Below are 72089 nucleotides of genomic sequence, written 5' to 3'. Positions count from 1 at the left end.
TTTTCAAGGTTTTTTAAATGCTAATTCCTAACTATAACGTGTGTGAAACCTATGTTTTTTCAGTGAATATATATATATATATATATATTATCTACTGGCGGTCGCCAGTAGATAGTTATAGTTACAACCTAGTTTCCATAGGAAATCTCAAAATTCTATTTTGAATAACTTTGGCGCCGGTTGACGAATCCTCGCGAAATTTTCAAAACGAATGGGGTGCTCCATTCAGCTCCTACCCGGAAAGTCTCGGGGTGGTTCGTCAAGCGGGGGCAGAGAAAAAGGGGGGGTCCCAAAACACGTTTTCCCCATGCATTTTCCATAGGACCTTTAGACACAGCTACAGCCCGAACGGCTGAACAGAATTACTTGAAATTTGGCAGAGAGGTAGCCATAAGGTGTAAATCTGTTCAGTATTTCCTGAGAAAATAGCATTTAAAAGCATATCAATATCTATACGCGCGCACCGTGGGCGCACTGTGCGCGCACCCTGCCGTGCGCGAGCGCAATTCTGATTGGTTGTTAGATGTCGGTAAACATTCAAATTGGTCGAAACCAGGAAGTGTCGGCCGCCATTTTGTCTTTCGCAGTCTGAGGGGGTGAAAAACAAAGGTGGAGAATGTGAAAAGGGGGCAGAGTGGACAGTTCCTGACCCCCTAGCCTTGGTCAGGGGGTCACAGAAGGACCCCCAAGGGAGAATTTTTTTTTTCATTTTAAAAAAATGGCGAGGTGCGCACACCCTGCGTGCACTGCGGACCGTGGGCGCGCACGGTGAAAAACCTGTAAAAAAAAAAAATAATAAAAACATAACTTAGCATTTAAAAAAATGTACAAATTCACTGAAAAAAACCATAGGTTTCACACACGTTATAGTTACGAATTAGCATTTAAAAAACCTTGCAAATTCACTTAAAAAACCATAGGTTTCACACATGTTATAGTTAGCTGGACATTTCACTCGTAAAAAAACCAATGAAATTCCCCCGTTATAGTTACTGCAGGCAACTATAACTCACGCGACCGCAATCCTCTGCTGATGACGTCAGATATTACATCACTGATGACATATGTGTCTTTCTGAAAAATAAATATTTGTAATATATGTATAGCTAAAGATTAATGGAAGAAGACATGGGTAAATAAGTGTCTAAATACAGTGATGTAATATCTGACGTCATCAGCAGAGGATTGTGGTCGCGTGAGTTATAGTTGCCTGCAGTAACTATAACGGGGGAATTTCATTGTTTTTTTACGAGTGAAATATCCAGCTAACTATAACATGTGTGAAACCTATGGTTTTTTAAGTGAATTTGCAAGGTTTTTTAAATGCTAATTCGTAACTATAACGTGTGTGAAACCTATGGTTTTTTCAGTGAATATATATATATATATATATATATATATATATATATATATATATTACCTACTGGCGGTCGCCAGTAGGTAGTTATAGTTAGGACCCTGTTTCCATAGGAAATCCGCAACATTCTATTTTGAATAACTTTGGCGCCGGTCGACGAATCCTCGCGAATTTCTCAAAATAGGTGGGGCGCTACGCTCCGCTCCTACCCTGAAAGTCTCGGGGGGATTCGTCAAGCGGGGGCTGAGATAAAAGGGGGGTCCCAAAACGCGTTTTTCCCATGCATTTTTCCATAGGACCTTTAGACAGGGCTACAGCCCGAACGGCTGAACAGAATTACTAGAAATTTGGCAGAGAGGTAGTCCTCAGGTCAAGGAAGTGCCTTTTGTAGGTTTGGTGTAAATCTGTTATGTAGATTCTGAGAAAATAGCCTTTAAATCAATATATATATCTGAGCCAGCTTACGGTACGCTTACCGTAAGCTTACCGTACGCGTACGGTGGCGTGCGCGAGCGCGATTCTGATTGGCTGTTACATCTAAGTAAACATTCGAATCGGTCGAAACCAGGAAGCGGCGGCCGCCATTTTCTCTCTCGCACTCTGAGGGGGGGGCTGTAAACAAAGGCAAAAAACATATAAAGGGGCTGTTTAGACAGCGCCCATGCACATAGCCATGTTAGTTGAGTCCTCAAAGATCCCCCAAGGCCAAAAACGGTAAATTTTTATTTTTGAAAATTTCGCCGATTACGCTTACCGTACGCGTACGGTGCGCTTACGCTAAAAATTTTAATAAAAAAAAAAAAAACACTCTCTGTGCATGGCATATTATTGTCATCACTTACAAATTAAATTTAACAGATTACCTATCACAAGGAAGCGCATAATATGTCCTCCATGTGCGCACGGTGCGTAACGTGGGCACGCGGTGCGCGTAGTTATAGTTAGGACCCTGTTTCCATAGGAAATCCGCAACATTCTATTTTGAATAACTTTGGCGCCGGTCGACGAATCCTCGCGAATTTCTCAAAATAGGTGGGGCGCTACGCTCCGCTCCTACCCTGAAAGTCTCGGGGGGATTCGTCAAGCGGGGGCTGAGATAAAAGGGGGGTCCCAAAACGCGTTTTTCCCATGCATTTTTCCATAGGACCTTTAGACAGGGCTACAGCCCGAACGGCTGAACAGAATTACTAGAAATTTGGCAGAGAGGTAGTCCTTAGGTCAAGGAAGTGCCTTTTGTAGGTTTGGTGTAAATCTGTTCAGTAGATTCTGAGAAAATAGCCTTTATATCAATATATATATCTGAGCCAGCTTACGGTACGCTTACCGTAAGCTTACCGTACGCGTACGGTGGCGTGCGCGAGCGCGATTCTGATTGGCTGTTACATCTAAGTAAACATTCGAATCGGTCGAAACCAGGAAGCGGCGGCCGCCATTTTCTCTCTCGCACTCTGAGGGGGGGCTGTAAACAAAGGCAAAAAACATATAAAGGGGCTGTTTAGACAGCGCCCATGCACATAGCCATGTTAGTTGAGTCCTCAAAGATCCCCCAAGGCCAAAAACGGTAAATTTTTATTTTTGAAAATTTCGCCGATTACACTCTCTGTGCATGGCATATTATTGTCATCACTTACAAATTAAATTTAACAGATTACCTATAACAAGGAAGCGCATAATATGTCCTCCATGTGCGCACGGTGCGTAACGTGGGCACGCGGTGCGCGTAGCGCACTGCGTGCCCACCTTGCATGTACGGCACTAACTGCGTAAAGTGGGCGCACGGAACGAACTGCGTTAAGTGGGCGTGCACGCCACGAATGGCGTAAAGTAACTTAGCATTTAAAAAACCGTACAAATTCACTGAAAAAACCATAGGTTTCACACACGTTACAGTTAGGAATTAGCATTTAAAAAACCTTGCAAATTCACTGAAAAAACCATAGGTTTCAGACATGTTAGAGTTAGCGGAAATTTTACTGATAAAAAACCAATGAAATTCCCCCGTTATAGTTAGTGCAGGCAACTATAACTCACGCGACCGCAATCTTCTGCTGATGACATATGTGTCTTTATGAAAAAAAAATATTTGTAATATATGTATAGCTAAAAATTTATGGAAGAAGACATGGGCAAATAAGTGACTAAATACAGTATTAGCATCAGCAGAGGATTGCGGTCGCGTGAGTTATAGTTGCCTGCACTAACTATAACGGGGGAATTTCATTGGTTTTTTATCAGTAAAATTTCCGCTAACTCTAACATGTCTGAAACCTATGGTTTTTTCAGTGAATATATATATATATATATATATTCACTGAAAAAACCATAGGTTTCAGGGGTGTTATAGTTAGCTGGACTTTTCACTTGTACAAAACCATTGAAATTCCCCCGTTATAGTTAGTTCAGCTAACTATAACTCGCGCGCCCGCAATGCACTGCTGATGACGTCACATATTACATCACTCATGACATGGTCAGTGACATCACTCATGACATCATGATGACATCATCCAGTGAATGTGTGTTTTTCTGAAAATTAAATATGTTTTATATATGTATATCTCAAGGTCGATGGAAGAATAAATGGGTATATAAGTGTCTAAATGGATGATTTGTTTTTGAAAAATTGATTGTGTAACTGACTGATTAAGTGTATCATAGTGAATACATGGCTTAGTGAGTAATGTTTAAATATGTAAATATCTGTATCAGTCTCTCACTTTGTGTATAAGTGGCTGCATGGGTTGGTGAGTAGCTACATGGGTGTCTATATAGGTTATTAGTTGGTTTTTTGAGTATCAGTCTGAGTGTCTGCATGGTTCGGTGGGGGGTATTATGTAGTGCATAGGTGCATGAATGAGTGACTCACTGTTTGTATGTGTTGAAGACAGCATGTGTGCAGCACTGTATGGGTGGATGAGTGTGTGTATGGGTGTGTTAGTGAGTGAATGACTGTCTCAATAGTGTCTTTATGAGTAACTACATATGTTTTAAACTAGTATATGTGACTATTGGTGTATATAAGTGAGTATATGTGAGAGTGAGAGATTGAAAGAGTTCCTGTATAAATAAGTATGTGTTTCTATAAGTGATTGTTTAAAAGACTAAGTATGTGTAAGTTTCCGTAGAAGTAAGTTTGGTGGTGTGTGTATAACTGTATATGCAAGTAAATGTATGTTTGATTCTTTATTAGCATGAGTGACTATGTGTGTGAGTAACTCTATGGATGAGTGGCATTGTGTAACAGGATGTATAGGTGTATGAGTACATATGATGAGTGAGTACATGTATGAGTGACTGTATAGGACTGTTGGTGAATGAATGGATGTGCATGTGGATCTTAGAATTACTGAAGAGGTTGTTGTAACTGGTATTGGTATGTCCATTGTTTTGAAAAATTTTTGAATGTGTGTATCAAAGGTTATATTAGGGTGATAGGAGGTCTGCCACTCTATCACAAGGATGATGTCTTCAGTGATGTCATCAGTGATGTCATCAGTGATGTCATTTGAGATGTCATCAGTGATGTCATGAGTGATGTCACTGACCATGTCATGAGTGATGTAATATGTGACGTCATCAGCAGTGCATTGCGGGCGTGCGAGTTACACCCCTGAAACCTATGGTTTTTTCAGTGAATACATATATATATATATTATCTACTGGCGGTCGCCAGTAGATAGTTATCGTTAGGACCGCGTTTCCATAGGAAATCCGCAACATTCTATTTGGAATAACTTTGGCGCTGATTGACGAATCCTCGCGAAATTCTCAAAATAGGTGGGGCGCTCCGCTCCGCTCCTTCCCTGAAAGTCTCGGGGGGATTCGTCAAGCGGGGGCTGAGAAAAAGGGGGGGTCCCAAAACGTGTTTCCCCATGCATTTTTCCATAGGACCTTTAGTCCGAGCTACAGCCCGAACGGCTGAACAGAATTACTTGAAATTTGGCAGAGAGGTAGCCCTCAGGTCAGGGATGTGCCTTTTGAAGGTCTCGTGTAAATCTGTTCAGTATTTCCTGAGAAAATAGCATTTAAATCAATATATATATCTATAGGCGCGCTCCGAGCGCGTACCGTAAGCTTACCGTACGGGCACGCCGCCGTGCACGAGCGTGATTCTGATTGGTTGTTAGATCTTAGTAAACATTCGAATCGGTCGAAACCAGGAAGTGTCGGCCGCCATTTTGTCTCTCGCAGTCTGAGGGGGTGAAAAACAAAGGTGGAGAACGTGAAAAGGGGGCAGGGTGGACAGTTCCTGACCCCCTAGCCTTTGTCAGGGGGTCCCAGAAGGACCCCTATGGCAAAAATTAATTGTAATTTTTTTTCGAAAAATCACGGAATGCGCGTAGCGTACGCGCACGGAGTAAACTGAAAAATTCCGCGAACTTCGCGTAACGATTCCGCGACTACGCGTACCGTGCTCGCACGGCAAAAATGTTTTAAAAAAATAAATAAACACATAACTTAGCATTTAAAAAAACGTACAAATTCACTGAAAAAACCATAGGTTTCACACACGTTATAGTTAGGAATTAGCATTTAAAAAACCTTGCAAATTCACTTAAAAAACCATAGGTTTCACACATGTTATAGTTAGTAGGACATTTCACTCGTGAAAAACCAATGAAATTCCCCCGTTATAGTTAGTGCAGGCAACTATAACTCACGCGACCGCAATCCTCTGCTGATGACATCAGATATTACATCACTGATGACATAAGAGTTTTTCTGAAAAAAAATATTTGTAATATATGTATAGCTAAAAATTAATGGAAGAAGACATGGGTAAATAAGTGTCTAAATACAGTGATGTAATATCTGACGTCATCAGCAGAGGATTGCGGTTGCGTGAGTTATAGTTGCCTGCACTAACTATAACGGGGGAATTTCATTGGTTTTTCACGAGTGAAATGTCCTACTAACTATAACATGTGTGAAACCTATGGTTTTTTAAGTGAATATATATATATATATATATATGTGTGTGTGTATACGTATTTTACCTACTGGCAGTCACCAGTAGGTAGTTATAGTTAGGACCATGTTTCCATAGGAAGAGCATTTTTTGTTTTGCTTATAACTTTGGCGTCGTTTGATGACTCTTCATGAAATTTTCCAAACTAATTTTTTGTTCATATCAGCTCCTATGTTGAAAGTTTGGGGGTGGTTCGTCAAGGTGGGCCGAGAAGAAAGGGGGGTCCCAAAATGTGTTTTCTCCATTCAATTTCCAAAGGAAAATTTAGACAAGGCTACAGGTTGAATGGGTGAACAGAATTACCCCAAATTTGGCAGGGAGAAGGTTCTTGGTCTAGAAAGCATCCTTTTGTTTACTTGGTGTAAATCCGTTCAGTAGTTTTGGAGAAATATCGAAGTTTACAGATATCGATTTTTGGGAAGTCTGCCATCTGATTGACTGAGGCATTATGAGCACGAGCTTCCTGCTTATTGGCTGCGAGCGGTGCGAGCGGTTGCAAGTAGGAAGTGTTGGCAGCCATTTTGTGATTCTGTCGAAGCGAGTAAGTAGAAAAAAGGGTGAAAAAAGTAGGAAAGAGGAGGGTAGGAGCACTGTAACCTCTGTGGGTTGTTTAGGGTGTGCTATACAGGGGTGCGAAGCAAACTACTCATCCGGTCTGAAAGTACTGGGCTACGGAAATTAAGTGAGGTATTGCCTAGAGTCTGATGCTGCTAAGGTGAGCTGCTGCGGGACTCAGGGATTAAAGCGTGAACCCAAACTGGGTGTCTTATGCTGTGAAGTCATGTGCTCTCTCTGTTGAACCACACCAGTGGAAGTAGTGTCAGCATGTGTTTATACCTACTAGGACAAACTACTGACCCCTACTGGTCTGAAAGTGCTGGGGTACAGAAAATATGTGCGGTATTGTCTAGAGTCTCATGCTGCTAAGCTGAGTTGCTGCCAGACTCGGGGATGAAAGCGTGAGTCCAAACTGTGTGTCATATGCTGTGAAGTCATGTGCTCTGGTCGCTGTGCCACATCTGTGCAAGTAGTGTCAGCATGTAGTTTTACCTACTCGGAGGAACTTTTGTTTTGAATATTGTAACTTGTGTATGGTGCTTAGGGGGTGTTATACAGGGAGTGCGAAGGTAAATTTGCGCGTATCAAATCAATTTGGTATTTGTAAAGTGCAAACTACTCACTTGTACGGGTCTGATGGCGCTGGGGGCGTAAGCTGAGCTGCTGCCGAACTCGGGGGTATTGCCGCTGAACTACTGAGCCCTACCAGTCTGAAAGTGAGGTATTGCGTAGAGTGTCATGCTGCTAAATTGAGATGCTGCTGGACTCAGGGATGAAACCGTGAGCCCAAACTGTGTGTCCTATGCTGTGAAGTCATGTGCTCTGGGCGCTGTGCCACACCTGTCTAAGCAGTATCAGCAATATTTTATATGTAGTAGGAGGAAGTTTTGTTTGGAACACGGTAACTTGTAGATGGTGCTGGTACGTCATCCGCAGCACTGCCAAAGGCAGTGCACCCAGGACATGCAGCAGACGTGCAAGGTATAGGTGGACGTGAATGGAGTCGACCATGAGTTCAGGCTGCCCTGCTATGCGTCAGTGGCTCGGCTTGTAGCTGCACTGGCTTGCCGTGTGCCAGTCTTGTGGATGAAATGGCACAGCTTGGTGCAATGAGCCGGGTCTGTGTGCAATGGGTGCAGGACAGGGTTGTGGTGGAAGTACGTGTGAAGGCCATTTCACACATGCTAGCTACGACAAAGGACTTTTGAGTGTGGGATGTCCACTCGTTCTCAAATCGGGCAGTGAGTAGTGTGGGAGACGGATGCAAATATTATCGTATCTGTCAGGGGGGCTGGCCACTTGCAATTTCCTTCTCGGAGCAGCAGATGTGTTAGCGCAAGATAGCTCAGAAAAAGAACCTTTGTTCCTTACAGTAACTTCTCCAGCTGCATTCATACAGGATGTGTACAAAGACCGGTCGAGGGTGTTGTGGGATGTCTGTGACCGTCTTCATCATGGATGAGATGCCCAGCATGTGGCACATGGGCATGTTCACTGTGTGTTACGTTGCCAAACAGCTGCTCCTCCCTCCCACGAGCCCCCACACTTTTGTGCGCTGCGCTGTGTATCCCGTGAACTCCTACGGCACACCTGTGTAATGGCTATTCGCGTATGTCCTGCGGGATTCCAATCACACCGTGACACTGTCGTTTGGAGGTGGGGCATGCCACTTTACAACATCGACTGCTGCGGCCCTGGTGGCGGCCACACCGGAACACAGAGACACACTTACCGCACTTCTTGCACACAGACTTGTGTGAGACACCCCGTTCCCTTTGCCGCTTGTGCATGCAGGAGGATGCATGCGTAGCTACATCTCCAGGCTCACTGCAAACGCTGAGGTGACATGGTAACGTCCGCTGAAGACAGTACACTGATGTTGCAGGGCCCGTGTCTATTATGCTAACACAATGACCACACGGACATACTTGTTCAGATGCAGGTTTGGGGGGCGGTCCTGGGGTTGTTGTGATGATTGTTATGGCCCTCATGAGTATCCGTGTATCATGTTCCTTGACTCTATGGCACCTGTGGGTGTTTAGGTGTGGCTCTTGGCTATGTTTCCTTTCATGCTGCAGGTAGTGGTCCTGCTTAACACCAGCAGAAAGCAGGTGTAAAATCTCTGGTGCTAACACGGCTTATCGCCGGAATTTGTTTCACATCGCAGTTTTTGCCTTTCGTTGTGAAAGTTGTGATGTGGTTTTTTAGTGTACAGAAAAATAAATGAACTGGGCAGTGTATCCCATCAAGATCCAGCACCAGACCCACTATTCATAATCAATATAAATCCAATGAGATTTCTTCATTGATTTTGTGTGTACACTGTAAATGCACCCACTACCACAGTGCAATTCAATACAGTATATTAATATTTAGAATAAATCGCAAAGGTGCACCTCGTGTGTTTTTGCACAGGAACGATACTCTGCATCTCATTATAAGCACTTTAATGCAACTACAGTTGAGATAAATCTAACACACTATTCAGAAGCTGGTGCAAACTGCAGACATCACCAGGAATTCCCGTGATAACTGCCCCAAAATTTAACACCATGGTGGACACCACCAAATAACAGTAATATGAACAAGAAAGAGTCACACAGCAGTTAAGTAACAACCAAAAACGTTATTTTATTTTTTTCGTAAACGTATATATAAAGGATAAAGTAAATTTAACAAAATGAACACAAAACAACAAGGCGGAAGACTCCTGTCTGGAGCATGAATGTCGACAACACAGCCTGGAAAATAAAGCACAAAATAAGGACGTGTGTAATGTGCTTATCAAAGGAGCGAGACACAGAGAAGGAAAAAAAGCCAGAGAGAAAAATAGAGGGAAGGAAAGAAAGGGAGTGAGAAAGGGAGAAGGGAGATAGAGAAAGAGAAGAGAAGGAAAGGAAAGGTAGGAAGAGAGTGAGAGAGAGAGTGAAGAGAGGGAAGTGAGAGAGAGAGAGAGAGAGAGAGAGAGAGAGAGAGAGAGAGAGAGAGAGAGAGAGAGAGAGAGAGAGAGAGAGATACTGCCGCCCCTGCGCATCCATGACCAAATAATTACCTGCTGCCACTGGAGTCTGTACCAGTGGGAACCATGTGCCCGTCAAAGCTCCATGGCCTGGCAGATCTCACAGATGTTGCTGAGTCCTGAGTCATGAATGGCGGAGATCACATAAACTTCTCCGTGGCCCGGCAGATCCCACACATGTCACTGAGTCCTGAGTCATCAATGGCGGAGACCACATAAGCTTTGGGTGCCGCAAACCCTGTGCAACGCAAGTCAGCACCACGTGGTGGTAGGCCAGTGACGGCCAGACAACTTAGGGTGTGACTAACCCTGTGTAACTCAAGTCAGCGCCACGTGGTGGTAGGCCCCTGACGGCCGCATCAGTTTTGGGTGGCACTAACCCTGTGCAAGTCAAGTCTGCGCCACGTGGTAGTAGGCCCCTGACGGCCATACAGCTCAGGGTGCTACTAACCCTCTGCTCAACTTTTCATTGACTCTTTATGATTGAGACCCGTGGAGCGTCCGCCATCCAGTCACCACTGGCAATAAAGGATGTGATGTTGTCGATGCATTATATTTGTGTGGTCTCATGGCTTGTGACGTATGTGCCGGATGGGTGTGGTGTGTGTGTAAACCTGCCCTCAGGGAGTGGCCGTGACATGTTGACAACTAGAGCACTGATCTGCACACCAACAGCGAGTACGCCTGCGCCAGGTATCTATGTGGGGGTGTGAAAATGTGTTTTCTCAATGGATTTTACATAGGAAACTTTAGACAAGGCTACAGGTCAAACTGCTGAACGTAATTACGCCAAGTTTGGTAGGGAGAAAGGTCATGGTCCAAAAAGCGCGCTTTCTTGCATCGAGTGAAAATATAAAAGAAAGGTCCCAGGGGCAATTTAATATACCGGAGCTCTGTCTGTGCGAGATAACCCTTTCACGCTCCCTCTTCCCAACATCACCACTTTGCAGCTATAGCATTAGAAGCCAGTCCGTCGGGTCGCAGCTCTCTACCTTTGCGACCTAGTACGCTGCTGTGCCTGTACCTCTGCTAGTTACTACGCTGCTGTTCCTTTGGGAGCGGATGGCTCGTTGTACTGTGTCTTTGAGTCGACCGGATGGGCCGCATTTGTCCCTCTGCAAGACTGGGTGTGAACTGTTCATAAGTCACACTACATAAGCATTTAAAAACCATTTTGTGATTCAGTCCGTCAGCTGGCATCTGTGCAAGGCATTTCTGAAAACATACTGGAGTTCTTTCTGTGAGAAATACCCCTTTTACGCTGCCTCTCCCCACATCAGCAGGTAATGCATCCTCTTCCCACATTACCAACATACCCCCAACAACCTTCTTGGGCCCATAATTATCCCTGTGCGGTTGGACAAACAAGAATCTTAGCCATGTATAGATTTACATATAAAATATTTTATTTAAACAAAACAACAACAAATATAACTGAAGGGAGTCTGGTGCTGTGGTTGCTGCCACGAAGTTGAGGTTACTGTCATTCAGGACTCTGGACACCATTCCACATGTGGGATTGGCTTTTATTGAACAGGGTTAGTGGCACCACTTGTCACGTCTTGTGTTGTACAGGGTTAGTGGCACCACGTGTCTCCGGCCTTGCATATGGAAATATGCATGACTGATCAAAGGGAGTCTGGTGCTGTGGTCGCTGCCACAAAGTTGGGGTCACTGCCATTCAGGGTTCAGGAAACAGTTCCACATGTGGGATCGGCTTGTGTTGAACAGGGTTAGTGGCACCACGTGTCGCGGCTTGTGTTGAACAGGGTTAGTGGCACCACGTGTCAAAAATTCGAATTGCGATCTCTGTTGCCCGCAGTGTAGAGTGTTATTGAGTGTTTGATGGCACTTGAAGATGATTTTGTTGATTGTACTAAAGCTATAACTGATATAAAAAAAGTTCTTGAAGCAAGGATACTAAAAGGATATTATGTAGGTTTTAGGCCTGTGATAGTTACTTGCCGAGTGGACTCTGTAATTAATGAATCAAGATTTAATTTTAATTGTGAGCCCTACTGACCGCAGTGTAGGCGTATCATGAAAAGATTAAATATGTATAGACTGTCGAAGTGTATGAGCCTGTGATACTGCTTGGTGCGAATGGGCAGCAGTGGGAGCTATGTCTGTTGCCTACTTTGTCATCTACAGTCGCAACTGTATCTGAATTGTGAGCCCTGATGACCGCAGTGTAGGCCAGAGGTAGCGATGAGCAAGTGGCACCACGTGTCGCCGGCCTTCCATATGCTAATACGCATCACTAATCGAAGGGAGTCTGGTGTTGTGGTCGCTGCCACGAAGTTGGGGTCACTCCCATTCAGGACTCAGGACACAGTTCCACATGTGGGATTGGCTTGTGTTGAACAGGGTTAGTGGCACCATGTTTCGCCGGCCTTGCATATGGAAATATGCCTAACTGATCAATGGGAGTATGCTGCTGTTGTCGCTGCCACGAACTTGGGGTCACTGCAATTCAGGACTCAGGACACAGTTCCACATGTGGGATCGGCTTGTGTTGGACAGGGTTAGTTGTACCACGTGTCGCTGGCCTTGCATATGGAAATATGCCTAACTGATCAAAGGGAGTATGCTGCTGTGTTTACTGCCACGGACTTGGGGTCACTGCCATTCAGGACTCAGGACACCGTTCCACATGTGGGATCGGCTTGTGTTGAACAGGGTTAGTGGTACCACGTGTCACGCCTTGTATTGTACAGGGTTAGTGGCACCACATGTCGCCGGCCTTGCATATGGAAATATGCCTAACTGATCGAAAGGAGTCTGGTGCTGTGGTCACTGCCACGGACTTGCGGTCACTGCCATTTAGGACTCAGGACACAGTTCCACATGTGGGATTGTTCGGCTTGTGTTGAACAGGATTAGTGGCACCATGTGTCACCAGCCTTGCATATGGAAATATGCCCAACTGATCAAAGGGAGTATGCTTCTGTGGTCGCTGCCACGGACTTGGGGCCACTGCCATTCAGGACTCAGGACACAGTTCCACATGTGGGATCGGCTTGTGTTGAACAGGGTTAGTGGCACCATGTGTTGCGCCTTGTGTTGTACAGGGTTAGTGGCACCACGTGTCGCCGGCCTTGCATATAGAAATATGCCTAACTGATCGAAAGGAGTCTGGTGCTGTGGTCGCTGCCACGGACTTGGGGTCACTGCCATTCATGACTCAGGACACAGTTCCACATGTGGGATCGGCTTGTGTTGAACAGGGTCAGTGGCACTATGTGTCACCGCCTTGCATATGGAACTATGCCTAACTTATCAAAGGGAGTATGCTGCTGTGGTCGCTGCCACGGACTTGGGGTCACTGCCATTCAGGACTCAGGACACAGTTCCACATGTGGGATCGGCTTGTGTTGAACAGGGTTAGTGGCACCACGTGTCGCTCCTTGTGTTGTACAGGGTTAGTGGTACCACGTGTCGCCGGCTTTGCATATGGAAATATGCCTAACTGATCAAAGGGAGCCTGGTGCTGTTGTCGCTACCACGGACTTGGGGTCACTGCCATTCAGGACTCAGGACACAGTTCCACATGTCGGATTGTTCGGCTTGTGTTGAACAGGGTTAGTGGCACCACGTGTCGCGGGCCTTGCATATGGAAATATGCCTAACTGATCAAAGGGAGTATGCCGCTGTGGTAGCTGCCACGGACTTGAGGTCACAGCCATTCAGGACTCAGGGCACAGTTCCACATGTGGGATCGGCTTGTGTTGAACAGGGTTAGTGGCACCATGTGTCGCGCCTTGTATTGTACAGGATTAGTGGCACCACATGTCGATGGCCTTGCAAATGGAAATATGCCTAACTGATGAAAGGGAGTCTGCGGCTGTGGTCGCTGCCATGGACTTTGGGTCACTGCCATTCAGGACTCAGAATACAGTTCCACATGTGTGATTGTTCGGCTTGTGTTGAACAGGGTTATTGGCACCATGTGTAGCCGGCCTTGCATATGGAAATATACCTAACTGATCAAAGGGAGTATGCTGCTGGGGTCGCTGCCTTAGACTTGGGGTCACTGCCATTCAGGACTCAGGACACAGTTTCACAGGTGGGATCGGCTTGTGTTGAACAGGGTTAGTGGCACCATGTGCCGCGCCTTGTGTTGTACAGTGTTAGTGGCACCACGTGTCACCGGCCTTGCATATAGAAATATGCCTAACTGATCGAAAGGAGTCTGGTGCTGTTGTAGCTGCCACGGACTTGGGGTCACTGCCATTCATGACTCAGGACACAGTTCCACATGTGGGATCAGCTTGTATTGAACAGGGTTAGTGGCACCACGTGTCGCCGGTCTTGAATATGGAACTATCCCCAACTGATCAAAGGGAGTATGCTGCTGTGGTCGCTGCCACGGACTTGGGGTCACTGCCATTCAGGACTCAGGACACAGTTCCACATGTGGGATCGGCTTGTGTTGAACAGGTTTAGTGGCACCATGTGTCGCGCCTTGTGTTGTACAGGGTTAGTGGCACCACATGTCGCTGGCCTTGCATATGGAATTATGCCTAACTGATCAAAGGGAGCCTGGTGCGGTGGTCGCTGCCACGGACTTGGGGTCACTGCCAATCAGGACTCAGGACACAGTTCCACATGTGGGATTGTTTGGCTTGTGTTGAACAGGGTTAGTGGCACCACGTGTCGCCGGCCTTGCATATGGAAATATGCCTAACTGATCAAAGGGAGTATGCTGCTGTGGTCGCTGCCACGGACTTGAGGTCACTGCCATTCAGGACTCAGGACACAGTTCCACATGTGGGATCGGCTTGTGTTGAACAGGTTTAGTGGCACCATGTGTCGCGCCTTGTGTTGTACAGGGTTAGTGGCACCACATGTCGCTGGCCTTGCATATGGAATTATGCCTAACTGATGAAAGGGAGTCTGGTGCTGTGGTCACTGCCACGGACTTTGGGTCACTGCCATTCAGGACTCAGAACACAGTTCCACATGTGGGATTGTTTGGCTTGTATTAAACAGGGTTATTGGCACCATGTGTCGCCGGCCTTGCATATGGAAATATGCCTAACTGATCAAAGGGAGTATGCTGCTGTGGTCGCTGCCACAGACTTGGGGTCACTGCCATTCAGGACTCAGGACACAGTTTCACATGTGGGATCGGCTTGTGTTGAACAGGGTTAGTGGCACCATGTGTCGCGCCTTGTGTTGTACAGGGTTAGTGGCACCACGTGTCGCCGGCCTTGCATATGGAAATATGCCTAACTGATGAAAGGGAGTCTGGTGCTATGGTCGCTGCCACGGACTTTGGGTCACTGCCATTCAGGATTCAGGACACAGTTCCACATGTAGAATCGTTTGGCTTGTCTTGAACAGGGTTAGTGGCACCATGTGTTGCCGGCTTCTGTTGAGCAGGGTTAGTGGCACCATGTGTTGCGGCTTGCATTGAATTTTGCCTCAATAAGTCCATGTGGTGATGACTTGTGGTGCAGTGAGTTAGTGGCACCTGAAGCACTCAGCGTGTGCGCACCCTGCGATGATGCGTGGTCTGGGGGGACCTCACTGGTAGCAATGTTTTTACATACTTTGAAAGAATCTTCATAGCAGTCAAAAGCTCCAAGTAATTCCATTTCAGTCCTCCAAGGTTTGAAGAGTTGCAGAAGAGCTAAATAGGAAAACTCTCTCTTATCTGGAGTATCACAACTTCATTTCCTGTGATTAATCAAATTTCCTTTTGTATTCTTTAAGAAACATCCATCAGATCCAATTACAGCAAATTTCCCTTTATTTAATTTTTCTGTAACATTTTTTCTAAAACTATAATGTTGCAGTATTTCATATAGACATATGTTTTCCAGGTATGGACTTCTATTTGGATAGTATGCGAGGAACAGTAATTGAGTTGTCCATATTTGCATTCCACATTTTCAAAATTACTAGATTGTAATCATTAATGTACTTTGATTCTTGTGTTCTTTTTATATGATAAGTATTTTTGGGTGATTTTCGAGTGATAGTATGCCTCACTGCTGACATAAAACTGTTCACTCTTCCTTGCGATGACTTATGGTGCACTGAATTAGTATTACCTTTGACGCTCAGCGTGTACGTACCCTGCGATGATGCGTGGTCCAGGATGGCTGCACTCGGATCAATGTCTTTTGTCTATTGAATTCTGCCTCAATAAGGCCACGTGGCGATGACTTATGGTGCACTGAGTTAGTAGTACCTTTGGTGCTCAGCATGTACGTACCCTGTGATGATGTATGGTCCAGGGGGCCGCACTTGGATCAATGTCTTTTTTCTATTGGATTCTGGCTCAATAAGGCCACGTGGCGATGACTTATGGTGCACTGAGTTAGTAGTACCTTTGGCGCTCAGCGTGTACGTATCCTGCGATGATGCGTGGTCCATGAGGGCCGCACTCAGATCAATGTCTTTTGTCTATTGAATTCTGCCTCAATAAGGGCACGTGGCGATGACTTATGGTGCACTGAGTTAGTAGTACCTTTGGTGCTCAGCGTGTATGTACCCTGCGATGACGCGTGGTCTGGGGGGCCGCACTCGGAGCAATGTCTTTTGTCTATTGAATTCTGCCTCAGTACGGCCACATGTCGATGACTTGTGGTGCACTGAGTTAGTGGTTCCTTTGGCGCTCAGCGTGTGCGCACCCTGGCATGATGCGTGGTCCGAGAGGGCTGTACTGGGAGGAATGTATCTTGCATACTGGACTGCGTCATCTGCAATCGTTACTCCATCTGAATTGTGATGCCTGCTGTCCACAGTGTAGATCGAAGGCAGTAGTCTGTACAGACATAAGTCTGCGGTGCTGTGCCGCTGGATTCGCAGGGGGCCTGTGTTGGGGAGACTCGCGATCATGGTGGCAGCCGAGTGGCAGGGTGAGGCCCACCACTGTGGCACAGTCATTGGTCTCCACAATTCACAAGTTCACACTCCTACGCTGAAGTGGCGTACGTCAGACCAGCCTACTCCAGTTATGCTTATGCTTACAGGGGGGGTCAATACAGCTACATGACGGAGATCATCCCTAGTGTTTGACGCAACATGGTTGGGTCCACTGTTCACAACACTACAAGCACCAGTAGTATTTGTGCACATGGAGAGGTGTCTGTTCTGCATACTGAGATATGTCCAGCACATCACCGCTACACTTTGCATTGTGTGCATTGTTATTCATGGGTGAATTGCTTCCTTCACATATAGTTTGTTCACACCTGTACCAATATTCAGCTATTGTGTGGCTGAGAGGTCATGCCATTTTTGGAAAGTTCGCTGTCTTGTTCTGTGCTGCCTTGGTGGTAGAGGGGGGTCCTGGGGGTGGTGGTGGGTGTTGTGGCGTTCTTGGGTGTCGGAGCTGCTTGATCAGTAGGTCTATGACATGTGTTGGTCTTCAGATGTGGCTCTGGGCTGGGCTCCCTTTCATACTGTATGTAGTTGTTTAATATTTAAAAAACAAGAAGACATTAAATAATAAATAAAAAAATATAAAAAAAAATTAGGATATTAAAGTTACAAAATATCAATTTTTTTCAAAATTACTGTGAAAAACATAGGTTTTATGAACATTATAATTAGAAATTAGTATTTAAATAGCCTTTGAAATTCACAAAAAAACATAGGTCTCAGGAAGATTAAAGTTAGAAATTAGTATTTAAAAGAAAATTCAAATTTACTGAAAAAGCGATTGCCACATTTCCCGACATTGAGCTATTATATGGCTAAGGGACCATGCCGTTCTTGGAGGGTTCGCTGTCCTGTTCTGCACTGCCTTGGTGGTAGTAGGGAGAGGGGTTGTACAGGGTGGAGGTCCTGAGGGTTGTGGCAGTGGGTGTTGATCTTCTTGGGTGTCGGAAAAAACTATAGGTTAAATGAACATTATAATTAGAAGTTAGCATTAAAGCAACATTGAAATTCACTGAAAAAAAGTAGGTTTCAGGCACGTTATAGATAGAAATTAGCATTTAAAAATCCTTTGAAATTCACTGAAAAAACCATAGGTTTCAGGCACGTTATAGTTAGAAATTAGCATTTAAAAAACCTTAGGTCATGTTGAGTTGAGTTTGAGGAGTTATTCTCATTGGTCGCTAGGAAATTGAATAGCCTGAGAGTGGAAACATCAGTTGTCTGTAAATTAGTATCTCTCTATATATATAACCTACTGGCGGTTGCCAGTAGGTAGTTATAGATACGACCTAGTTTCCATAGGAAAAGCGTTTTTTGATTTGCCAATATCTTTTGCGCCGTTGGACGAATCTTCGTGAAATTTTCAAAACTAATTGTCTGCTCCGGTCAGCTCCTGTCATGAAAGTTTCGGGGTGATTCGTCAAGCGGGGCAGAGAAAAAAGGGGGATCCCAAAATGCAGTTTCTCTATGTTAATTTCCATAGGAAACTTTAGACAAATCTACAGCTTGAAGTGCTGAACCGAATTACACCAAATTTGGCAAAAAGGTAGCTATTGGTTTAGAAAGCGTGCTTTTTGTTAAATGGTGTAAATTCATTCAGTAGTTCCTGAAATATTAATATTTTAAAAAATTATATATATGATGACCGCGGTGGATTCGCGAACCTTCCTGAGCACAAGTTTTATTCTGATTGGCTGCCAACACTTCAAACCAGAAAGTGTTGGCAACCATCTTGTGACTCAGTTAAGTCAAAAAAGAAAAAACAAGAAAAGGGGGCACAAGAAACACCCTGACCCCCTAGGACTGTTCAAGGGGTCCCACTGGGACCCACATGGCCCAAAAAAGCATTTTCTACTTAATTTTTGGGGGGGAATCCCGCTGGGTGCATGAATCCGGCTGAGAAAAAGTAAAAAACAAAGCGTGGTGTACCGCGCTTCGTTTTAATAGGGTCATGGGTGGGTCAGGTCCCGGGGGCAATGTTGATAATGTATGCTGGGGCTGCACAGGCCCCCGCAGCCCCGGGGATCGCCACCTACCCGGGGCTCTTTGAAAAAATTGAATGGGGGCACCTGCCCCCCCATGCTGCCCCAGGGACCACCACCTCCCCAGGGCTATTTTCACATTGAATGGGGGGCTGTGCAGCCCCCCTTCTGGAGCCCTCCATGGCACTGGGGGCTGCCTCCCCACGGACCAGCTCCAGCAATGTCCCAGGGTGCCTACCCCCGGGACATTGCAGTTTGCAATTGCAGGGCGGGAGCATTGCTCCCGCCCTGCCATTGCAAACTCTGCTTCGCTTCATGGAAGCGAGAGCAGGAAACCTGCTCTAGCTTCCATGAAGCGAAGCAGATTGCTTTTGGACAAGGGGAGCTGCATGTCAGTAGCTCCCCTTATCCAAAAGCAATGCTGGCTCCCGCAGGATGCGGAGAACCGGCAGGGACTGTGGGGGCATTGGGGCTCCCTTGCTGTCCCCAACGTGGGGCCAGGCCCCGGGGATTGGGTCCCCGGGGCCAAAGGTGGCCCCTTCCCCTTTTGAATTATTTTTTCTTTAAAAAAAATTTAAAAACAATAAGGCCATGCCCTGGGGGATGGGGTCCCGGGCCAAAATTGATATCAGGAGGGGGTCACGCATCCCCCCTCCCATAAAATATTAACATTTTTTTTAAAAGAGGCAAAGCCCTGGGGGATGGGGGCCCAAGCGTAAAAAATGGCCTCAGGAGGAGGGATGCGCGGCCTCCCTCCTATAAATGGGAATATATATTGGCCACGCCCCGGGGATGAGGCCATCCCCCGGGGCTGGGGTCCTCGGTGCCGAAATTGGCCTTGGTAGGGGGGACGCATGGCCTCCTTCCCGTTTAAAAAAAAAAGTCTCAGGCCCTTGGGGATGGGGTCCCCAGGGCCCAATCAATATTAAGAGAAGGGGGGCAACAGAAAAGAGAAGCCGGCATCTCGCCGGAGGCCCCACCCCCTTCCTGCACCATTCTGCAAACATGCCTCCTGGCGCGTTCTTGGCTGGGGGATTAAGCCCCCTTGAATACTTAGGGTTCTTAGGGGCCAACTAGCCCACCAGATACCTCCAGTAAGCCCCACACAGTGGGATTGTTGAGAGGTGGTCCGAGGCCATCCCCCTTTTACACCACTTTTCTCCAGAGGGACTTTGGAGGTCAAGAAGCCCTCCTGGTAACTCCTATAAGTCCTACGCAGTAGAATTCCTGAGTGCTGGTCCGAGGCCCAGCCCCCTTTCTCCACCACTCTGCAAATGCAATGACCAGGTAAAGAAGCATTTACAATGTAATAGGTCTCATATTTGCGAGAGTTAGATCTATTGGCATTGTAAATGTAAACGTTTTTTTAAAAAATTTGGGAGTGGAGTGGATGTATGTTGTGTGTAGTGAAATTATGCAGTATGTTGTGCACTGAAATTATGTGGATAGAAAGTATGTGGCATTTAGTGCATAGGAATAAAATAGAGTGGGATTATGTGTTATGGAAAGTAATTATGTGGTATGGTAGTCTGTTGTGGAGTGGTAACCTCAGGTTTAGTCTTCCTCGTTTCCATAGAAGCTAAACTATCAACTCAATGAGACAAAAAAAGGAAGGAACCACTGAGGAGTACTTCTGGACCAGGCAGAGGTATGAGCAGCACCAAGTTTCGCATTATTATACATTTTCCGCATTTGCCACATAATCTACCATCTGCTGCATAATCTGCATATTTGAACAAAAAAGCCTTGTTTCTAGCACAAATGGCTCAAACATAACCAAAAATGTAGCGACAAGTGGTATAGCATGGTGGAAGGCCCTCTGCAAACCTAGAATGGTCACCACTTACTTATTGCTAAATGTGGGTGTTAGATTGGTACTAATGGTGTGCAAACCACTCTTGCTTGTTTCTGTGCCTCTCTTGTCTCTTTCTGCATTTTTCTTGCTTCTTTCTGGACCTTTCTTCCTTTTGCTGAACTTCTCTTGCCTCTTTCTGCATTTCACTTGCTTTTTTCTGCACCTCTCATTTCTTTCTGCAACTCTCTTGCCTCTTTCTGCACCTCTATTGCCTGTTTCTGCACCTCCCTTGCTTCTTTCTGCACCTCTGTTGCTTCTTTCTGCACTCCTCTCGCCTCTTTCTGCACCCCTCTTGCTTCTTTCTGTACCCTTCTTCCCTCTTTCTGCACCACCTTGCCTCTTTCTGCACTCCTCTTCCCTCTTTCTATACCTCTCTTGCATTTTTCTGTGCCTTTCTTGCCTCTTTCTGCACCCCTGTTCCCTCTTTTGGCACATCTCTTGCCTGTTTCTGCAACTCTCTTGCCTCTTTCTGCACCTCTCTTGGTTGTTTCTGTACTGCTCTTGTTTCTTTCCGCACCTGTCTTGCAAACTGCTGCACCCCACTTGCCTCTTTCTGCACCCTTCTTCCCTTTTTCTGCACATCCATTGCCTCTGTCTGCACCCCTCTTGCTTCTTTCTGCACTTCTCTTGCTTCTTTCTGCACCCTCATGCCTCTTTCTGGACCTCCGGTGCTTCTTTCTGCACCTCTCTTGCAAATTTCTACACCTCTTGTTTCTCTGTGTGCACATCTCTTGCCTCTTTCTGCTCCTCTGTTGCCTCTTTCTGCACCCTTATTGGTGCTTTCTGCACCTCATTTGCTTTTTCCTGCACTTCTCTTGCCACTTTTTGCACACCTCTTGCCTCTTTCTGCACCTCTGTTGGTTATTTCTGCACTGCTCTTACTTCTGTCTGCTAATCTCTTGCACATTTCTGCACCCCTTTTGCCTCCTTCTGCACCTCTGTTGGTTCTTTCTGCACCTCTCTTGACTCTGTCTCCATCCCTGTTCCCTCTTTCTGCACCTCTTTTCACTGTTTCTGTAAATCTTGTGCCTCTTTCTGTACTTTTCTTGCCTTTTTCTGTACCTCTTTGCTTCCTCCTACACTTCTCTTGCCTCTTTCTGCACCCCTCTTGCTTCTTGCTGCGCCTCTGTTACTTCCTTCTGCACTTCTCTTGCTTCTTTCTATACCTCGCTTGCTTCTTTCTGCACCCCTCTTGCCTCCTTCTGCACCCTTCTTCCCTCTTTGTGCACCTCTCTTGCCTTTTTCTGCATCCCTCTTGCCTCTTTCCGCACATCTTTTGCTTGTTCTACACCTCTTTTGCCCCTTTCTATACCCCTCTTACCTCCTTCTACACCTCTGTTGGTTCTTTCTGCACTGCTATTGCTTCTTTCTGCAACTCTTTTGCCTGTTTCTTCAACTCTCTTGCCTCTTTCTGCACTTCTCTTGCCTCCTTCTGCACCTTTGTTGCTTCTTTCTGCACTTCTCTTGCCTCTTTCTGCACCCATTTTGCTTCTTACTGCATGTCTCTTGCTTCTTTCTGTACTTCTGTTGCTTCTTTCTGTACCTCTCTTGCCTCATTCAGCACCCTTCTTCCCTCTGTCTGTACCTCTCTGGCTTCTTTTTGTACCCCTCTTGCCTCTTTCTGTACTCTTCTTCCCTCTTTCTACACCTCTATACCCTCTTTCTGCACCTCTCTTGTTTCTTTATGCACCCTTGTTCCCTCTTTCTGCACATCTCTTGCCTGTTTCTGCAACTCTCTTGCCTCTTTCTACAGTGCTCTTGCCTCTTTCTGCACCTCTGTTGCTTCTTTCTGCACTTCTCTTGCCTCTTTCTGCACCCCCTTGCCTCTTCCTGCACCTCTCGTGGTTGTTTCTGCACCCCTCTTGCCTCTCTCTGTACCCCTCTTCCCTCTTTCTACTCCTCTCGCATCTGTCTGCACCCCTCTTGCCTCTTTCTGCACCCCCTTGCCTCTTTCCGCACCTTTCTTGGTTGTTTCTGTACCCCTCTTGCCTCTTGCTGCACCTCTGTTGTGTCTTTCTGCACCTCTCCTGCAATTTCTGTACCCCTCATGCCTCTGTGTGCACCTCTTTGGCGTATAATGCACTTCTCTCGCCTCTTTCTGCACCCCTGTTCCCTCTTTCTGCACATCTCTTGCCTGTTTCTGCAACTCTCTTGCCTCTTTCTGCAATTTTCTTGGTTGTTTCTGTACTGCTCTTGTTTCTTTCTGCACCTGTCTTGCAAATTTCCGCACCCCTCTTGCCTATTTCTGCACCCCTCTTCCCTCTTTCTGCACCTCTCTTGCCTCTGTCTGCACTCCTCTTGACACTTTCTGCACCTTTGTTGCTTCTTTCTGCACTTCTCTTGCTTATTTCTACACACCTCTTGACTCTTTGCAGCCGCCTAACTTGTTTCCTGGTGCCCTGCAGCTCGCCCTGATACACGGACTCCTGGAAGGGGGACCATAAATACCAGCAGTCTTAGCGTGCGTACGCGCTATTTAAACAAGACGCCGGCCCGCTGCCCCTGTAGCCGCCTAACCTGTTTCCTGGTGCCCTGCAGCTCACCCTGATACACAGACTCCTATAAGGGAGACCACAAATACCAGCAACCTTAGTGCGTGGACGCGCTATTTAAACAAGACTCCGGCCCACGGCCCCTTCTAGCCGCATAACCTGTTTCCTGGTGCCCTGCAGCTCGCCCTGATACACGGACTCCTAGAAGGGGGACCACAACTACCAGCAGCCTTAGCGCGCGGACACGCTATTTAAACAAGACGCTGGCCCACAACCCGTTGTAGCAGCCTAACCTATTTCCTGGTGCCCTGCAGCTTGCCCTGATACACGGACTCCTGGAAGGGGAACCACAAATACCAGCAGCCTTAGCGCGCGAACGCGCTATTTAAACAAGATGCCCGTCCACGCCCGTCCATGCCCAGAGGAGCCCGGAGGAGGCTGGGCCACCCCGCTGAGATCTGTGACAATCTAAGGTACAGTGTGCAATTTATATTGACTATCATTATTAGCAACTTTGCACCCTTGACATTAATCTTTTTGCATGATAACACAGCATTAGGTACCTTACGAAGATGAGTAAGCAAGAGGGACAGAGTGCCTAATCGGACAGAAGTATAGTGGGGACACTTGATCAATTTTTAACCAGGGCAACTTCAGTCCTAGTACATGAGATCAAAAGGACAGAGCGCCGACTATCTTTGGAACCTTGGGGGCACGGTACCACATATCACCCCTGATCAACCTCTGCCATCAGACGAAGTAACAGAAACAGACTCAGAAACATTTACGGGATCTATATCCCATGAACCGGTATTGACTTGTACCACACAAAGGGCATCAACTAGAGCTGCAGCTTTGAAAAAACCTTTGGGGCTCACTCCTGACCCTGATTTGAAGAGGAAGAGGGCTGTGGGCCCACAGAGACCGAAACCAGTGAAGGCCCCAAGATCGAACACAATAAAACTAGATCAATGTGGCCCAAGTTACACGGAAAATCTGTCCTCTGCTCCTTGCCTTCTGATGGATGAGGCCATGTGGCAGAGATTAGAAACCCTGGCTGCTACTTTGCTGAGCCCCATTTCACTGAGACTAAGCCAGATTGAAGAGAAATTAAATGGCCTTGAATCCCAGGCTAAGAACAACTTTCGTGCATTAGAGACACTACTAGTAAAAGCTGGTTCAACGTCTGCCCGAGAGTCACAAATTCATCAAGCATCAAGCAGAACAGGCTCGATCATGATGCCCACAAAGACGAAGATTGCTCCCCTGATTTAGCACACCCCACATGCATCAATTCTGGTATTACAGCCGGCATAGCCAGTGAAGCTGGCCAAACCCATCCAAGTCAACCTAGCGCTAATGACTTGAACGAACTGAGGGATAATATAAACCGACAAATGGAAAATACTAATAGAGCAACTACTGGTCAAGGGAGAATCCCGCCAGGGAAGGGCAGCCAAAGAGAACACCAGAAGGATGGAAGATTGGTCTATGGACCATTGATGACTGGAATTCAGACTTTACACCTACCTCCAGAGGCAGCCCCCCTCGTCATGGTATTGGGTAATCTACCATCATTGCGGGAGGCCCAGGAAGAATCAACAACTCAATTAATGTCTAAGGCCTTGCACTGGATAACCCAAAACTGGAATGAGGGGGGGGGCATAGGCAGGAATCTACCTAGCCAATTGATTATGGCTAGAACAGTACCCTGGGTAGGCCCCACAAGGAAATAAAATGCAGGGAGATTGTGTGGTCCTAAATTTTAAAAAGGAATTTGTTGTCAGATTTCTCCTAGAGAATCTAGGTAATGGTTTTTATAGAAATTCGCATATTACCGTGTTACCATTGGGCTTTTTCTACAAACCTACTTTCCCACAAGCAACAGGGAGCTTTCCTCAGTATGGGGAGGGACAGACTCGGTGGCCATTATGAGGGAACTCTAGGCTAACAGATTTGAGGCTTGAGAACAGATTTGCACCCTTATCTGACCTAGAAGCCTGCGACTGACTACAGTCAGTGAAACCAAACTCCCCAGAGACCTGTGAGAGTCAGCTCATTTCGGCCCCAGTTGCTGGCAAGAAACCATAGTCACTTATAATACGACAGGGCACACAAAAAGCGGCTCTAAAAATAGCTTCATGGAACGTGGCTGGCATTATCCCAAAACTGACCGAAAACAACTGGTTAAATGTATGACAAGATCATGAAATAGTATGTTTTCAGGAAACGTGGCCTGTCTGGCCAGTATTTATAAATGGATATCACTCCGTCAGACTGAAGCTATACCGTCTATTTCGGAAAGGGCCAAGGGGGTATCCTGACTCTAATTCGAAATGATCTACCAGTAAATGTCAAAAAGTATGACCACACAAATACAAACTTCCACATTCTTATGATGGAGATACAACAGGAAGGAATATGGCTTCTAATTAACCCTGGGCGTAGTTTGCGTAGTAGCGCTATGCGTAGCTACGCGAAGTGCATTTCGCACTACGCGAGATCCATGTAGCGCTACGCGAACTGCGTAGTGCGCTGTTCAGGATGATTGCACAGTGCCGGATGCTTGTTTGCACTGTGCAATCATTGAAAACGGCATCTCGCACAGTACGAGCTGTCGTTTTCTGCTGCTCAAGTAGATTTTTACTCGAGCGGCAGCTTTCTCAACGCAGACTGGTAGTTTCTCAATGCGAGCGGTCCCGAGCATACGCGATCACTCGCAATGAGAAACCTGATCTCCCCGCATTGAGAATCTTGCTGGGAGGTTTATTTTCCACGCTCGCGATCGCCAACTTGATGTTGCTGATCGCGAATGAGGAAAAAGTCTCGCCGGGATGTCATTTTGCTCACTCGCGGTCGCCAACTTGATGTTGAGGACCCCGAGCGAGCAAAAAATGCCAGCTACGTTACACCTTGTTGTACTGTGCTACGTGGAATTCGCGTAGCGCATAGTAGCACAAACTATGCAAACTACACAAGTGTAGCGTAGTTGGCCGCCCAGGGTTACTATTAATACATTTTTATAATAACAGATTTGGCCCAAATATGCATTTAAATGTAGGTGAGGTATGCAAGGCAATAGATAACATTGTACGCAACATTAAGGACGTGAACGTCAGTGTTATCTGGATGGGCGATTTCAATATACATCCTTGTAACTATAATGAACTGCCTGTCTGTGGACTAAATGACATGGGGAAAATCTAATATATCACTTCGCACTTAATAAGTATGGCAATTGCCTAAATAGGTCCTTAGCCTCCTTAAACATGGAAGTAATTTGTGATCCAGACCCCGTTATAGGAAATTCAGTGGGAACTTTCCACCGAAACGGGGTGGAGTCAACGATTGATTACATACTTTTATCAACTCCCCTTAGCTTAAGGGCTTCCAAGGCAGGAAACTCTTTTTCGATTTTAAGTGACCATGCCTTTTTATTTATGGGGCTGAAGGTATTCATATGGGACATACATAGCCACAAGCAAGTTGAAACTCCGATTGTGGCAAGGAAAAAAGGAGTCCAGCTGAAATGGGCCCATATTGATAAAATAAAGATGTATGTATGTATGTATGTATGTTCTTATATAGCGCTCGACTTACCCTTGGGCATCTCGGCGCTGATTCCAGAAGTTATACTTAATCCACAAGATAACATACTACTGTGCTTAGAACCAGAAACTGATGCAGGGGAAGTGGTGCTAGCCTTCTGTGACATTTTAGAGAAGGTAAAATCGGCCCTTACTCGAACAAAAATGCCACATAATGTAATAGGAATGGGCTGGTTCAACTCACCGTGCACTAAAGCAAGGAAGGCTCTGATCCATGCCTTGAAAATTAGACCTAGATTCCGGGACAAATAAAACTACTGCAGGCTTCATATAAACTAGCACTGAAAATACAGAAAAAGTTATTAAGGAGGATCTATGGGCGGATCTTGATAAGGCAGCCAGGATGGGAAACAGCCGTGATTTTTGGAAACTGGTAAACGCACCATATTTTAAAAATTCTAGAGACCCCACAACAGACACAAATGTAGATGAGGAGACATGGGTCTCCTACTTTGAGAACATTTTTGCTCTAAGCTCTCACACCCCAAACCTGTCCACGACCGTAGAGCAAAAGTGCCATGCTCCCCTCTCATTTTCACTTCTTGAAGTTAGAGTAGGACTAGAATCCTGTAGTATGGGAAAGGCCCCAGGACCAGACTGCGTCCCAATAGATTTCTTTCAAGAAAATCCAGACTTATGGGTACCGCTTCTAATGAATGTCCTGAACAGCATAGCTCTGGTAGGTCCTCCCCCATCATGGTCAAAGGGCGTCATCGTCCCAATTCATAAAAAAGGAGATAGGGCCAGCCCAAAGAATAATAGACCAATTTCCTTGCTGGATACAACATCAAAGCTGAAGGGCCGCCTCCTCCTCTCAAGGTTAGAAGGGTGGGCTAAGGAAAACAACATCTTAATCCAGGCACAGTATAGCTTTCAGCAGGGTAGGGGTACCGTGGCCCAGTGCTTGAATTTAGCACTGACAATAGAAAAATACACCAGACTGAAGGACGAAAAGATTTGCATGGCTTTCTTGGACTTAATGGCCACATTTCACTGTGTGCTCCATGTTAAACTATGGAACATAATGGAGGCGATGGGGGTTGATCAACCCATACTAAACTTTATTAGACAATTGTACCTTAATGCTGGGGCTTCAGTCAGTTATACCAAGGATGGAGACTGTACGCACCCTTTTAAAATTGCAAGGGGAGTTAGGCAGGGCTGCGTCCTTGCCCCATTTCTCTTCTCCTTATACACGAACAGAGAAAGCACTCACTGTGGCTTCCTGGGATGTCCCTGTCTTTGACTCACAACCGCTACCAATATTGGCTTACGCAGATGATGTGGTGTTAATCGCCAGAACAGGGCTTGGTTTACAACGACTAATAACTGCATACATTTCCTTTATGGATTCATTACAATTAAAGTTAAATCAAACTAAGTCCTTTCTAATAATAGCAGGGGCGAATAAAAGAGATAAAATGCTGGATCTGTATGTGGATACTGAAAGAATAAAGGTGGTGGATTCATTCCCATACTTGGGGGGTCCTTTTTGATAAAGACCTATTGTGGTCAAAGTTGGTGGAAGGAAAGAAGCTGGTAATGGAGAGAGGTATCACTGCTGTTAAATCCTTTGCTCGGAAATTGGACACCAAACCCCTCCTACCTATAAAAAATATCTACCAGACTAAGGTAAAGGCAGCAGCGACTTATGGGGCTGGTGTGTGGGGTGTGGTAGCGCCACCATCACTGCAAACCATGGAGAACACCTTTTTCAAATCTATAGTGGGACTCCCTCTTTCTTCTCCAAATAATATTTTACATTTGGAATTGGGCTTGCCTTACATTTCAGATTCAATACAGCTAGCCCCAATTCTCCTTTGGCATTCAATCTGGCGGAGAGATACAGTGACACTTACACAAACAATAATAAATAGTTGCTTAAGCATGGACAAGTGGAAGATGTCTAGGTGGCTTAGCTATGTGGAGTCAGTGCTAAAGGAAATTGGTCTCCCTGAATTGTTTAAGGACCCACTGGCTTGTAGAAAGGTTTCTAAACAAAAGGTCACCAACATGTTCTTACTGATGTCTGAGTACAAGCGAAAGGAATACCACAAAGAGAAACAAGCGGTCTGCATATACCGCCAAATTCCTCCACTAATAGAGGAGGGGTATTCCTATTTAGTAAAAGTTACCTGGCCGCAACACAGATTTATATTACTGAGGTTCCGTATGAACATGATCCGTTTGATGTTAGGGTACCCAGAAAAAAAAAAAATATAGCCACTAAGATCTAAGTGTGTGTCCATGCGATAACCTCTCACCACAAACAGAATTGCATCTAGTATTATTCTGCAAGCTCTACAAAAAAGAAAGGAGTGACTACCTTAACCCAATTTTAAAACAAGGGAATTTTAACCAGTGTCGGGTGGCATTATATTTTTTTTAATCATTACCCGACCCTCTGGTTTGCTATTTGGTAGCGACATTCCTATGAGCTTGCATGAGAAAGAGGAAGGGGGGTTGCTAAGATCTGTGAATCTGTTACGCGACAACTAAATTGTATCGTTTTAACATATGAGAGAATTTTATTGTATTGGCCTCTTTATTCTAAAATCTATTATGATTATTTGCTGTTTTAAAAAAAAATATGACTATGTATTTATTTGTGCTTTTATGATCATTTTTAGTTGATTGAATAAAGTTTGGAAAATAAATTGACTCTTTCTGCACCTCGGTTGTTTCTTTCTGCCCTTCTCCTGCTTCTTTCTGCACCTCTCTTGTAAATTTGTGCACCCCACATGCCTCTGTGTGTACCTCTCTTGCCACTTTCTGCTCCTCTGTTGCCTCTTTCTGCACCCCTCTTGCCTCTTTCTGTACCATATTTGCTTTTTTCTGCACTGCTCTTGCATCTTTCTCCACCTCTTGCCTCTTTCTGCACCTCTTTTGGTTCTTTCTGCACTGCTCTTGCTTCTGTCTGCTCCTCTCTTGCATATTTATGTACCCGTCTTGCGTCTTTCTGCACCTCTGTTGGTTCTTTCTGCACCTCTCTTGCCTCTGTCTGCACCCCTGTCCCCTCTTTCTGCACCTCTCTTGCCTGTTTCTGTAACTCTCTTGACTCTTACTGCACTTTTCTTGCCTTTTTCTGCACCACTGTTTTTTACTTCTGTACTTCTCTTGCCTCTTTTTGCACCCCTCTTGCCTCTTTCTGCACCTATGTTGCTTCCTTCTGCACTTCTCTTGCATGTTTCTACACCTCTCTTGCTTCTTTCTGTACCCCTATTGCCTCTTTCTGCATCCTTCTTCCCTCTTTGTGTACCCCTCTTGTCTCTTTCCGTACCTCTTTTGCTTGTTTCTGCACCTCTTTTTCCTCATTCTGTACCCTTCTTGTCTCCTTCTGCACCTCTGTTGGTTCTTTCTGCACTTCTCCTGCTTCTTTCTGCATCTCTGTTACTTCTTTAAGCACTTATCTTGCCTCTTTCTGCACCCATCTTGCCTCTTTCTGCACCTCTCTTGGTTGTTTCTGTACTTCTGTTGCTTCTTTCTGCACCCATTGTGCCTCTTTCTGCACCCTTCTTCCCTCTATCTGCACCTCTCTTGCTTCTTTCTGCACCCCTCTTGCCTCTTTCTGCACCCTTCTTCCCTCTTTCTACACCTCTATTCCCTCCTCCTGTACCTGTCTTGCCTCTTTCTGCACACCGATACCCTCTTTCAGTACCCCACTTCCCTCTCTCTACACCTCTCTTGCCTCTTTCTGCACCACTGTTTCTTCTTTCTGTACTTCTCTTGCTTCTTTCTGCACTTCTGCTGCTTCTTTCTGCACCCCTCTTGCATCTTTCTGCACCGTTCTTCCCACTTTCTGCACCTCTCTTGTCTCTTTCTGTACCCCTGTTCCCTTTTTCTGCACCTCTCTTGCCTGTGTCTGCAACTCTCTAATCTGTTTCTGCAGTTCTCTTATCTCCTTTTGCACCTCTGTTGCTTCTTTCTGCACCTCTCTTGCAAATTTCTGCACCCCTCTTGCCTCTTTCTGTACGTCTCTTGCCTCTTTTTGCACCTCTGTTGCTTCTTTCTGCACTGCTCTTACTTCTTTCTGTACCCCTCTTGCCTCTTTCTGCTCCCCTTGCCTCTTTTTGCACCTATCTTGGTTGTTGCTGTACTGCTCTAGTTTCTTTCTTCACCTGTCTTGCAAATTTCTGCACCCCTCTTGTCTCTCTCTGCACCCTTATTCCCTCTTTCTACACCTCTCTTGCATCTGTCTGCACCCCTCTTGCCTCTTTCTGCACCTTTGTTCTTTCTTTCTGTACCCCTGTTGCTTTTTTCTTCTGCACCCCTCTTGCCTCTTTCTGTACCCCTCTTGCCTCTTTCTGCACCACTGTTGTTTCTTTCTGCACTTCTCTTGCTTCTTTCTGTACCCCTTTTACCTCTTCTGCACCCTTTATCCCTCTTTCTGCACCTCTCTTGCCTCTTTCTGCAACCCTGTTTCCTTTTTCTGTACCCCTCTTGTCTCCTTCTATACCTCTGTTGCTTCTTTCAGCACCTCTCTTGTAAATGTTTGCACCCCTCTTGCCTCTTTCTTTGCTTTTCTTGCCTCTTTTGCACCTCTGTTGCTTCTGTCTGCACGTCTCTTGCCTCTTGCTGCACATCTCTTGCCTCTTTCTGCATCTCTGTTGCTTGTTTCTACACTTATGTTGCTTCTTTCTGTACCTCTCTTGCTTGTTGCTGCTCTCCTCTTTCCTCTTTCTGCACCTCTCTTGCCTGACTCTGCACTTCTCTTGCCTCCTTCTGGACCTCCGTTGCTTCTTTCTGCACTTCTCTTGCTTTTTTCTGTACCCCTCTTGCCTCTTTCTGCACCTCTGTTGTGTCTTTCTGTACTTCTCTTGCTTCTTTCTGCACCGCTCCTGCAATTATTGCACCCCTTGTGCCTCTGTGTGCACCTCTTTTGCTTTTAATGTACTTTTCTTGCCTCTTTCTGCACCCCTCTTGCCACTTTCTGCACCCCTCTTGTCTCTTTCTGTACCTCTTTTGCTTATTTCTGCACCTCATTTGCCTCTTTCTGTACCCCTCTTGCCTCCTTCTGCACCTCTGTTGGTTCTTTCTTCACTTTTCTTACTTCTTTCTGTATCTCTTTTGCCTGTTTCTGCAACTCTCTTGCCTCTTTCTGCACTTCCCTTGCCTACTTCTGTACCTCTGTTGCTTCTTTCTGCACTTATGTTGCCTCTTTCTGCACCCATCTTGCACCTTTCTGCACTTTTCTCTGTTGTTTCTGTACTGCTCTTGCTTTTTTCTGCACTTCTGTTGCTTTGTTTTGCACCCATTATATCTCTTTCTGCACCCTTCTTCCCTCTTTCTGTACCTCTCTTGCTTCTTTCTATACCCCTCTTGTCTCTTTCTGCACCCTTCTTCCCTCTTTCTACAACTCTATTCCCTCTTCCTGCACCTGTCTTGCCTCTTTCTGTACCCCTGTTCTCTCTTTCTGCACCCCGCTTCCCTCTTTTTACACCTTTCATGCCTCTGCCTGCACCCCTCTTGCCTCTTTCTGCACCACTGTTCCTTCTTTCTGCAATTCTCTTGCCTCGTTCTATACCTCTCTTGCCTCTTTCTGCACCTCTGTTGCTTCTTTCTGTACTTCTCTTGCTTCTTTCTGCACTTCTGTTGCTTCTTTCTGCACCCCTTTTGCATCTTTCTGCACCCATCTTCCCTCTTTCTGCACCTCTCTTGCCTCTTTCTGCACCCCTGTTCCCTTTTTCTGCATGTCTCTTGCCTGTTACTGCAACTCTCTTATCTCTTTTTGCAGTTCTCTTGTCTCCTTCCTCACCTCCTTCCTCACCTTCTTTCTGCACCTCTCTTGCAAATTTCTGCACCTCTCTTGCCTCTTTCTGTACATCTCTTGCCTCTGTTTGCACCTCTGTTGCTTCTTTTTGCACTGCTCTTGCTTCTTTCTGTACCCCTCTTGCCTCTTTCTGTACCCCGCTTCCCTCTTTTTACACCTTTCATGCCTCTGCCTGCACCCCTCTTGCCTCTTTCTGCACCACTGTTCCTTCTTTCTGCAATTCTCTTGCCTCGTTCTATGCCTCTCTTGCCTCTTCCTGCACCTCTGTTGCTTCTTTCTGTACTTCTCTTGCTTCTTTCTGCACTTCTGTTGCTTCTTTCTGCACCCCTCTTGCATCTTTCTGCACCCATCTTCCCTCTTTCTGCACCTCTCTAGCCTCTTTCTGCACCCCTGTTCCCTTTTTCTGCATGTCTCTTGCCTGTTACTGCAACTCTCTTATCTCTTTTTGCAGTTCTCTTGTCTCCTTCCTCACCTCCTTCGTCACCCTCTTTCTGCACTTCCCTTGCCTACTTCTGTACCTCTGTTGCTTCTTTCTGCACCTATGTTGCCTCTTTCTGCACCCATCTTGCACCTTCTGCACCTTTCTTGGTTGTTTCTGTACTGCTCTTGCTTTTTTTCTGCACTTCTGTTGCTTTGTTTTGCACCCATTATATCTCTTTCTGCACCCTTCTTCCCTCTTTCTGTACCTCTCTTGCTTCTTTCTATACCCCTCTTGTCTCTTTCTGCACCCTTCTTCCCTCTTTCTACAACTCTATTCCCTCTTCCTGCACCTGTCTTGCCTCTTTCTGTACCCCTGTTCTCTCTTTCTGCACCCCGCTTCCCTCTTTTTACACCTTTCATGCCTCTGCCTGCACCCCTCTTGCCTCTTTCTGCACCACTGTTCCTTCTTTCTGCAATTCTCTTGCCTCGTTCTATACCTCTCTTGCCTCTTTCTGCACCTCTGTTGCTTCTTTCTGTACTTCTCTTGCTTCTTTCTGCACTGCTGTTGCTTCTTTCTGCACCCCTCTTGCATCTTTCTGCACCCATCTTCCCTCTTTCTGCACCTCTCTTGCCTCTTTCTGCACCCTGTTCCCTTTTTGTGCATGTCTCTTGCCTGTTACTGCAACTCTCTTATCTCTTTTTGCAGTTCTCTTGTCTCCTTCCTCACCTCCTTCCTCACCTTCTTTCTGCACCTCTCTTGCAAATTTCTGCACCTCTCTTGCCTCTTTCTGTACATCTCTTGCCTCTGTTTGCACCTCTGTTGCTTCTTTTTGCACTGCTCTTGCTTCTTTCTGTACCCCTCTTGCCTCTTTCTGTACCCCTCTTCCCTATTTCTGTACCTCTCTTACCTTCTTCTGCACCCCTGTTACATATTTCTGAACTTCTCTTGCCTCTTTCTGTACCCGTCTTGCCTCTTTCTGCACCCCTGTTTGCCTTTTCTGTACCCCTCTTGTCCCCTTCTACACCTCTGTTGCTTCTCTCAGCACCTCTCTTGCCTCATTTGGCACTTTTCTTGCCTCCTTCTGCACCTCTCTTGCTTCTTTCTGCACTCCTCTTGCCTCTTGCTGCTCCTCTCTTGCCTGACTCTGCACTTCTCTTGCCTCCTTCTGGACCTCCGTTGCTACTTTCTTCACTTCTCTTGCCTTTTTTGCACCCCTTTAGCCTCTTTCTGCACCTCTGTTGCTTTGTTTTGCACTTCTCTTGCTTCTTTCTGTACCTCTCTTTCTTCTTTCTGTACCCCTCTTGCCTCTTTTTGCACCACTCTTCCCTCTTTCTCTACCTCTCTTGCCTCTTTCTGCACCCCTGTTCCCTTTTTCTGCATGTCTCTTGCCTGTTACTGCAACTCTCTTATCTCTTTTTGCAGTTCTCTTGTCTCCTTCCTCACTTCCTTCCTCACCTTCTTTCTGCACCTCTCTTGCAAATTTCTGCACCTCTCTTGCCTCTTTCTGTACCCCTCTTCCCTATTTCTGTACCTCTCTTACCTTCTTCTGCACCCCTGTTACATATTTCTGAACTTCTCTTGCCTCTTTCTGTACCCGTCTTGCCTCTTTCTGCACCTCTGTTACCTCTTTCTGCACCCCTGTTTACCTTTTCTGTACCCCTCTTGTCCCCTTCTACACCTCTGTTGCTTCTCTCAGCACCTCTCTTGCCTCATTCGGCACTTTTCTTGCCTCCTTCTGCACCTCTCTTTCTTCTTTCTGTACCCCTCTTGCCTCTTTTTGCACCACTCTTCCCTCTTTCTCTACCTCTCTTGCCTATTCTGCATCTCTATTGCTTCTTTCTGCACTTCTCTCGCCTCTCTCTGCACCCCTCTTGCCTCTTTCTGCACCTCTATTGCTTCTTTATGCTCTCCTCTTGCTGCTTTCTGCACCCTTTGTCCCTCTTTCTTTGCCTCTCTTGCCTTTTTCTGCACCTCTCTTGCCTGTTTCTGCACCTCTCTTGCCTCTTTCTGCAGTTCTCTCATCTCCTTCTGCACCTCTGTTGCTTCTTTCTGCACTCCACTTGCCTCTCTCTTTCTGCACCCCGCTTGCCTCCTTCTGTACCTCTGTTGGTTCTGTTTGCACTGCTCTTGCTTCTTTATGCACCTCTCTTGCAAATGTCTGCACCCCTCTTGCCTCTTTCTGCATCCCTCTTCCTTCTTTCTGCACGTCTCTTGCCTCTGTCTGCACCCCTGTTCCATCTTTCTGCACCTCTTTTGCCTGTTTCTGCAACTCTCTTGCTTCTTTCTGAATTTCTCTTGCCTCTTCCTGTACTCAAATGGGAAGTGCAAGCTGTCAAGTTTTAAGGTCTGCATGGTCTCGTGACTGATGTATATGTCTCCTTGTATATGTATTCCTACATGTGTTATGCATCTGAAGATGGTAGCTTAAAAAGCTGGTAACTTCTCCTATAGGTGGTCAAATCTTTTCAGTTCTACTCTGTTATTCGGTTGCAAAGGCAGACATGTCTTATGTATATATGTGTTATAGAGCCCCTCAAATATACTATTGAATACCCATCTGCCCTGTATTGTTTGTGAGCAGACAGAAATGCAAACACCTTTTGTTTTACACACATTTACAGAGTATGCTGTTTGAAACACAGGTATTCAAGTGTTTATATGTTTATTTTCATTTAATATGTCACTAGTTAAAAGCATAGACATGCATGCAAACGTTCACAAACTTGGTCATACTTACAACAGTGATATGCTTAGGATTGCTGTTTTATATTTGGTAGGCCTAACATTCTGAGTAGTCAATTAATGGTGAACCTTCATGAGAAAAGTGAGGTTCTTGACATCTTCGGAGAAGGATTAGTGATTAGGGTATTTGTATGAGTCTGTTGTAAGGTACAGTCAAAGTAGGCCTCTTTCTGCACCTCTGTTGGTTCTTTCTGCACATCTCTTGCTTCTTTCTGCACATTTCTACCTCTTTCTGGACTTCTGTTGCCTCTTTCTGCATTTCTCTTGCTTCTTTCTGCACCTTTCTTTCTCTTTCTGCACCTCTCTTGACTCTTTCTGCACTTCTCTTGCTTCTTTCTGTGCCTTTCTTCCTCTTTCTGCACATGTCCTATCATTGTAGGCATAATTAGAAATTAGCATTAAAAAATCCCTAGAGATTCACTGAAAAAACACGTTTCAGGGATGTTATAGTTAGGGATTAGCATTTAAAAAACCTAAGAAATTAATTGAAAAAACCATTGCTTTCAGGGACGTTATAGTTAGTCAGACATTTCACTCATACAAAACCAGAGGAATTCGGCTGTTGTAGTTAGCTGAGCTAACTATAACTCACGCCCCCGCAATGCACTGCTGATGACTTCACATATTAAATCACTCATGACATGATCAGTGACATCACTGATGACATCACTGACGACATCTCAAATGACATCACTGATGACATCATGCACGTGATCATTTAATGTACCTCCTCACACCCTATTATAAACTTTGATACACCCACTCTAAAATACAGACTACCAATTTTGAAGCCATCAATAGATCAATACCAGTTAGTACATAACCGCTCACCGATTCATATGTCTACACACAGATCCACTCACCAACCCATACAGTCACTCATACATGCAGTCATTCATCAATACAGCCACTGACATATCCACTCATACACCCATACAGACACTCACACACTGCCACTCATCTAAAGAGTTACTCAAACACCTAATCAGTCACCCAAAGAATCAATCACACTGCCATTTACTCACCTACAGTTATACACACACACACCACCTCACTTATTCATACAGATAGTACCATATACTTACTCTCTTCTACAATCATTGACATAAGCACACACTTATCCATGCAGCCACTGTCACAATCACTCACTGTCACATTTAGTCACTTATATACCCCAACACTCGCATATACTGCCTTTCACATATGTAGTTACTTACACATATACCACTGAGACATCCATTCACTCACCAAAACAGCTATAAGCAAACTCACTCACCCGTACAGACCCTAACACATGCACTCATGAACCCATACACCCAGTAAATCACCCACTCACACATCCATGCAGGGAGTTACACACACCCCCACACAACCACACAGACACTCAGGCACCCAGTAGGCAGTAATAGTTAGGACCTTGTTTCTATTCAAAAAGCGTTTTTTCTTTTGCCAATATCTTTGGCGCCATTTGATGAATGGTTCGCTCTGGTCAGCTCCTGTCTTGAAAGTTTTGGGGTGATTCGTGAAGCGGGGGCCCGAGAAAAAAGGAGGGTCCCAAAACACGCTTTCCCCATGTTAATTTTCATAGGGACTTTAGACATGGCTACAGCCCGAACTGCTAAATGGAATTACACCAAAAGGGTAAAAATTGTAGCTCTTGGTTCAGAAAGCAACCTTTTTTTAAATTGTGCAAATTCATTAAGTAGTTGCTGAGAAATAAAAAAAATATATATATCGATATCTGAACACTGAGGAGAATTCGTGACTCCTCCTGAGCACAAGCTTCATTCTGATTGGCTGCCAACAGTCCAAACCAGGTAACCGTTTCACAAGCAAACAGTAAAAAAAAGATAAAAAACAAGAAAAGGGGGCAGGGTAGAAACACCTTGACATCCTAGGCCTGCTCAGGGCCAAAAAAAGCATTTTTTTAAAAAAACAATTTGGCCAAATTCGCACTGGGTGTGCGCATCCGGCTGAGAAAATAAAAAAACGAAGCGCGGACTACCACGCTTTGTTTTAATGAGCCCCATGGTGGGCCAGGTCCCGTGGGCAATATATAAATATATGCTTGGACCGCACTGGCCCCCACAGCCCCAGGGACCGCCATCTCCTGGGGCTTGTGTAATTAGAGGTGGGGGGCCGGTGGCCTCCATCTCCCCCGGGCTTTATTTAAATATGGGCAGGGCAAGCGCCCCCGTAGCCCTGGGGACTGTCACCTCCCCAGGGCTTGTGTAATTAGAAGTGGGTGGGCCACACAGGCTCCCCCTAGCCTGGGGGACTGCCACCTCCCCGGGGCTTTATTTAAATATGTGCGGGGCACACTGCCCCCAGAGCCCTGGAGACCACCACCTTCCAGCGGCTTTTTTGTTGTTGTGAGTGGAGGGGCTCATGGGCCCCCAAACCCTGGGGACTGCCACCTTCCTGGGGCTATTGTGTGGGGGCTCCTGCCCCCCTCCACACTGTCCTGGGGACCACCACCTCCCCGGGGCATTTAATAAATAACACACAGGGGTTCATAGCGGACCCTTGGCCCCGGGGACCACCACCTCCCCAGGGCTATTTACATGTTGGGAGGGGGGCCGCGCGGCCCCCCTCCTGGTGCCCTAGATGGCCCTGGTGAATGCCACCCCCCACGGCCGGCTCCTGCAATGTCCCGGATGCTCACCCCCGGGACATTGTCATTTGCTCTGGCCATGCTCCCGCCCTTCCATAGCAAGCACTGCTTTTCTTCTTGGAAGCAAGAGCAGGAAACCTGCTCTCGCTTCCAAGAAGCAAAGCAGTATTGCTTTTGGGCAAAGGGAGCTGCATGTTAGCAGCTCTTCTTGTCCAAAAGCAATGCCGGCTCCCGCAGGAGGCGGGGAGCTGGCTGGGACTGTGGGGGCATTGGGGCTCCTCCCACGGTCCTCAACTTGAGGGCTGGCCCCAGAAGATGGGGTCTGCGGGGCCAGAAGTGGCCCTGGAGGGGGCCCACTTGGCCCCGTCCCCTTTATTTCACTATTAATATTTATTATTTTTAAAGGAAGGCCGGCCCGGGGGGTGGCGTCCCCGGGGCCATATTCTGGCCTTAGGAGGGGGGCCATAGGGGGCTTACTGGAGATAAGAGGTAGGCTAGTTGGCCACTAAGGACCCTCAGCAGCAAAGGGGACTTCAATAGGGCACTCGACCTCAGACCTGGGGAACTGGGTTCGAGTCTCGGTAATGATGCTGAACATCCTGTGAATCTGGGCAAATCACTTAATCTCCCTGTGCCTAACAAAAAAAAAAAAATGAATGTGTGTCCTCGTGTAATGTAACTGGTGCTATGTAAAGCGCTCTGATACCTGATTGGATTCGGGTCAAGTTTGCGCTATATAAAACTCTGCAAAAAAAAAAAAATCCCCAACCAAGAGCATGCCAGGGACTGCGTTTGCAGAGTGGTGGGCAAAGGGGGCATGGCCTGCTATGAAAACTTAGCAATCCTGCTCTGTGGGACTTACTGGAGGTAATAGGAGGCGTAGTTGACCCCCAAGGATGTCCTTGGGGGCCAACTACCCCTCTTGTTACCTCCAGTAAGTCCCACACAGTGGGATTCCTAAGACGTCTTCGGAGGCCACGCCCCCTTTCTACACCACTCTGCAAACGCGCCTCCTGGCATACTACAGGATGGGGATGAAGTCCACTTTACTCCTGAGGGACTTTGGGGGCCAAGAAGCCCTCCTGGTACCTCCTGTAAGTCCTACACAGTTATTCCTGAGTGCTGGTCGGAGGCCCAGCACCCTTTCTCCACCACTCTGCAAATGCAACTACTAGTTAAAGAAGCATTTGCAATGTAATAGGTTTCACATTTGCGAGACTTAGAGCAATTGGCGTTGGAAATGTAAAAAATGTTTACTCATGTTTTTGGGTGTAGAGTGGATGTATGTTGTGTGTAGTGGAATTATGTGGTATGTTGTCCAGTGAAATTATGTGAATAGAAAGTATGTGGTATTTAGTGTATAGGAATTATGTGGAGTGGGATTATGTATTTTGGAGAGCAATTATGTGGTATTGTAGTCTGTGTTGTGGAGTGGTAACCTCAGGTTTAGTCTTCCTCATTTCCATAGAAACTAAACTATACACTCAGTGAGACATAAAACAAAAGGAACCACTGAGGAGCACTTCTGGACCTAGTCAGAGGTATGAGCAGGGCCATTGGAATTATTTGACTGTTCGGCTGCACCAATTGTCACATAATTAAACATTTTCCGCATTTGCCAAATATTCCATTATCTGCTGCCTAATCTGCATATTTGAACAAAAAAAGCCTTGTTTCTAGCTCCATCAGCTCAAATGTTCCCAAAAATGCAGCTTCATGTGTTACAGCGTGGTGGAAGGCCCTTTGCAAAGCTGGAATGGTCACATGTTACTTATTGCTGAATGTGGATGTTAAATTGGTACTAATGGTGCACAAACCTCTCTTCTTTCTGTGCCTCTCTTGCCTCTTTCTGGATTTCTCTTACATCTTTCTGCACCTTTCTTCCACTTTCGGCACCTCACTGTCTTCTTTCTGCACTTCACTTGCATCTTTCTGCACTTCTCTTGCCCCTTTCTGCACCTCAATTGCCTCTTTCATCACCTCTGTTGCTTTTTTTATGCAGATCTCTTGCCTCTTTCTGCACCTCTCTTGCCTCTTTCTGCACCTCACTTGCATCTTTCTGCACCTCACTTGCCTTTTTCTGCACATCTCTTGCTTCTTTCTACAACTCTCTTGCCTCTTTCTGCTCCTCTCTTGCCTCTTTGTGCATTTCTCTTGCCTGTTTATGCACTTCCCTTGCCTCTTTCTGCACCTCTCTTGCCTCTTTCTGCACTGCACTTCTCTTTTTCTGCACTTCTCTTGCTTCTTTCAACAACTCTATTGCCTTTTTCTGCTCCTCTCTTGCCTCTTTGTGCATTTCTCTTGCCTGTTTATGCTTCTCCCTTACCTCTTTCTGCACCTTACTCTCTCCCTTCTGCACCTCTCTTGCCTCTTTCTGCACTTCTCTTGCCACTTTCTGCACTTCTCGAGCCTCTTTCTGTACCTCTCTTGCCTCTTTCTACGCCTCAAATGCCTCTTTCTGCACTTCTCTTGCCTCTTTCTACACTTATCTTGACTCTTTCTATACCTCTCTTGCCTCTTTCTAAACCTAACTTGCCACTTTCTGCTCTTCTCTTTCTGAACCTCACTCTCTTCTTTCTGCACCTCTAGTGCCTCTTCCTGCAATTCTGTTGCTTCTTTCTGCACTTTTATTGCCTCTCTCTGCATCCTTCTTGTCTCCTTCAGCACCTCTGTTGCTTCTTCCTGCACTTCTCTTCCTTCTTTCTGCACCTCACTTGCCACTTTCTGTTCTTCTCTTTCTGAACCTCACTCTCTCCTTTCTGCACCTCTATTGCCTCTTCCTGCAATTCTGTTGCTTCTTTTTGCACTTTTCTTGCCTCTTTCTGCACCATTCTTGTCTCTTTCAGCACCTCTGTTGCTTCTTCCTGCACTTCTCTTCCTTCTTTCTGCACTCTCTCTCCTCTTTCTGTACCCCTCTTGACTCTTTCTGCACTTCTGCTGGTTCTTTCTGCACTGCTCTTGCTTCTGTATGTACCTCTTTTGCAAATTGCTGCATCCCTTTTGTGTCTTTATGTAACCCTCTGCCCTCTTTCTGCACCTCTCTTGCCTCTGTCTGCACACATGTTCCCTCTTTCTGCACCCCTTTTATCTGTTTCTGCAACTCTCTTCCCTCTTTCTGCAGTTTTCTTGCCTCCTTCTGCACCTCACTTGCCTCTTTTTGCACTTCTCTTGCCTCTTTCTGCACCTCTCTTGACTCTTTCTGCACCTCTGTTGGTTCTTTCTGCACAGCTCTTGTTTCTGTCTGCACCTCTTTTGCAAATTTCTGCATCCCTCTTGCCTCTTTCTGTCCTACTCTGCCCTCTTTTTGTACCTCTCTTGCCTCTGTCTGAACACGTCTCCTCTTTCTGCACCCCTTTTACCTGTTTCTGCAACTCTCTTGCCTCTTTCTGCAGTTCTCTTGCCTCCTTATGTACCTCACTTGCCTCTTTCTGCACTTATCTTGCCTCTTTCTGCAGCTCTCTTGCTTCTCTCTGCACTTCTGTTGTTTCTTTCTATACCCCTGTTGTCTCTTTCTGCACTTATGTTCCCTCTTTCTGTACTTTTCTTGCTTCTTTCTGTACTTCTCTTGCTTCTTTCTCACCTCTCTTGCTTCTTTCTGCGCCATTCTTCCCTTTTTTGCATCCCTCTTGCCTCTTTCTGCTGTTCTCTTGCCATTTTCTGTACCTCTCTTGCTTCTTACTGCACCTCACTTGCCATTTTCTTCACTTCTCTTGCTTCTTTTCACACCTCTGTTGCTTCTTTCAGCAATTCCCTTGCCTCTTTCTGCCCTTTTCTTGCTTGTTTCTGCCCCTCTCTTGCATCTTTCGTCACCTCTGTTGCCTCTTTCTGTACCTCACTTCCTTCTTTCTGCACCCCCTTGCCTCTTTTGCACCCCTTTTCTCTTTCTGTGCTCTCTTGTGTCTTCCTGCACCCCTGCTCCCTCTTTCTACACCTTTCCTGCCTGATCTTCACCTCTCTTGCCTCTTTCTGTACCTCTGTTGCTTCTTTCTGCACTTCTCTTGCTCTTTCTGCACCCTTCGCGCCTCTCTCAGCACCTCTGTTGTTTCTTTCTGCACCTCTCTTGCTTCTTTCTGCACCCTTTTTCCCTTTTTTGCATCCCTCTTGCCTCTTTATGCTGTTCTCTTGCCATTTGCTGTACCTCTCTTGCCTCTTACTGGACCTCACTTGCCACTTTCTGCACTTCTCTTGCTTCTTTCCACACCTCTGTTGCATTTTTCAGCAATTCTCTTGCCTCTTTCTACATTTATCTTGCTTGTTTCTGCCCCTCTCTTGCATCTTTCGGTACCTCTGTTGCCTCTTTATGCACCTCACGTTCTTCTTTCTGCACCCCTCTTGCCTCTTTTTGCACCTCTCTTGTGTCTTTCTGCACCCCTGTTCCCTCTTTCCACACCTTTCCTGTGTGTTTCTTCACCTCTCTTGCCTCTTTCTGTGCCTCTGTTGCTTCTCTCTGCACTTCTCTTGCTCTTTCTGCACCCTTCGCACCTCTCTCAGCACCTCTGTTGCTTCTTTCTGCACTTCTCTTCCTTCTTTCTGCACCCCTCCTGCCTCGTTCTGTACTTGTCTTGACTCTTTGTGCACCTCTCCTACCTTTTTCTGCACCCCTCTTGCCTCTTTTTGTACCTCTGTTGGTTCTTTCTGCACTGCTCTAGCTTCTTTCTGCACCTTCCTTGTCTCTTTCTGCACTTCTCTTGCTTCTTTCTGCACCTCTCTTGCTTCTTTCTGCACCCCTATTGCTGATTTTTGAACCTCTATTAGTTCTTTCTGCAATGCTCTTGCTTCTTTCTGCACCTCTTTTGTACATTCCTGTACCCCTCATGCCTCTTTCTGCACCCCTCATCCCTATTTTTCCAACTCTCTTGCTTCTTTCTGCACTTCTCTTGCTTCTTTCTGCACCTCTCTTGCACATTTCCGTATCCCTCTTTCTGCACTCTTGTTCCCTCTTTCTGTACCTTTCTCACCTGTTTCTGCGCCTCTCTTGTCTCTTTTGGCACGTCTGTTGCTTCTTACTGCACTTCTCTTCCCTCTTTCTGCAACCCTCTTGCCTCTTTAAGCACCTCTGTTGCTTCTTTCTGCACTTCTCTTGCTTCTTTCTGCACCCCTCTTGCTTCTTTTTGTATCCCTTTTGCCTCTTTGTGCACCTCTCCTGCCTCCTCCTGCACTTCGCTTGCTGTTTTCTGCAGTTCTCTTGCCTCTTTCTGCACCTCTTTTGCTTCTTTCTGCACTCTTCTTGCCTCTTTCTGTGCCCATCTTGCCTCTTTCTGCACCACTGTTGGTTCTTTTTATACACCTGTTGCTTCTTTCAGCGATGTTCTTGCCTCTTTCTGCACTTCTCTTCTTTCTGCACCCCTCCTGTCTCATTCTGCACCTTTCTTGCCTCTTTGTGCATCCCTCCTACCGCTTTATGCACCCCTCTTGCCTCTTTTTGCACCTCTGTTGGTTCTTTCTGCACTGCTCTTGCTTTTTTCTGCACTTCACTTGCCTCTTTCTGCACTTCTCCTGCTTCTTTCTACACCTCTGTTGTTTCTTTCAGCAATTCTCTTGCCTCTTTCTGCAATTCTCTGGCCTGTTTCTGCACTTATCTTGCATCTTTCTGCACCTCTGTTGCCTCTTTCTGCACCTCACTTGCTTTTTTCTGCACCTCACTTGCTTCTTTCTGCACCCCTCTTGCCTCTTTCTGCACCCCTCTTTTCTCTTTCTGCGCCTTTCCTGCCTGTTTCTGCACCTCTCTTGCTTCTTTCTGTACCTGTTGCTTCTTTCTGCACTTTTCTTCCTTCTTTCTGCACCCCTCCTGCCTCTTTCTGTACCTCTCTTGCCAATGTGTGCATCTCTCCTGCCTCTTTCTGCACCTCTCTTGCCTCTTTCGGCACCTCTCTAGCTTCTTTCTGCACTTCTCAATACTCTTTCTGCTCCTCTGGCTTAGAGGTAGTTTTAATCCCCCTGTCCTATTATGTACTAGGGTCTTACAGGGGAGGTCATGCCAATCACAGGGGTACCCCAACCCATAGTATACCCTAGTGTATGTAGATGTTTTCACTGTATTCTAAGTGTCTTTCAGCATAGCACTGGCTCCGGGCCTGGTTAGTCAGAGTCAGTTACCACCAGTACCAGTCAGCAAAAAGTTGGGGGACAGGATGACTTTGCAACAAGGCCTCTTTCTGCACCTCTGTTGGTTCTTTCTGCACCTGTCATCATCTTTCTGGACTGCTGTCACCTCTTTCTGCATTTCTCCTGCTTCTTTCTGCGCCTTTCTTCCTCTTTCTACACGTCCTACATCTGTAGGCATAGTTAGAAATTAGCATTTAAAAAACCTTTGAAATTCATTGACAAAACCATAGGTTTCAGGGACGTTATAGTTAAAATTTAGCATTTCAAAAACCTTTGAAATTCACTGAAAAAAACATAGGTTTCAGGGACGCTATAGTTAGGAATTAGCATTTAAAATACCTTTGAAATTCACTGAAAAAAACATAGGTTTCAGGGACGATATTATTATTAATAGCATTTAAAAAACCTTAGAAATTCAATGAAAAATCCACAGGTTTCAGCGATGTTATAGTTAGTTGGACATTTCACTCATACAAAACCAGAGAAATTCAGCCGTTCTAGTTAGTTGAGGTAACTCGTGCCCCCGCAATGCACTGCTGATGTCACATATTACATCACTCATGACATGGTCAGTGACATCACTCATGACATCTCAAATGACATCACTGATGACATCATCCAGTGACTGTGTGTTTCTGTAAAGTTTAAATATGTTTTATATATATATAGGCCAAGGTGTATTGAAGAATGAGTGGGTGTATGACAGTCTGAATGGATGATTCAGTAGGTGCATGACTGACTGTATAAGTGAGTGATTAAACGTGTCTTACTGGATGCATAGGTTATGACAGATTGAGGCCAATGGAGGATGATGAACATTTCACATTGGGCCTTCTTTTAGCATTCCACAACACCTTGCAGTATATTTTTCATGTGTTTTTTACAAAAGGTATGCCTATGCACATAATTTTTTCAAAGATACAAAGGAACACGAGTATAGATGCAGAAAATACAGACTTTCGTTATCAGTGGGATCCAAAATTAGTATACAGAAAAGCAGAAATGATTGGGCTCAGAATAGGTTGTTTTTAGTGTTCCAATTTTTTTTTTTTCTCACTCGTGTGATGGCGCATTTGAAATTTGGCTGAGTTGAAATCAAATAGTTGTATCAAATGAGCAGGTATGCAAGCTGAGAACTCTTCAGACGGGAAATAACTAGGGACTATGCCTGAAGTTGCATGGGTGTAGTAAGCAGGTAAATTGATTATGCAGTGGCATGATTCATACCAATGTACATAAAACTCAAGGCAAGGAATGCAGAGTTTATTTTAATTTTTTATTATTCATTTATTATTTTTTAGGTCGAGCCAAGGGCCAGCGCACAAATGCGCTGCTCTACGAGACTTATTATAGACGAGTAGCGAATAGATGCCCAGCTCACTCTCCGACCATGTTTGCTATTGGCTTGTGTCATTATCTGTCCTAAAGCTGGCTTCTGATTCATCAATAGGCTTGTTAGTCCCTCCTTAGTACCACTTCCTCTTCATTTGTCACCTCCCATGGCAACTGGCCCCTTTACTTTGAGTATTACACAGTGCATGTTATTTAGACTGTGAGCACTATTTTCTTTAATGTGTTTCTCCTACTGCATTCTTTACTCCCCCTCCCTCCCATTGTCCGTGCCTTCTCACCCCGCCCGCCCGTTGTCCGTGCCTTCTCCCCACCACCCCCGCCCTCCCTCCCGTTGTCCGTGATGACTACCATTTGCAATGCAATAGGTCTTGCGTAAATGCGAGATCTATTGCATTTCAAATGCTTGTTTATTATGTATTAAGTCCTGCCCACAGCGTCCTTGATTAATGCAATGAAAACACATTTGAAAGAAATTAAAATAGGAATGTCCAGAAACAGTTGTGGTATGGTGCACTTTGAGGCTTCCGATTGGTGGTTAGCTGCTGGTTGCAAAACCCTAAATTTAATACATGCATGGCTGCGGTCTCATAAAGGATGCGGGGGAAAAAAGGAAACAAATCAGCAAATACAGATAAAATGTGTCGTATGTTAAACCAAGAAATTGAAAATATATTGAAGGAAACATAAGTGATCTGGTTTCCTGATGAACAGTTAAGAATTTAAGAAAAACTACTCTAGGTTTTACCTGGATGAGTTTGTACAGACTATGAATTCTTGAGTTTTGTAGATGAAATGGGGAAAGACATGAGGTTTTTTCATTGCTGTAATATTGAAATGTAGGTTTTAACTATTGCCAACGGGTGAAACATGGAATGTGACGTATAATTGCCCCGGAGAAAATCTCACATGCAATAATGTTCTTTTCTAAGGGGTGATTCTTCCATTCAGTACTGAAACAACGCCCCCCTCCCCCAAATGAAGTTCAAAATTGGGTACTGAGGTGCTCACAAAAGCACTCTCTGCTAAGAAACAACACACTTCAAATCATCCAGTACAACATATTAGACAAAATATCCTTCACAGGTCCAACGAAGCAAAGATATGCCATATAGATGGGTGCCATCATGCTCACAACAGTATATGCCTTACCCAAAATCCACAAGCTTAATGACAACAGAACAAGTTAAACAAATGATTACACACACCGGACAGTTTGTATAGACCAGTAGATGGATACCAGAACTCCAAGTTTAGTTAACATACTCACATAACTTGTTAGGCATAAGGTAAACAAATAATCCAGACAGCACTTAAATGTTTTGGCAGAACCCCCATAGGACCCATTACACTTGTTCCCATGTTAAATTCTTTTAATCATTGGGCTCTTGTTCAATCCTCTCTTTCGAAGAGTTGTGTGATAGTGGAGTTAGTTCTCATTGGCTGTATCTCATGGAGCAAATGTCCCAAAAATAAAAGAAGAAACTGTAACAGTCGACTTGCTTTCCAAGCCTAAACTTCCCCTCCCCCAACACACAAATATAAGAACCTGTAAACAGGCCAGACAACACACGCCTAAGGAGGAACATCAATTATCTGAAGGCAAGACCATGCTGATGTGTTCCATCAACTTGATACATTCTGATCCAAGCCCAAAACTGGGGCCATTGAATTTATGATCAAAGCTGTGGAAACCAAATTGAAGATCCTCATTGGAAAAATGATCTTGGGTGCAACTGAAGAAAGCTTCAGCTTCTAGGCACATTCCTGCGCAGACAGGGACTCTTTGTTCTGGGGATTCTGTGAGTTTCAAAATTGTTCGATCTGGACCATATTAGCCATGGAGTCGCAGTTTGAAACACAGAACACACACAGCAGTTTTGGGATTCTTGGGGGGAAAGGATGAAGTAGCCACTTGTAAGAGGTGACATCCCTAGTGAATGACCTCTCCAGTGATTTGAGAGGTTCAGAAGTGGTCTCCTTTGACGCAACCTTGGCTACCTACTAAAAACAACAGACAAAGAAGTGGCACAGTGATTCCCTAGAGATAGGGAAAGGATTCTTGATGCCAAGGTAGAAACAAAAGGAGGAGCAATATGAGGGACAGCAAGTGTCTATGTTCTCTAACTAATGTCCAACAACAACATTAGAGTGGATCGTTCTCTTGGGGGGGGGGGCGGTAAGGAAACAGTTTCAGGGATTGGGGATTCCTACGTAGGACAGCTGCACAGCATGGATTAAGGTAGTGTTTGATAGCAACTTAAGGCACTTTGGTACAAACACGATGCTAACCCAGTTGCTCATTGAAAGGAATACAAGAGAATAAGGCTTGCTAAGAGTTCACTCTTGATGCTTGCTTCTACAGTTCCTTTGCTGAACACTTGAAAAAGACAACTGAATCCACAGCTGAACTAGATTTGGTACGTCCTCCTTGAAACACAATATATTTAAACTTTATGTCTGTGTTATTTTGTTTTCCGGTGTTAAAAATATGTTACTGTTGTTGTTTTGCTGTTTTTCCTACTAGGCAGTTTGCTTGATGACAATTCTTAAGTGCTTTTATGATAAAATTCATAGGATCTTGTATAATTACAAGTCGAAAAAAAAAATCCTAACCTTCATAGCTCATCAACCCATCAACCATTAAAACACACCTACTGTAAGCAACAATAGAACCGTAATTAGACAACTGAAGTTACAGCTCGCAAAGAAAACCAACTCCAGTGTGTGTTGGAATCCATGAGAGCAGGGTGAAAAGGTACCATTAGCTCTAATATTCCTATATGATTAGCCCTGAGCTCTGTTGCTTTTTTTCTTTGTTGTTATGTAATACAACATGTGTATTTGTAAAAAGTATGCTCGCAACATGGGGTATCTAGACATGACACATGTATATTTTAATCCAACTCGGCAGTACTCTTTTCAGAGACCTCAGAAGTATGAATGGATGAGGGTGTCAAGCCATGATAAGCATAGATTACTACAGGAGTTGCATGAGTTCATGGGGCCACACGACCTGGGTTTTCAGCCAATACTTAGATTTAACAATGACCACAACATTAAATGGCGTAAGGGAGAACCTCAAGATTAGGGAGAGCATGGACGTCAATCAGGGGCAGCAGATGCTAAAGGGGGCTCGCCCTTAGGCACCCACAACACTGTCTGGCTGCCCATGGGGGCATCATTTATGAATGCAGTGGCAGGAACAGAATGCAAGGGGGGCTCTTATGGTCTGATTACAAGTTCCCTGAAGGGATAGATTGTTTCTAATGCACCCCATAAATCCTGGCAACCCAGTGTTCAGAATGTATCAGTTGCGATACGTAGCACCTATTCCAAGTATCTTTCTTTAATGGAGAAAAACATACAGATGTGTGTGCTTATTGCATCAAAATGTGTATGCCTCTGTAAAAACCAGGCCTTTTTCATGGCTAAATTACAACAGGGGGGACCTGACGAAATATAGGGGGGGGGGGGCTTTATTTCACCCAGTAATTACCAGGTTCAATAAACATCACCTGACAATTATGATCCCCGCGCAAAAACCTGCTTGTTCTTGGAGCACCATTTGATGGGCCAGTTGTAATCAGGCTCTCTGACTGTAAGCGTTCTTTTTGGAGTTTGCAGTTTGCCAATACATAGCACATCAGTAGCAAATATTAAAATTTTGGAGGGAGGGGGCAAAGGGTGCAACAAGCAGAGGTGAAACCTGTTATACTCAATTGAACTGAAAACTGCTAAAGTTTTTAAAATACCATGAATCAGCCTTAAGAAAAAAAAATCTCAGTTCAATTAACATCATAAACGAAACTTATCGTATTACACTGAACTGTAGTTTAAATACTCTTTTAAAGAAGTTACAACTATCCAATGGTTTTAATAAAATATGTTTTGTATGCAACATTGTTACTGTTTTAATTAACCAAACAATAAAGAATTCCCTACTTTCCTGTTATTTCATGGGGGGGGGGGTCAAAGGGTGCATGATGTCACTTTCACTCTTTGTTGAATTAATTTCCATTAAAATGAGGTAGCATCTACACAAGAAGAAGCTTTGGGACTGACAAGGCCTTACTCCATGAAACAGAATGCTATCCTCTGAGTACTGCTAAGTATAAACTTCCTGATCTATTATCAGGGAAGTCAACAGTAAAAAATGAACTGCGCTTTGAGTTTAATGTGTATACTAGTCGGAATGGTGAGTTACAAAACGTGTGTGTCTCGTCAATACTTTGCCATCACAATTTGGCATTTGCTGCCCACTGCTCCGAAGGAAGAGGTGGACTGCAAGAGCTGAGCAAACCTGACGTTCACGCGTCTTAATCCTGGCCATCTCGTTCCTTTTATGTAAATAAAGGCCAAATGCATCCTTCCAGACACAAGCATATTATATCCTGCTGCGCTAAACAGTGGGAATTATTGAAAATGATTAAGTGTTTTATGTATCTATGTACCTTGTAACGCGCCAAGGCTACTTCGCAACACAGGTTAGAAGAAAATGGCACGCTAGTTTATAGATTAAATTATGTTGGCCTGTCTCGATTTATTTTACATAATTAATGTATTCAACATACTTAAATGTATGCTATTATAAAACTAATTTGCACGTAACTTTTTCTTCTTTCAATATGCATGCCTTTGTTGGTGCTCATTAAAGATTTTGTATATATATATATATATATATATATCTATATATATATATATATATATATATATATATATATATATATATATATATATAGTTTAGCGTGTAAGTCAAGCTGGCCCACTTAAAATTGTGCTATATTGTCGAGAAATTACATTTTGTTCACCTTCTTCCTCTGCTGCAGGGACAGTAACAAAGGACGTTGGGAAGTGAAGGCGAGAGGCGTCGCACGGGGATGAAGGCCTTGCAATTCACACTTGCTATTTGAGTGTAAATTAAAAAATTATGTACGTAAAAGCATCAACCTTACACGCGGACAGGCGCAGAGCCCCATCACCAAGTTTAGTGAACTCTCTAATCTGTCAGAAACAAAACGCGTACCCTGCTATCTTGAAAACAAATAGAGAAAAAAAATCCAAGAAAAAAAAAACATGGACAGCGCCAGGCTAATGGGTACGCCTGGGTGGATGGAGCGGGCAGGCAGCAGGAGACGTGGCTTCCTCGCCGAGGCTGAGCAGAGGATTTGTTCTGGGAGGCAGAGAGCGAGGAGGGAGGGACGGGGGGAGAAGAGGTGGAGGATGGGGGAGAGCGAGAGGGAGAGAGAGCAGGGCCCGCGTGTGCCTCTGATTCCCGGTGTAATTTGCAGCCAATCATCAGTAGGTGTCCACATCTCTGCATCCTCCTCACCTCGGCGCCAATCCCCCGTCCTCCCCCTCTACCTCCCTCCCCCTGTGCCTTCCAGCCACACGCACACACCAACAGAGAGAGAGAGGGGGAGAGGCTCCCCGCCCGCCTCCCTCCCTCACACACTGAGCGGCTGGAGAGCGGCGGAGAGCCACGCACTGGGAGAGGGGGGAGCGCCAGCGAGAGACCACCGAGAATAGCAGGCGCGCTCTGCCGCCTGATCCCTGCCCCCTCCTCCTCCCACCTCCTCCTCCTTCCTCCTGCTAGCAGCTCTCCAGCACTAAAAAAAAGCCATTCACAGGTAGCTTTTTCCCCCCTTTTCGCGCATTTCTGGGGCTTTTTCCACCCTTCTTCCGCTCTCTGCAGTTTGTTTACAAGTATTAAAGTTGTCACTGGGAGCCGCCGGGGCACATCTGGATGTTGTTTTCCTCTCTTTGGCTGGAGGTGATGGGCAAGGCTGGCGGCGTCTGCACAACCCCTTCCTGTGAGGCTTTCTGGTGAGTGCTTATTTATTGTTTTTATTTTTTTCCTTTCCCCCGGCGGTGGTGTTTTGTTTCGCGGAATTTTTTCTCTCGCCGTCGATCATTAGCAGGCAAGTAGATGCACGAAGGGCGACGCAAAGCCTCTGCCGGCGGATTAATATATTAATTAAACCGCGGCCGCCCCTCCCCCTGAATGTTAAATATGACCTTTGATCTCCATGTCTCCGGTAGAGCAAGGCAGACATGTAATATTGAACGAGCTGCAGTCACGTTGCTTTCTGGAATAACACCAGCTACCAAGTGTGCACAGATCCAATTTTATTTTGAATTGTTTTGAATGACAGATTTTTTTGTTCACCTACCTAAACACCCTAGGTATGTATTTTGATAGTTCTATTTTTTTCTCTTTCTAGCTTGGAAAGGTTTGAACAGTATTGTCCTGTTCTTTCTCAGCCTGCCCTCTCTTCAGTCAGACATCTGATTTTTGTTGGACAGAGGAAGATTTTTTTTTCTCCAATTATTTGTGAGGTTTTCTTCCTTGTTGGATTGCTTCGTGTATTCTCCACGAGAAGTCGATTTAAATGGTTCAAAAATGCTGCCCGGTACGTGCATGGGGAGAACAGTGGAATGATTTCCTATGTGGATAAGGAGCTGTTCGAGCAGGTATTGTGAGGAGGGCGATGCTATGTTATTTGTGTGACTGGAGGGTGGGTGTTTGTAACGCTGTCTGCCGCTCCCCGGATACACTGTGCCCAGAGCCTTCTGGGGCAGCCTTTGTGCCGCCAGCAGACCGCCCTGTGCAGCAGCCAGGGAGACAGATGGGGAAGGTGCTATCTAAACATGCACCGTGCCATTTTCCCCTCTTGGGTCCCCTGGGTGATGCTGCGCGCGGTCCCTATCGCACTGGTTTTATTCTAATCTGGCTCACTTTCTGCACCCCTCCTCCCCCACCCCCGCACGGTAGTGGCACGGATGAAATATAAAGTGGTCTTCCTCTCTCGCGTTGGGATTTTTAACGGTTCATTAATCTTAGCACGAGTCTAATTATCGTAATTGATAACCATGGCAAAGTTGGAATAGGACTGGGATGAAACTGTGCATGCGCCTTAAAGGCAAACTTTTGCGGCTTCTGTTTTAGGAGTATAAACGTGCTGCCAGTATGGACGTGATCTTCTTTGTACAGAACGTGTGAGGTCTAAAGTGACGTTTACGTCCAGAAACCAGGTCTATCGCAGGTGTGTCCCGTACGTATTTTTCATTGGCGTGCAAATGGCACCAGGCACATATGCTAAACCGGCACGAGGGAATAAACATTATGTCAAGTGTTACAGCCTCAATACCCTGTAGATTATGAGGTGTTAGAGTGGATGGCTGTTTTACACTCGGGGTTCAGCCACCATGACTGGGATGGGGGAGGGGCATAGCCCAAAGGGCTTTACTGGTAATTGCCGAGGCTCACTCTGCAAGTGCAGGTGCTACCGGGAAATACGGCATTTGTTTGCAGAAATATGTATTTTTCTCTCCACGCAGCCCTCTTCTGTTTTTCCCCCCTATTATGTGCTCTTGGCGCACAGTGCCCCCTCCTTTCCCTGCTACCTTTCTGGTGGCTGGTCCAACTGAGACCTGTGCCTGGTACATTGAATTAAAACCCCTAGCAGAGCCAGCTGTGCTGGGGATTCACACTAATGACCGTCAGACACAGAAGGACACTCTGGCAGCTGGTAGCCGATTTTTTTTCCTACCTCTTCAGTTGAGATTGCATGTGGGCAGGCTCTCTGGTCTCAGGTGTATTGTATGCTTATAGTGCACGTCCTCTCATGCACGGCCCGATTGTTGCCAGTAATTCTGCCCTCGTTTTCTTTCCTTGTAAATCTCTCTGGTGGGCCGAGAAGCGTAATAGGAACTTCGGGAGTATTGAATACCTCAGGGTTAGATTGGGTATTGCGTATCTGCATCCGTCCCTCATTTGCATGTCTAAGAGCTCCCCTCATAGGGCTTGTCACTTCCCCGCCTCTCCCTCCCCAGGTTAGTCACATAGCTGTCAGCGCAATTAGGCCCCAGGTCATACCTCACACTCTGCAGCAGACAGTGATTACTTGGGATGGTGGTTTTTCCTTACATTTGCCTGCTTGGGTGCTGTGTTTTTTTTCTTTTCCTGGATTGAGGTTCTGTTATTTGTCAGTTTCCTACCTAGAACTGCATCTTTGACAGTTTTCTGCATTTGTGTGGTGTTTTATATATCCATTTTGGATGTCACTCATTCCCTGCTTGGGATAATATTTTGACAGCTTTTTTGAGCGAGCTTTTGTTTGATACATACCCATGCATTGGATTTGGTTTAGGTTGTCATTTACCTGTTTTTTATTTTATTTGTAATGACACGCTCTTGATTGGATTGATATTTTGTACAGTGCAATTTTGGAATGGCTTTGAATGTCTTTATCTCGCCCGAGAAGATGTTTGTAACAGTTGCGTGTTAGCACGTGTTTATGACTTTGTTACGATTTAGCATTAGTTCCCCTGTTTGTACTGGGTGGTCTTTTTGTCAGTTTCTTGCTGGAGATAGTGTTTGGAGCGCCATTTTTCATAGTTGGCTGTTTGGGCTAGGGACTTTGGACAGTTCCCTGCTAGGGTTGATTAATGTGGTAACCTTTTTGAAAATTCCTAGACAGATCTCTACTCTACTGAGGTAAACATTTTGGACAGTTCCCTGCTATGGTTGATTGACATTTATTGACAGTTCGCAGCCTGAGGTGACCTTATGACAGCTCCCTGCTTGAAATGGCGTTTTTTGACATGACCCTTTGTCTTTCTGACACCCAAAGCCCCGACTGCATTGGGGCAAACGTCTGGTCCGTGCTTTTTTTTAAGTTTTCAAAGTGTGATATACGTCTGTTTATTAGTTTATGTTTATATATGGAGTCTGTTTACATTCTTATTTTCTTTTTGACAGAACCGCCGTACCAGGATGCATGGGAGGATGATTCGTGAGAAAATGCCGTCTGCCACGATATCCTTAAAAGAGGAATAAAAGGAGAAAAGGCAGCCCGGTGCCACCCGCCCGCCCAGCAGAGGGGATACACCAGGAGTGAAAAGGGGAGCACAGAAGGCATACATCATAGGTGACTACAGCATCGTGGTCCCTTGGTGGCCGCCCTCCTGCCTGGACATGGCGGGCATGAGCGCCAACGTGTGTGTGGAGAGCGGCCAGGCGGGCGCCGAGGCGGCCGGACTGCCCAAGGCGGACGGCGGCCTGAGCCTGGTGGAGGGCGCGCTCAACAGCCTGGTGGATTACAACTCGGAGATGGAGCGCTACCGCTCCTTTGCCACCTTCTACAAGAGCAACGGGGCCGCCGCAGCAGCTGCCGCCGCCGCCTTCCCGCAGGCCGCCAAGATCGCCCGCATCACCACCCCGATCTTCCCCAGCGCCCGCATCGGCATGTCCCCGTGGAACTGCGACAACGCCATGCAGCAGCTCTGGGGCGCCGCTGCCGCCACCGGAGGAGGTGGCGGAGGGGGAGGTGGGGGCGGCGGCGGGAGCAGCAGTAGTAGTAGCAGGAAATCCGCCATCAACACCCCTCAGCCCCAGGCGGCTCCCGCCAACAGGACCAGCAGCGGCGGCGGCGGCATGCACAGGAACAACGACCCCCAGCGGCTCCTAGGGGGCAAGCAGCCAGAGCCGCCGCCGCCCCCTTCCTCCGCCTCCTCGTCCTCCTCGCTGCAAATGGCAAATAATAATTTCCTCTCCACCCTGTCCCCGGAGCACTGCAGGCCCTTGGCGGCGGGGGAGTGCATGAACAAGCTCAAGTGCGGCGCCTCAGAGGCGGACCTAATGAACCTCCCCGAGCGCGTTGGGACCTTCTCGGCCATCCCGGCGCTCGGGGGCCTGTCGCTGCCGCCGGGCGTCATCGTCATGACGGCCCTGCACTCGCCTGCCGCCGCCTCAGCCGCGGCCGCCGCCGCCGTCACGGACAGCGCCTTCCAGATTGCCAACCTGGCGGACTGCCCGCAGGGGGCTGGCGGCGGGGGCGGCGGCGGAGGCTCGGCCGGAAGCAACCCGGCCAAGAAGAAGCGCAAGCGCTGCGGGGTGTGCGTTCCCTGCAAGCGGCTCATCAACTGCGGCGTCTGCAGCAGCTGCAGGAACCGCAAGACGGGACACCAGATCTGCAAGTTTAGAAAGTGCGAGGAGCTCAAGAAAAAGCCCGGCACGGCCCTCGGAGAGGTCAGAGGAGATGATTACTTCTTCCCCTGCCTGCCCCAGTCCCTGCTCTCGGCCGCTGCCGCCTCCTCGACCGCCTCCCCTCACCAACCCCCGCCCCTGCAGTGCTTCTTGTCTGGCTTCAAGATGCAGTACCCCTTCAACGAGGCCTCCTTCAGGCTGTGAGGCCCTGCACCATGACACTGGCTCACCTAAGGAAGTCACCTTTAGTTTTATAAGGGGGAGGAGGGGAGCCCGGCCCTCTGGGGGTGTTTTTGTCTCTGGGGAGCCTCCTGACCAGCTCTGACAACACCAGAATATAATCACTACATCCAACCCAGGATCATTTTGTGTTGAACCTTCCAGTTTTCTGTGTCCTGTGTTTTTTGTGCGTGTTACTTTTTTTTTTCTTTTTTCTGTGTTCATCTCAGCACTTGACACTCACCGGGGTTGGAGCTCTTAAATTATGCACATTCTGTCTGCTGCCTGACATGACAGGACCATAACTGATAAACACCAATGGAATTGTAGATTTTTTTTTTAATAAGAAAAGCCTTGATGTGTAAGGCACTTTTTTTGTAAAATGAGAACGAGAAGGGTTCCCTGTCCTAACGTGTTTTCCTTCCTTCCTTCCCCAACGGACCTTTTAATCTTGTTTGCTGAGATGAAGCCACCGGATATAAGAGCTGAGCGCCTGACCTTTTTCATGGTCACTGGCTCAGAACAAACTCATATCTGGTTCAATCTCGCAGAGACTGCTAATGATTTGGTTCAAAACAGCCACCTGGTCCCCGCGTTTGCCTTTGATTAAAAGAATGGCTCACATTCGAGAAATCCATGCTTTCTTTTCCACATTCGCATTTCACTCGCGTTCTGTTGTCATTTTACTTTATTTGATGAGGAGCTAAGTACAGAAATGGTAAGATGGAGCAGGGCTGAACTGAATCTCATTTCATTGACAAGTGGCGCTATATAAAAATAGGTCAAAAGCCATTTGTTAGGGTAGCCCACTTTGTTAAAAGTGACGTAGGCACTTACTATTTACAAAGTTCGATTACATAGTATTGAAAATCTGTCAAGCGGAACATTAACATATTTGAGCTTACAAAACTTTCACTGGTCCTTTGTTAGATGAAGGACATACATTTATCATTCTAATATTACCAGATGCTATGCTTATAAATGCACTGGGTGATTCGAAGGCCCCTCGAGTGACCGAAAAGCACTGAACCCTGGCTGAAGCAGTCTATGCTTCCCATGGGAACTGTCCAAGCTCTCCACACACCCTTCTGATAACCTCTTACAAACCTGCTGCTGTTACAATCCCTGGAATCTGAGCATCTACATCTTGTAGGAGGAGCATGTGGGCACACTGCCCACTGCGCTCAACCCATAAAAGTTGTGGCTTTGCCTTCAATCAATAATAGTTATTTATAGGGTCCCTATGATATCAAAATGTTTGTCTAACTAGAACTTTGAGAGGAAATGGGCTGAATGAGTGTTTCGAAGGAGCACACAGCATACGTGGTAAATATTTCAGAAACAAATGAGGGGTGAAACTTTCAAGTTAGGGTCTCATGAAAGCTATGATGCCTGTTGTCTCAAGTTGTGGTATCAGTACTTCCATACATAATACAGGCTGTCACCTTAACATCACTACCAGGTTTATTTCACTGTGGCCTGGCGGTAAGAAGTGTGAAAGTATGGCCCCTTCTGTCCAGTAGTCTCTTTAAACACTCTACCATTCAGTTCAGTATCTCTTGCTTGGTGCGTGTGGAGAGTCCTGTAACTTTAATTTATACCCATTTGTGGGTTGTAGACTGCTGTTGAATAAAACTAGACTAAACCATCCAGCACACTGCATCCTTTAATTCCACTCCTGTTTATCCTGGTCCATAGAAAGGACTTTGGTACATAGGAGTGATTTGAATAGGGTAATTTCATCACACTGCATGCTCCTTTTTAACTAGGTTTGTTTCAGGACATGAAGCACTTGTCACCCAGCTATTAAATGCAAACTGCATTTTTCGTTTTGTTAAACTTATTTTGTTTGAAAATAAAAAAATAAAGATATGTTTTTTGTGCCCAGGCCTCATCGGCCTGTGTCTTTTTCCACCGACCAATAATGTAAATTCACAAGTAGCAACACTTCCCATGCCCTAAAACTCCATAGGCATTGCGTGTGTCACCTGAGTTCAACAATCAGTAACCTGTAAATTAACCTTATTAAGCAAATGCTTAATATTGTAAATACCAAAGTAGTAAGAAAGGAACAAAGTAACACTATACAGCAGAATAGTACATTTGTTGCAGTGTTATAAAGGTTGCAACATCACGTCTTGGCATAAGACATCTCAAAATGTAACAGAATCGCTTCACCCAATACTTGTTAGCTACTGAAACTTCACTATACAAGCTACGTCATTATACAAATCAACGATTGATCAATTTGCAGCTCGCTTTAGATGAGAAGACGATCCACGTTACGCTTAGTCTTACACTGTTTCAGTGGAGAAGGCCAACCAGAACTTCAAGGCAATGTCACCGCTGCACAAGTTAGATGTCAACCAAAAGCACGCTTCTGCCTCCGGGCTTCATAAATGAGTTGTGCTCGAGTCTCAGAGCACATTGAACAAGGACCTGCCATCTGAAAATAACAACTGGTTCCATGAGTTTTAAGAGCATGTGGCCAAAAAGTCCCTGCAGAAATGTTCTTCGAGTTCCCCATAGTTGTAGAAGAAGGTAGCACAAAACACCTCGGATCATGGATCCTGTAAAGTGGTGACGTGATATTTTATATAAGGGTGTCGAGTCATCTTTACTTAGAAAGTTTATTCACTTCATTCCATATGATTGGTAGATTGTTGTAAAATATTTATACCTTTTTTCATTTCACTATGTCTTAGGTGATGGTCTTTAGCAGGTTGTCCATTAAGTGGTCAGAAGCGAGTCGCTAAACGTGTTCAGATTGGCAGAATTACTCTTTTAGCAGACTGCAATAAGATTTCTTTTTGTGACTCACTCTTTACAACTATATGAATAAGATCAACTTTGGACTATTAATATACAGCCTTGAGAAAGCCCCAGGCATTACCTGTTATGGGAGGTGACGCACAAGATGACCAGGACATTTTATTTATCACCACCCAAGAATTATTGAAGTGAAACAGCCTAATTGTAAATTGTCTAATAAACCGGCCTAAGAATTGCTTGCCTCATGAAATAAAGTAAATGTACTTTCTAACTAAATATGACTCAGCATCTGGCTGTGCAGTATCACATCTTCATTCCGTAGTATTCATGATCTGAGACATTTCCTCTCACCATCTTCTCGAAAAGTATTCTCATTATTTTGGATACAGAGGTCATTCCCAGTGGCAGTATAACACATTGCCAAATATCTTGCATGTCCCCAGAATTTAGCATTTGCAATAATTCATGACATCGTCAATGCCATTCTTAAGTTAACATTGAGTTTCTCATAATTGTTGGGGTAATGTCTAAACAGGAACTCTTTCCTTACTGTGCTTCGAGACCTAAGCTACATCTCAAAGTCAAAGTACAAGGAGATACAAACAAATCATGGTTTCCTGTAATCTTGCACAGAAGGGGCTGCGGCCTGGCAGTTTGGTCAGAATTCCTCCCTTTGGCATAGGGCCTGTTGATTCGTGTGTGATACGGTCCCCTTTAATGCAAAAGTAACTTAAAAAACAAAGAAATGCTGCCTCAGAGCGCAGAAGTAATGACCCTATGAGTTAAGAATGGCATTTAAGGCCCTGATTATGAGTGGGTCAATGTTTTCTGACCCCTGCGCAAACTCCAGCCAGGTTGAGTGGTATCTAGCACACCCAGTAATGACTGTTCGGGTTAAATACCCCACCGTTCATTAAATTTCAGCAGGTCAAGCCTGTTGAAATTTAACAAGTGTATGTATGGTATTTACTGTACTATGCACTATGTACTATGTACTATGCACTATGTACTATGTACTATGTACTATGGTATTTACTGTACTCTACAAATACCATTACAATTACAATTACAATTACAATGCGGCTTTGTGCGCGTTAAGCATCAAAATCTGCATGTTATTACCAAATAACTCAGATTAGGCGCTATTAATCGCACCCGATACATAATGTACCTTGTGGTATCTTTACTTATGAGGTGTGATAAATGGCACCTTGATTCCAACAAACTTTGAATCAGGACCCAAATCTTTTTGTAGACCTCACAAACGTAGCTACTATAAAACAAGAAAAATAGCCAGCGTTCCCCTTCACATAATGCGCCATTGAATATAGTGGGCTTAGTGGGCTTACAGTTTTAGTCGTGTACCAAGTCATAACATGATAAGTGGTATGTGTCCTTCAAAGGTGACTGCTTGGGGTTGATCTGTAACCACTGCTACTATTTACAAGCAAACCACCCTTCTTGACTCAAGTGAAAAGGCTTCCAAGAGGAATATGGTTCCTACCTTTCAAAATAGGATCACAGTCCATGAACCACATATGATGTAATCTGGTTTTAGATTTATTGATATTAACGAAGTAATTGAACCAGAAGAAATGTAATCCTAATGGTCTGCCCCCAATCAATATTTTACTGACATAATGATTAACTGTATGCAGTCATTGAGCATATTGTGTTTTCTTCTGCTTGTTTGAGCTGTTTTTCTTGAAAGGTTGAATTTTCTAGCTGTGTATTTTCATATCCCACGCTGTATCTGGTGGACAAAACCGCCAACACTGATGCTCCTGTTTGTTTTCCATTGAAATTAAAACTGGTTCCAAATTTGTGGGCACTGCCAGGCCTTTTTACTCACCCAAGCAATTGCATAAACAAAACTCCTTCCTATGTAGCGTGGCTGTTTTCTGCTGGATTGTAAAGTTGTCATTGTCTGTTCCCTTACTCGTTTGTAGGACAGAGTGATTGTGCTTTTGTGAAGCGCCCCGTGGATAGTTCGGCTTGGGGGGCACTATTATAAATACTGTATTTTTTCAGAAAGTAGAGTTTAACTATTAACATTTTGCAAACATTTCTCTCCCACACTGCATACAACCACCTCAGAATAATAATAAATGTAACTTATATTAAACCGAATGAGATTTCTGACCGTTTTCTTGAAGAACAAAGTCATCAAATACTAATTGTGAGGGTTTGTGGTGAAGATAAGGAAGCCAATATTTGCCTCCATCAGTGTTTGTGGCTGAAACATGGCTATATGGGTTAGGTTAATTCGTTTTCTTGATTAATGTGCACCATCTTCCCTTGTGATGATGAATGGTCTCTGGTTTGCAACAGGTTAGGTTGTCCATTTTCAGTTTCTAAAATAACCTACTGCCAGGTGCTGCATGGTGAAAAAAATATCGCAGGGTGGTCATATGCTTCTTATTCCCAAAGAACCAAAGAATATCTTAATAAGGTGTGCTTTAAGAGCATGTGCATTTTAAAAAGTTTTGGGACCAGTACGAATGGACAAAGAATTGACGGTATGTCATGCAGACTCAAAGTATGCTACCCCTCCTCCGCTCAACACTGCTTGCTTCTTGTTGTTGTGGTAATTCAGGATTATCATGATTGCCTGGCAAGTTGGACCAGTGTTTCAAAGTTTTGGGTTTCGTATGATGTTGGTTCACTTAGGAGAGGCCAGGGTTCTGTTTTGCCGGTGCGCCTATCCTATTTCTGGAAGACCTTGGCTGTTCAAGACTGGGCTAGCTTTATAGTCTTGTGGTATTCGCAACTGATGTCTGAAATGTAACATTTTTGATTCTTTTTCTCTCTCCATTCATTAAACTAGTTACATTGTGCAGGTGTTTATGCAAATGATCAGAAATATGCGGAAGTAATCTTAATACCTTAAAATGAAAGTGCAATAAGAAACATCATTCATCAGTGTTCTGCTCATTTGCCACTGGGTGTTATTTTTGTTGTAGCATTGCTGACTGTCTAGCTGGTCAATAATGTTATCGCCGCTCACCTGTATTATGAGTTTGACCAAGAAGAAAGAACCAGTAAGGTAGATAAGTAACATTATCAAGAATTATTGACTGGGGGACATGCTGAATCTGTTAGCCAATGAATGTGCACGTTCTGTTACAATTTCTCTTCACCATTCCTTCCCCAGACCGTTGCCTGTCATAAGAGAGCTTCAGCTGAGGGTCTGTACCAATAGTTACAGACTGGGTTTCGAACATCCTGATTGGCTGTTGTGCTGTCAAGATCAAGTGACTGTGGGAAATATATTTCTCCCTCACAAAATTAATACACTGATACACGAAAATATAATGGCCGACCAAATGAACAGTTGCAGGCACTGTCTTCACAGAAACACTGATAATATGGTACATTTCTATCTTTCCTGTGGACTGGCCTGTGTTTTGTTTGTAGCTAGAATGGACTGGCATTGAGACAATGTGCGTATCCTGTTTATTTATTAGTTCCTTTTCTTCCCTCGATAGTCTTCATGTTGTGCTGAAAATGGCTTATACAATTGGCATGTACCAGCCTCAACTAACCAGTGTGATGGTTAGCACACTGGATGTTAGTGGGAGTAGTTCTTAAATGTAATTTGACCCTATGTTCACCGCCCCTTTTTCTGGACTAATGAGCCTAACATGAGAAATGATCAGATTGATTATGGGCAAAATTAAAATAGATTTGAAAGCCCGGATCCGTGTGTCTTCACCCATGCTCTGCCTAGGCCAAGTTCCCACCATGCTATATTTGTCCCCAGATTTTTTGGCCTCCTGCTGCTTTGCTTCCTCTGATTCTATACCTCTCCTCTATGCCCTTTGAGATTTTAAACAATGAGTCCAATGCGGGTTTTATCTTATAAAAGGGATTCTAACAGTTTGTGTTGATGGAACTCCTTTTTTAGGTCGAGCCTGGACAGCGCATTTGCTGCCCTGCGAGGCATGCTGTATTGAGGTAGAAACTTGAATCTCCGCCCATGTCCCGCCCATTTTTTCAATTGGTTCCCGTCCTTGCAAAATCGTTGCTTTTCATTCCTGAATAGGCTTGTTAGTCTCTCCTTGGTACTACCTTGTCTGCATTTGTAACCTCCCATAACCACTGGACCTTTTACTTGTCTTGTTACACGATCTGCTTTGTCTTGGCTATGAACACTATTTTGTTCAACGATTTGGCCCTATTCCACCCACTACGTCGCAGCACGCCACATGTTTTTATTTTAATTACTAATGGCAGTCTGCTTTAACTATAGCGGTCGCGTTACTTTCTTTCTTTATTTTAGCAGCGCTGTCTGCTTTAAGTGTAGCAGCTGCGCTTATTTATTTATTTAATTTTGTTGTTATTTACTAGCGCCCATGCGGTGCTTTCACATTAATGGAGGCCGCGCCCCTTTCTTTAGACAAGCCACGTCTAAAGAAAAGTGCGTGGCCACTATTGAAGTGAAAGTGTGGCATGGGACGCTTTGACAAAAAAAAGCACATGTTTGTTAACTTGACAACCAGATTATTTTCTTTGTCCAAGCCCCCATGCCGCGGTTTCACTTTAATGTCGGCCAACCCCCTTTCTTTAGACGCGACTTGTCTAAAGAATGGGGCGCAGCCTCCATTACCTTGAAAGTGCAGCATGGGGCGCTTTGACGCAAAAATGCGAGACCTATTGTTTTGCAAATGCTTGTTTAATTTTGAGATTTAGGCACTCAGGAAATGTGTTTTATATTGGTTACATTTCTCGGGCTTAGAGTACACCTTTGTCTCTTTCATGCTGTCACTGATTCTCACTTGAGTTATTTCTTGAAGTATAGTATCTCTTAGAGGTTTGTGCCACAACAAAGTCTCTGCAAGTTCATGCAGGTTCTTTTCCTGTATCTTGTGGATGACTGTACCTAATTACTTCATTTGTTTTACTTTCTTTTTTCATTTATGATTGTCTACACTTCTCTTTTGTTTTGGTATTTTCTTTATTCCCTTACTTGTATGTCTGGCCGTATGCTCTTATCCTGATCACCCTCCCCCACCCCCCGTTTTTCATTATTTTAGACATTTTGATTATTTCAGAATAGTTTCTAGTAGTAACACCTTCTAAATTTTAAATTGAGGTTGTTAGATTAGAAGTTGTAGGGTGTGTGGGCACGAGGACAAGAGAGCTCTGTGCCAAATTTAAACTTATCCTCCACTACTTACGTATTCACAAAATGAAACAGATCTTATCCCTTCAGCACCTCTCGTGCAGTTTCAGGGCTTAAGAACTGTAAGGGGTTCTGCGTTTTGTGTCCTCATGTATTCATATGGTCTCACTTCCCTGACTCAGGATGCTTTGGATGCTTTTGTAGCTGGCATTCCACTGTACCCAGAGAAAGATTCACAATACCACAGGACACCCATCTCCATCAGAATGGCGATGGAGCTGGATTTATTGCCATATGCAGCAAACCTTATGATAAGTGACCCGTTTTTTGCTTACCAGAACTGAAAATGTCCTTAACATCATGCATGTCCGAATTCAGTGAGATGGGCTCTCTGTGCCAGTACAAAATAACATCATTTAATATACAGAAAACACATACATATCATCATTTCAGAAACTGTCACTCAGCCCTTTTTATTTCTAGTTATTAGGGAAACAAGATGTTCTACACTTAACACCAGATCAATGTTTTTATCACAAAATTGAGCAACATGCAAACCTGCAGTTTTGCGGTAAACATTTGTTTGTGGGCCTTGAAGAAAGACATCTTTATGTCTACCACCCATCTATCACCAATCCAAAATACTCAGGAGGTCAGGCTCAACAAAGTTACATGGCTCTGCACATACTGGCATCACATAATAAACGTCTTTTGTTACTTCAGAGTATTTAGCTTTCTGTCCCAGTAAGGGGAGGGGTAGGTAGTAGCATCGAGCTCCTAAGATGTGTCAATGATCTTGCTCGTCTTGTTGAGGCCCTTACTTTTGGTTGATCTAGGTCTGCCTCGGTCTAACTCGAAATCTTTCCTGCATTTTCAGAAATTTCTGTTAGGTGGCAATATAAGAGCTCAGATTTTACCTTTGCAGCTTAAAGAATGTTTACCTGATTTCCAGTTCCCTGGACATAGCTGTATAGTTTCCACCCGCTTGGCAAGGTCTTATATCCAGATGGAGGCATGTAGGACGTTTTTAGTAGTAAAAAGCCAAGAAATACTCTGGTAATTAATATTTCTTGTTCCTATTTGCTGAAGCTAGAAGACATTTTGATTCATTTCTCGTTGTATGGCCTTTTTTCATAGTCTCCCATCTTGTTTGGGATTTACACTGTTCATATGTTTTAGGTCGGGTATCAGCCAATATATTTTAATTTTACTACAATGTGTATATCTACTTATATGGTTTTCAGCCAGCCCTCTTCATTCATTGGTCTGTTATTGTGCCATCCACATTCTTCTTCCGCCCAGTACAGTTTACAGCATAGGGCAGTTAATCATTCCACTTTAGTCATTGGCTAATTTCCCTGAGTGACTGGATTTTTCCCTCTCATAAGGGCCCTTCTATTGACAAGGTAGCTTTCTCTAGAGACCATAGCAATGCGAGCTTTTTGAGACCAAAAATATTTTTATCTTTTTTGCTGCGGTTTTTTAGATTACGAGGCCTACAGCTTTGCCAACAATATTGTTTTGTAAAACCCACAGCATAACAAAACAATCTTTAACAAAGCCAAAAGGCGGCCTCCAATTCCAGACCTTTTGGCTTTGCCAGTGCTTGCGTTGTCTTGTTATTTTTTTCTATAAAGTGTGCCAGTGATATCAAATTGTCTCTGGATGCTGGGTTACATGATCAGCAAGTTTGATAACCGCATGGGGGATCAGGATTCTAATGTTGAGCAGTGACCTGCCAGACCTTTAGTCTCTTTCAGAAGATTTTATGTTTTGCAGATCCAAAAACCGCATGCGCCAATGAAGTCCAATAATGTTAAGATGGTGAAATAGAAAGCTGCATTTCTTATAAATTGTTCTTCTGCTAGAAGAGTGAGCTACAACCTCTCTCTTCAGAATAATCCAACACTGTGCTTTTATAGAGATAATGTTCTTCTTTGTACCTTCTGTAGAAAAGAAGCATTTGTTCTGTTAGACTTCTGAAGGATTAGGGAAATGTTCTTGTCAACCTTTTTTCCAAACACCACTTCAGATAGTGAAGGGAGACTTTACAATGTCAATGACAGAAAAGATTCTACAATTCACCTATATGTTGCATTTGTTCGTCTTTGTCTTACTTGTGACAACATTAACCTTAGAAAAGAGGCTTCCGTTGTCTTCACAACTTGTTGGGATGTCGCCTGTATTTTGGATTGCAGTTAGTACCACGACCGGTTGTTCTACCAAAATATGATGTTTTTTATATTGACCTGCACCTACATTGACTGCACAATATTGACTTCCAACAAGTCTTCATGTGAAGCTAGAATAGCAGATCTACCCTTGTCTATACGTGCTTATGGTTGACTACATATTGGTATCAAATATTCCAGAGTGCAGGCTGATCTTACTGATCTAAGTATTTTGACATATAGCCTATTGCACTACCAGTGGCCTCCCAAAAGGTTCGCCTAATTTTTTCCTACAAATTTGTCATTTGGGAGAGGCTGTAAACTTATGCTGTTGCTCTCTTATCTAGAATTCAACCTAAGTTTAGATAATCCTTGCTGGGGAATATCCTAGCTTAATCTTTGGGGATTCTGGTTGGTGCCTCTCCATTGTGTTTTTATATTTTGAAGCGCTCCCTTAGTCTAGAGGAAGGGTGCTATGGACAAAGAAACGGGTATGTGGTATGTTCTATAAATCATTTTGTAGACATCGCACAACAGACTCCCTTCTTCTAGTTGCCAGCCATCCACTCTCTCTCTAGTTTGTGTGAATAACTAAGGTGTAGACAGAAAATATAGGAACTGATAAGAGGGGAAGCTGAGAGAGAGAATGTGGAGGAAGGAGTTAGGAAATGTGCTACACATTCCAACGCATGTTTGCATTCTTTGTGTAAGCACTTGCCTACTCTCTGCTGCTTTGGAAAACATCACGTAAGTCTAGTGCATGTGGACCCTTGAACTTGGAATTCAAAAGACACTACTTGAGTATATGGTAACTATGAAAGGGAACTTAAGAAGTTTCAGCTCCCTCATTTAATGGCCCTGATAAGAGTGCCTTAGAAGGGTAGATGTTCTTTATGGCTCCATATAAAATACAACTTCATCTATTCTTATTCTTTTGGGAATAACACTCGTATTTTGGTGCTTACTGCACCAAAATCTGTAGGTCATGTTAACTACCGTACTCTTTTCTCTTGCTAAATTCTATCAGGTTTGACCTGTTGAAGTTTAACCCCTTGTGTGCCCCGCCCTTTCCCCGCCCTGTGCCGGGTGTTGAATTAGCGGGCGGGGTTCATGACGAGATAGTCTCGTCATGGGCACAGCGCAACCGCGGCCCATGACGAGACCATCTCGTCATGGGCACTCAAGGGGTTAATGAAGGGTGAGGACTTTCCAGCTCCTGATAATTACTGGCCTCCGTGAACTCCTCAAAACCTGAATTCGCATCACTGTGCAAACAGGTATAATTGGGGAGTCGTGAAAGTTCAGCTCACTCATAACCGGGATCAGTGTCTTCTGACCTAGTCAATTTTGTGCCCTCACCTTCATATCCCCCCCACCAACAAGTAAAATGCAGAGGAGACCGCCATGTGCCTTTGGACTGTTCTTAGTCAACTCTAAGTAGATCCTAAGGTCATATGAGCAATGCTGCTTGTAGTGCCAGACAGAAGACAAATAAGATTATAACCTTTTTGCGGATATATATTTTTCTAAATGCACTTGTCTGCGAGAGTTGTAATATAAAGACTTGCACTACTGATAAGTGGTATGTGAATGGTTTATCAGCTCATACCCTCATTCAATAAGTCACACCTGTAAGATTAGTTCCAGCCAAATCATATTCCCCTACTGCACCTCCCTTTTCACCCCCTTGTTCATCTTTCAGTCTGTTGAAAATATACGCATCTTTCACCATAAGGAGTAATGTAGTTGGCTGTTTCCCCCATTTTGCAGTGTGTCTCACGTCTATTTAAGGATACTGTACTCCGAAAAATGCTATTTAAAAAAAAATGGGGGAGAATCTCTTCCAAAACATGATGACTTCTTAGCCTAGGCTGGTTTACTTGAATGGATGTAGAACCCCTGATGCAGTGAACGCCCAAAGCGCCTCTCCACTGTTCTGGTTGCAAGGCAACCAGCTGGAAGCCTTTAGAAAAGGATGGCCTTTGAGTGAACAAATGTGGCAGCCGTGGTCTGGGTGTGTGAGGGGATTTTACCTAGCGTATTGACGTTTGCAGCTTGTTTTCCAGAGGGCGCTTGAGATTGTGCTAGCTGATGCATTATGGATTGAGGAAGGCGTCTGCCAGCGAGGATGCAATAAGTCGGTAGCGTTAAAGTGCGCGGTTTATAGCCGGCATTTTTTTCCCATAGATCTCAATCGCGCTAGCTGTGATTTATTAGGAGTCTACGAATATATTTAATTCTTATGAAAATGTATGAATGATACAAAAAGGCCGTGAAAAGTCATGCAGTGCATTTCAGCAGACACGTGGTAATATAATGGCGCCGCTGATGTGATCCCTGAATGATTGATGTGTGCACTGGCCTATCTGCTGTTTGGTATTCCGGTCATAACTTCACTCTAATCTTTCACTGTGTGCAGCAGATTCAAGCAGGGAAGTTACGTTTCTTCGTTTTTTATATGACTAAAGAAATGTCAGATGAAAGCCATTTGTTAAAAATAAATGAGAGCTGGCCACACTGTCCTGATCTGTGTGCACCCGCTTTCATGTTTAACTTGGTGCTTTTTTCCACCCGAGCTCCTGGCTTGTTCTGAACATTGGAGGGGCCGTTTTGCATCTTAATCCCTGCTGTTATCTGCCTCTGCTTTATTTATTTTTATTTCAGAAGAGACTGCTAAATTCGCAACATAAATGAGCAGAGGTCTAATTTCACCCCCTCTGTCCCGAACTTAGACTCTACTCGTGCGTAGAATGTTGTGGCACAGCAGAGACCGAAGGCCCATGTCACAAAAGCATCAGTGTAAGGCCAGTGGTGGCTTTGTTTGTTATGTTTACAGCTGAAAAAGTCTCCCTTGAACTCATGAGTCCATTGCCATTCACAAACTCCTCTCCCATCCTCCCCTCCTTGGAAATGGTCAGAGGTTTACAATTACTCATTGGGGAAGTAGAAGCTTTAAATAACATCACATGGCTCTGAATTACAGCTAGAAAGTTGTGAGTTGGACAGCTTTTCATGCTTACTACTGCCGAGTTTTCCGGAAGTGGGGCACTTGTAGAGTTACACCCCAGAGGAACAGTACTGCTACATGTACAGATTACCACTCTGTTAATTGAGCCGAGCTTTGGTGGAGAATGAACATTTCAATAGATTTTGCGGGGTTCAGGTTGTGGGCAGAGAGCGGGTTATTGCTGGTAGATATTAAACTGTATTTTGTTGCAATTAGTGCAGTGTATCCACTACTCTATCTTTTATAGACAGACTGGGTTGACCCCAAAGATGTGGCCCCATGCATATTCCTTAGGATGTCCCAAACCAGCTATATTTTGTTCACATTTCACTTTTTTGTAAATGCAATGTATATTTTGTTAGAATGTTATACTATATGAGTCATTGCACATTCCAACCTGAGAACAAGATCCCTTTACTTGTCCTTTGGAAACGGTTATGATTGCATCTGGCTAAATGTTCAGTTTTGGACTAGTTAAATAGCTTTAGGAGATTACACCTGTGTAGAAGTAAGGAAAAATTGGCGGTCACACTGTCCTCCAATGACAAAAAGTACAATTGCATTGGACGGTAGCATACCTGTTACCTGCATTTACAGGCTTTATGATTACTTATAATAATCTGCCCTAGTCCAGGACCTATCATGGAACCCCACTGTTTCTCACACAGGGTTCCTCTATGTAATACAAAAAATTGTATTGGTGTCATCTTTTCAAGTAACTTTTCAGTCTGATCCTTCTTTAAAAGACCCTGGGGCCTAGTCACAATATCATTTATGACCATAAAGAAGTAGTACTACAGAAGTACTCGTTGGCATCCTTTTATATGTTTTATGAACTGCCTCCAAAAAGTCCAACTCCGTTTTAGTTAAAGTGCATAAATGCCTCAGTCATTTATATATTTATTAATTGTATATAAATATTCCCATGTTAGTTGGCTTGGGGCCAATTCACAAAGGCCTGTATGAGTACTTAAAAGAGTACTAAAGGAGTACTACTTTACATAATCCTAATTGTCTTTGTGAATTGGTCCTTTGAGGCCACCAGACACTGAATGCAAATAAATGGTGGGTTAATACAATAGTGATGGAGAAGTGCAATGGGCAGTTGAAATATTTAGGCTTCATTCCATGCCAAACATTCAAAAGGAAAAAAGTGACAGGTCAGCACATTCAAAAAACCATGCCGACATACTTGCAGGATACCAAGGAAGTCTTACAACTACTTCCAGATCTAGACTTCAACACTGACACGGATTTTCTCGTCAGCTTTGACGTAGAATCCCTGTATACCTGCATCCCTCAGATGGAGACTCTCGAAGCTATCAGAGGGCTCCTTGAAGAAAACAGTACTGGGTTTAGTTCGCCAGTGGGATTCATTATGGAGTGTGCCAGGCTGGCTATGACTGAAATTTTTTTTCAGTTCGAACATCAGTTGTACCTTCAAACATCTGGTACATCTATGGGCAGTGTTTTTGCTCCCAGCCTGGCGAATCTATATGTACACTTGTTCGAACAACAATGTGTCCTGTGTACTGATAACCCTTTCCGTGACTGTATAGTCACATGGAAACGCTATATTGATGATATTTTCGTCATATGGCGAGGTGACTCCGAAATTCTAGAGACCTTTCATCTGTGGCTCAATGAACAGAATTCCTTCCTTAATTTCACCATGGAAGCAAGCAAACTGAGTCTACCATTCCTTGACCTTCTCATCTTCCCAACAGCCAACGGACTAGGGAGTGAGCTGTATACCAAGCCCATGGCCAGGAACTCTCTCTTGTCTTACGACAGTTTCCACCCCAAATCACTCAGGTCCGGTCTACCGTTTGGGCAATTTCTTCGACTGCGACGGAACTGCACTGACACAGAGAAGTTCAGAGAGCATGCTGACGTCCTTGCGAAGAATTTAAGGGCTAGGCAGTACCCTGCGAAATTGATCAAACAATCATACAAGCGGGCCAGCAATAATAATCGCGATGCCCTATTAGAACCATCTGTACCCAAGGCCACCCTGGACAGATTGACATGTGTGCAGACGTTCAGCACCCATTCTAATCAACTACAAAAAATCATACGAAAAAACTGGCGCATTTTGAATGTGGGACAGATACATCTTAGCCCCCCGCTTTTTTCGTTCAAGAGGAGCACTAACCTGCGGGACACATTAGTACACACGCGCCCTAAGAACAGAGCGATCATCAAGACCAACACCCTGTGGAATTTGCCTCCTGTTCAAGGACATCATGCATGTGGCAACTGTGCTGCTTGCCCTAACACTAGATACACTACAGAAGTAGACATAGGGACCAACAAACCCTGGAGGCAGATCAAACACACTAACTGCAACAGTGAGAGGGTTATCTATTTGATCACTTGTCCCTGCAACTTGAGGTACGTGGGCATGACCACCAGGAAGGTGAAACTCAGGATAATGGAACACAAAAGCACCATCAGATGTCAAAGGCAGGCAACCCGCATGACCAGACACTTTGTTGAACACAAGCATAGTCCTGATGACATTAGGTGGACGGTTTTAGAACAACCTTTCATTCCGCCCCACATGACCGATATATCCACTTTCCTATTCAGAAAGGAGCAACGCTGGGTTTTTACACTCAGAAGTGACACGACAGGGCTAAACGAGTCAATTCCTTGGACTTCGTTATAATACTCTAGGGTCTGAGCCCATTCTGTTGGTACTGGGGCCCATTACCTTTGGGTCGTGTTCTGTGTCGAGTCTCTAGATACAACACACCAGTCTGACAAGCATCTCTAGTTTAATCGAGTGGCGCTCTAGTCAGAGTTGTCTAGGATATTGTTTTAACCCATCTCTACCCCACCCTTTGTGACATTATCCCTAGTATACAACATTTTCACAGCGAGAAAGATATTCTCTTGCGTGACGACTAGAGCTTGGTGACGGTCATTATCAATAAACTCAAGACGCATTCACCTTGTCTACCCATAGTTAAACCTGATTAGTCTGTTCTCCTGGTCGTACTACCATAGACGGAGAAACATGGGGCCGAGATTGTATCTTCTAGGGATACCTCTGTTTGAGGTAT

At 44.9% G+C, this 72089-nt stretch overlaps 1 protein-coding gene across 3 annotated transcripts; it reads left to right on the top strand.

Annotated features, from left to right (window-relative positions):
• The first annotated feature begins 51006 nt into the window (after nt 1–51006).
• On the top strand, nt 51007–60542 carry LOC146862255 (uncharacterized). Of its 3 annotated transcripts, none has more exons than XM_085641417.1 (2): nt 51007–51562; nt 54501–60542. In XM_085641417.1, exon 2 carries the CDS (start codon nt 54717–54719, stop codon nt 55929–55931), a length of 1215 nt encoding a protein of 404 aa, XP_085497543.1. In that variant the 5' UTR covers nt 51007–51562; nt 54501–54716; the 3' UTR covers nt 55932–60542. The 3 variants fall into 3 exon arrangements, with proteins under 3 accessions (XP_085497543.1, XP_085497545.1, XP_085497544.1); XM_085641419.1 differs by having other exon boundaries at nt 51072–51366; XM_085641418.1 differs by lacking the exon at nt 51007–51562 and adding an exon at nt 51857–52210.
• Nucleotides 60543–72089: the final 11547 nt, after the last annotated feature.

The sequence above is a fragment of the Triturus cristatus genome, chromosome 2_2 (assembly GCF_964204655.1).
Source record: "Triturus cristatus chromosome 2_2, aTriCri1.1, whole genome shotgun sequence".
Classification (NCBI taxonomy): domain Eukaryota; kingdom Metazoa; phylum Chordata; class Amphibia; order Caudata; family Salamandridae; genus Triturus; species Triturus cristatus.
The sequence above is the reverse complement of the archived record's forward strand: the minus strand, read 5'-3'. Positions and strand labels throughout refer to the sequence as shown.

Coding starts and splice junctions, on each gene's coding strand:
- LOC146862255 (XM_085641417.1), top strand. CDS start 54,717: ATGGCGGGCATGAGCGCCAACGTGTGTGTGGAGAGCGGCCAGGCGGGC.